This window comes from Triticum aestivum, chromosome 1B, assembly GCF_018294505.1.
Source record: "Triticum aestivum cultivar Chinese Spring chromosome 1B, IWGSC CS RefSeq v2.1, whole genome shotgun sequence".
Taxonomy (NCBI): Eukaryota; Viridiplantae; Streptophyta; class Magnoliopsida; order Poales; family Poaceae; genus Triticum; species Triticum aestivum.
In genome coordinates, this window is record NC_057795.1 from 622,046,603 (window position 1) to 622,118,691 (window position 72,089).

Consider the following 72,089-nt stretch of genomic DNA (forward strand, 5'->3'; position numbering starts at 1 on the left):
TTAACATCTTTACAAACTTTTGTAACCATCACCACCCTATACACAACAGCAGACCGGAGAAGCAAACAAACCAAGAAGTAAGAAAGTAAATAAGATGGATCAGCGAGCACTGCCATCGTTTTTGTCCTCCATAATAGAGCACTGCATATATCTTCTGACATATGAGATGGGAAGAAGGAGTACATCATACCATTTGGATGGTGGCCGTGTTGACTCCTCCGACGAGTGCTATGTTGCCTTGATCTCCTTGGTCAACACCGTCATGGAAGGAAAGAAAGCCCGAGGGGGTGCAAGTGGAGCAATGAGTTGAAGAGGAAAAAAGGGCGCGAAGAGACCTAGTGGGCGCGACGAGGCGGGCATGGTGCGGCTAGACCAGGTGCGGCGACTGGTTCTGTCCGGGTCGGCGATTAACCAGTTCGACTCCAAAAAAAACAGCATCTCAGAGAGGTCGTATTTCTGTGGGTTGGTAGTAATGGAATGGTTCCATTATCCCAAGGCGTCGACCACACGGCCTAACATGGCCTTTCCGGCGGGTCTTGGAAACTGTCGTGGCGCTTTGGTGACAAAGGTCACCGGAAGGCGAACATTTAATCTAGGCCCGGTCGCCTTTCTATGAAGGCGAGCAACGCAATCCCCTTGTTGAAATTTAGATATTAAGGAAGCCGTATTTCGCAATAGCAGCTCCGAGAAGCTGGACTTAGGGTGCGCCACCTGCGGTCATTTTAGTGACTCAATTTGCAGGCTTCCCTTAGCTCAGACTGGTGTCGCTACCTCCCAGGACCGGAATGATCATCCCCGCCCGATGACTCTACATTCATCCCTGAATGTCGTGGGTACTCTTCACTTCCCCTCCATCTTGTAACCGTCACCTGTAATCCCCATAGTTTCTCGTTCTTACGCCGGGTCCACGACCTCACAAAAATAGACAACAAAACAACACAAAATGAGGAAAGTTGCAGTATGGGGTAAAATGCGGCAAGGATTTTTTGAAAAAAAAATACGGAAATGTTAACGCCCACACGTGTGGGCGTTGACCATCTCGACCACACGCATCCATCACCGTTCAGTACTATATGCACGAATCTTGGCACAATCTGATCGATTTTCTGTGCCACGTAGGACAAGTCGTGTGTGTGGTGTGTGACATAGTTCGCCCACACATTCGTTTTACCACACGGAGGGCCGATGTGTGGGCGTTTAGCAGTTCACCCACACATCAGTTTTCAGTCACGCACAAGGGCTGGTGTGTGGGCGTTTGCCATCTCGCCCACACGTCCACCTCCTCTCCCACACCCAAGCTGCCAGTTGCCATGCGTTTTGCAGTGTACATGGCAACTGCCCTAGTGTGATTGCAAGCAGATGGCAACTCTCTTTTTTTTACCCGAACATGTCAGTTGCCATATGTTTTGCATGGTACATGGCAAATTGCCCTAGCATGCACGTAAGCAGATGGCAACTCTTTTTTTTACATGCCAACTGCCCTAACGTGCTTGTGAGCACATGACAACTCTCTCTTTTACCCGAACATGTTTTTTTGCCATGCCATTTTTTCAGTGCTACATGGCAACTGCCTAGTGTTAGTAGGTGGCAACTCCTAAAGTTTTTTGAAATCATGGCAACTGCAGTAGACCAGACCACACATGGCAACAGCTGTAGTTGTCCAAAAAATGACAATCTGGAACTTTGACCTGAGATGGCAACTGCAGTTGACCAGACATGGCAACTGTAGTTGTCCGACATGGCAACCGTAGTTCAGCGACATGGCAACTGCACTTAAACGAACATAGATGAGGGTCTGGCCCATGGCAACTGCGTGCGCGCGGTAAAGTGTCACGTGGGGCGTGTGGGACCACGAGGTACGAGGCCTGACGTACCGGGCGTGTGGGCGAAATAGATAACGCCCACACACACGCGTATAAGAGGGACCGGAAGGAAAAAAAAGCGTGTGGGCGCTAGTTGTTTTGCCTACACACAAGCGTGTGGGCTGATCCTCTTAGGCATCACACAGACCGTGTGGGCTGATCCCTTAACGGGCACACGTGTTACAGTTATCGGCGTCCAAAAAATAATATATGCCAGAAAGATCAAATCTCGGGGTAAAAATAATAGAAATTACTCTAAAACTAAAGAGCTCATTGCATGATTCGTGGATCATGATGCCCATGTTGAGTATCCAGCTGCAAATTAATGACAAGATCGTCGATCTACGAAGTCAAACAGATCGCCGGGAGAAGAAGCCCGGGGTGACCGTGTACCAGCACGTGATTCAGGCCCGGGCTGATCGCCCGGCAGCAACATCGCCGGTGCATCGGCGAGAGATGAGACCCCTCCGGAGATCCGGATCTTGTTTCGTTTTGTACTCGACTCGATCGTGCAACGCCGTGCCTGGCCCTTGGCGCCCACGTGTCCGTCCGCCCGCGCGTCCTTATCCTCCACCCCCGCTGCCGCTGCCCCCCGCTCACCCAACTCAACTCGCGCCAAATCAGCTTCCGTCACTAGGCAGCGGCAGCGTGACTGAGCTCGTGACTGCGCGCGTGCGGCATGGCGCTTCTTGCAAGGGCAACCCTCCTGCTCGCGGCCCTCGCCGGCGCCGTCGCCCTCCTGCTGCCGGGCGCCGCCGAGGCACGTGTCCTGCTCTCGCTCGACGACTTCGGCGCCGTCGGGGACGGCATTGCCAACGACACGCAGGTACGCAGCAATGGCACGAGAGCCATCTCGGGCGGCACGGGGGCGTTCCGTTGACCCTCGCTTTGTTTTCTCCAGGCATTCGTCGACGCGTGGGAGGCGGCGTGCGCCACCGGCGGAAACACCTACCTCAACGTCCCCGCCGGCAAGTCCTACCAGATCTGGCCCGTCACGCTCGCCGGCCCCTGCCGCGGCGAGATCAAGCTCCTGGTTCGTACCCGCACCTGTGGCAGCACATTCTGTCTCCACCCTTTTCTATCCACAGCGGCGTCACGTGCTCACAGTGCACTTTTGGGCCCGTCAGATTTCCGGCAACATCGTCGCGCCGGAGAGCCCGGAGGAGTGGGAGGACGGCGACCAGGGCCGGTGGCTCCACTTCTCCGGCGTGGGGGACCTGTCGCTGAGCGGCGGCGGCATCGTCGACGGCCGGGGCCAGCAGTGGTGGGCGGGGGCCTGCGAGGACGAGAACTGCACCTCGTACCGCCAGCGCGAGGTCGCCCCCATGGCGCTCCACTTCGAGGACTGCCAGGACGTGAGCGTCAAGGGCCTCACGCTGCAGAACAGCCAGCGGCAGCACCTCGTCTTCACCCGCTGCTACAACGTCGAGGCCAACTACCTCCGAGTCACCTCGCCGGAGTACAGCCCCGGCACCGCCGGCGTCCTCGTCGTCAGCTCCACCAACGTGCACATCAAGAATGACCTCTTCTCCGTCGGTACGTTTCACTGGTTCTGAATCTGAACTGAAATTTTCTCTCGCAGGCGAATTCTGCTGGTGTTTATGTATGTTTTCTGTCTGCCATTTTCAGGTGGCGACTGCGTGTCGATTGTGGGCAATTGCTCGGATGTCCGGCTCAGGGCCATCTCGTGCGGGCCTGGCCTCGGCATCAGGTAACGTGTCATCTCTTTGCAAATGGAGTAGAATTTTCATCAAATGTTAAGCTGAATGTGTCATGTTCTTCTTCATCGTCAGCATTGGAGGCTTGGGCGAGAACCAGAGTAGTCACAAGATAGAGAAGATCAAGACGGACACCATGTTCATCTCCAACACCAAGAACGGCGTACGCGTCAAGACCTACGAGGTAGTACAATATGTAGTGACCATGAACTAAAATTCTCATCTGAAGAAAGAATGGCCGTGTGACATGGTAACATTGAGTTTTTTCTGTGATGTTCTTGTTCATCATTCAGGACGGCTGCGGGTTCGCGCGCAAGGTGAAGTTCGCGCAGATCATGATGAGGAACGTGGCCAACCCCATCGTCATCGACCAGCACTACTCCGCCGCCAACCGGGGAACTCAATGCGGCGCCCCGGTACGACCGAGCTCGCCGGTCGTCTTGTCTGAATCCGATGGTGCATTTCACTAGCAGCAGTGTCTCTGAATTTGTTTGGAACTCTCTCGTGCAGAACGGGAGCGCGGTGGCGGTGGAGAACATCAACTACATCGACATCACCGGCACGTCGGCGACGGAGCGGGCGGTGACGTTCGCGTGCAGCGACGCCATGCCGTGCAGGCGCCTGTATCTGGACGGGGTGAACCTGACGACGTCCGGCGGCGGGAGCACGTCCGCCTACTGCCACCAGGCGTTCGGGAAGCACGTCGGGGACGTCCTCCCGGAGTCGTGCCTCGGCAAGGAGGACTTCGTGCAGCTGCAGGCGGCCCCGACCACCGGAGACGCTCAAGAAGACGAAGATGCTGCTGATTGGTGAAACTGTTCCTAGAATTTGATCTTGCAGCTCGAGCTTGTATGCAGTGTGTGTGGATTCATGAAATAAATCATTTTTGTTTGAGATATACTTTAAGATATAAATGAACATGCCTTCAAAGCCAGGCATAATTTCCAAGACGACGCAACAATATGATAATATTCTACGAGTTGTCCAATTGTCCTACCGAAGGAAATTAGTACGTACTACAACAGTATATTATCATGGTTTCACTGAAGAACCCAGCAGCACCTCAACCACCTCGCGGAAAGTGACACGGAGTCAGCAGCGAGGCAAACAGGCAGCACGAAATAAAGTCAATCCCCACCAGCCGGACAGCGATCAGCAGAGGTTACACCAAAGCCACACACCAGATTCAGATTTGGGGCCAAATATTTCTCAGAAAAGAAGAAGAATTCAGAACAGCAGATGAGATCTGCTTGAGGGGGGAAGACCAGATCGAGAAGAGATTGAGCAGCAGCAGCAGCAGCAAGGAACAAGATGATGATGTCGCCGAAGCAGCTGCTGACCACCATCCTCATCGTCTTCTCCACGCTCTCCTTCATCAAGCTCATGCTCCTCACCCACTCCGCATCGTCGTCGCCCGCGCGCCCCGGCCGCTCGGCCTGGGACGCCGGCGGGTCGGGCAACGGCACCGCGGGCGCGGCTACGGACGGCCTCAACGCCAAGGAGTTCGCGCTGCTCCGCTCCGTCGTCGCCGCGCGCGCGCCGTGCGGGCTGCTCGTGTTCGGCCTCTCGCCGCAGCTCCTCGCGCTCGCGGCCGTCAACGACGGGCAGGGCGCCGCCACCGCCTTCGTCACCGACAGCGCCGAGGACGCGGCCAGCGCGCGGCGCGTGCTCGCTGGGCGCGGCCCCGGCGGCTCGGCGGCCGTCCACCGGACCACGTACCAGGACCCGGCCGGGGAGGCGTGGGCGCTGCTGCGGCGCGCGCGGGCGAGCCCTGTGTGCGGGCGGCCGACGGGGACGGTGCGCAAGTCCGGCTGCCGGCTGGCGCTGACCTCGCTGCCGCGGGAGGTGCTCGACGCGCGGTGGGACGTGGTCGTCGTCGACGGGCCGAGCGGGGCCGGGCCCGGGGAGCCGGGGCGGATGGGCGCCATATACACCGCGGCCGCGCTCGCGCGCGCGGCGGGGGGCGGCGCGGTGGACGTGGCGGTGCACAATATGAACCGGACGGTGGAGCGGTGGTACGCCAGGGAGTACCTCTGCGAGGACAACCTCGTCGCCGCCAAGGGGCGCCTCTGGCACTTCCGTGTCGCCGCCGGCGGGCCGCCGGATGCGTTCTGCTCGACTGCTCCGGTCCAGATCTTGTAACCTGAGCAAGCGGAGTGAGATCGCCGGCGGTGGGCAGGGCACGGCATGCCGCCAAGGAGGGCTTCGTCCAGCTGCAGGCCCCGACCACGGGCACCGGAATGCTGCACGGAGAGGCTGAAAATCTTGATGGCGAAGAAAATGCAGATTGGTGAAGATGTTGCGAACTTGCAACCATTTCGCCCGTGGCCATGTCTGACTGTCTGTGATCTTGTAATGTGATACAGCAACAGAAGAGGCATGAGTTTGTCTCCAATCTAAAAATTCGTAAAATTTTCGTGAGATACAAATTTTCTTGTGTCTTTTAGTTTAGGTACTAGTTGTGCCGAGTAAAATCACAACATAATGCCAAAATGCAAATTGTGGTTCTCACGTACCCCTTCCGTTCGAAATTACTTGTCACAAAAATGAATAAAAATGAATGTATATGAATGTATCTACAACTAAAATACATTTAGATACATTCACTTCTTGGACGAGTAATTCCGAACGGAGGAAGTATTTCTTAGTGATCTAAATGCTCTTACGGAGAGAGTATCTGCGATAATACTACAGAGAAAAACAACGGACTATTACGGACCCCCCCCCCCCACCCCCAACGTGCCCTCATCTAAGGCTAGTCATAGTGGGAGTAACTTAGCTAGTAACATAGCGCACTCCAAGAAATTTTTACTTATGTGGCAAGTATTTAATGTGAGGTGGTAACATATATGTTACTGTAACATAGCGCTTCCCAAGATAAGATGAGTCTACAAGCTAATAAATGAAGCCATCTATGACACTACTATCATGTTACTTTGCATTAGAGCATGGTTAATAATATAGCCAGCCGCTGGCTATATGATGTTGCCATGTCACATATAGCCAAACTTATAGCCAACAAGTACAATAGCTAGATATAAATATGTACTACTTTGTTGATACATGGCCCACCCCACTCTCTCACAAAGTACCTAGGAGCACGTGCTGCAGCCGACTGTTAACTAGTAGCCCGCTTCTCTTCTCTCTCCTCTTCTCTCTCTTCCAAGTAAGCAAGAATATAATATTTAATGTCTTACAGCCCGCCTACATCACCTTATTGTACTTGCTCTCATGAGGGTAGTAACTTAGACTAGTGTCATGCATATGACACTAGTCTAAGTTACTCCCCACTATGACCAGCCTAATTGCCCCCCCCTCCCCTGATTTTCAGGTGTGGGCCCGCCTCATTTAATTTAATTTCAACCAATCAGGACCTAATCACCCCGTAAATCACCCGTGAAGGGTCCGTGCGTCTAGCATCTCTCTTTTTTCTGCTTACTCAATGTAGCACTATAATTTTTTGGGAGCACTATTAGAGCATCACCAATAGGAGATAGAAACCGCAGATGAGAAAAAACTACTCCCTCCGTCCCAAAATAAGTGTCTCAACCTTAATACAACTTTGTACTAGAGTTAATACAAAGTTGAGACACTTATTTTGGAACGGAGAGAGTAGTTTTTTATTCTTTTGGAGCAAAAAACAAAGGCTACAAAAGGAGACCTACCTGCCTACCGACCATTTTTTTTGTCCTAACCAAAAAATGCTATAGAAATGGTATATTTGGGTCACCACTAGCAGCCGACAAAAAAACAAAACCACAACAGTGGAAGCCCCAAATGTCTGGTCTGAAACTTTCCCACCATCGACCCTTCCTATCTCACCTCGGCACCGGTCGATTCTCACTACTATCGACGCCACCCCCTTGACCGCCGCCACCCCTTCGTTTGTTCCCATCGGTCGGGACACTCCGCCACGACCCTGCATCTGTCGTGGAAGCTCAGAACGTTGCGCGTGTTCCCGCCGATTCCGGACGCTCCCTTGCCCCTTTGCCGATCAAAATTCTCACTGCCACACCAATGTCACCCGCTGAGGTAGATTAGCAGCCAGGCGACTCCCACTCGATCGGTGTGACCACCCCCAAGCCGAGGCTCCATTTGAACCCCTACTATGTCGGCCTAGGCGAGCTACACCGGCAAAAACTGACCTTGGTGCCCACAAGGTGTTCGACGAAATTCCTCTAAGGTAACTACCTTTCATTTTCTGTCATCTGTTGCGTCCTAAGACTTGTTCGCGATGGTAGATTTGTGTTGTGTAAATGAATTATTGCAAATCCTCCTCGTCGCCCGTGTATGATGATTCCTCCTCCGGAGAGGAATATGTGTGGGATGAGGATGAGGACATTACCATGGTCATGTTGCTCGACATGGAGAAAAACAAGCAGCCAAAGCAAGGCGGTTCCGTTGTCCGTGAGGTGATTCGTGGGAGCAGGTAAGATGGTTACAATAGGCTGATGCTTGATTATTTTTGTGCACATCTGGTGTATCCAGAGCAATACTTTCAATGCCGATTCAGAATGACTCGGATTTGTTCCTCCACATTGTCAACATCTTCAAAGAGAATAATCGATTCTTCATGCATATGAGGAATTGCACAGGAGATCTTGGATGCAACACTATCTAGAGGGTGACTTCAGCATTGTGCATGATGGTATATGGTATTCCTACAGATTTGATTGATCATCACGTGGCGATGGGAGAGAGCACTTACATCAAGTGTTTGAAGTGTTTGGGCCACAATATTTGAGAGCATCAAATGCTGAGGACACTCTTAGGCCTTTGGAGATGAACAAAGCGCGAAGGTTTCCTGGGATGCTCAACTCTGTTGAATGCATGCACTGAGGTGTCAGAACTTCCCTGCGGCATGGCATGGAGAGTTTAAAGGCCATGTGAAGGATGCCACCATCATTCTCGAAGCTATGGCAAATCATGAGACATGGTTTTGACATGCCTGGAGCTAGCAATTGAAGGAAATATGCCCTAGAGGCAATAATAAAGTTATTATTTATTTCCTTATTTCATGATAAATGTTTATTATTCATGCTAGAATTGTATTAATCGGAAACTTTGTACATGTGTGAATACATAGACAAACAAAGTGTCACTAGTATGCTTGTACTTGACTAGCTCGTTGAATCAAAGATGGTTAAGTTTCCTAGCCATAGACATGAGTGTCATTTGATTAACGGGATCACATCATTGGAGAATGATGTGATTGACTTGACTCATTCCGTTAGCTTAGCACTTGATCGTTTAGTATGTTGCTATTGCTTTCTCCATGACTTATACATGTTCCTATGACTATGAGATTATGTAACTCCCGCTTACCGGAGGAACACTTTGTGTGCTACCAAACGTCACAACGTAATTGGGTGATTATAAAGGTGCTCTACAGGTGTCTCCAAAGGTACTTGTTGAGTTGACGTATTTTGAGATTAGGATTTGTCACTCCGATTGTCGGAGAGGTATCTCTGGGCCATCTCGGTAATGCACATCACTATAAGCCTTGCAAGTAATGTAGCTAATGAGTTAGTTATGGGATGATGCATTACGTAACGAGTAAAGAGACTTGCCGGTAACGAGATTGAACTAGGTATTGAGATACCGACGATCGAATCTCGGGCAAGTAACATACCGATGACAAAGGGAACAACATATGTTGTTATGCGGTTTGACCGATAAAGATCTTCGTAGAATATGTGGGAGCCAATATGAGCATCCAGGTTCCGCTATTGGTTATTGACCGGAGACGTGTCTCGGTCATGTCTACATAGTTCTCGAACCCGTAGGGTCTGCACGCTTAAAGTTCGATGACGGTTATATTATGAGTTTATATGTTTTGATTTACCGAAGGTAGTTCGGAGTCCTGGATGAGATCGGGGACATGACAAGGAGTCTCGAAATGGTCGAGATGTAAAGATTGATATATTGGACGACTATATTCGGACATCAGAAAGGTTCCGAGTGATTCGGGTATTTTTTGGAGTATCGGGGAGTTACGGGAATACGGGGAAGAGTATTGGGCCTTAATGGGCCTTAGTGGGAAGGAGAGGTGGCGCGCGCCCCTCCCAAGCCCAGTTCGAATTGGACAAGGGGTTTGGGGCGTGGCCCCCCTCTCCCTTCCTTCTCCCCTCCCCTCCTTTCCCCCCTTCTCCTAGTTGGACTAGGAAAGGAGGAAACCTACTCCTACTAGGAGTAGGAATCCTACTCCCTTGGCGCGCCCCTCCTAGGGCCGGCCTCCTCCTCCCTTGCTCCTTTATATACGGGGGCAGGGGGCACCCCATAGGCACAACAATTGATCCCTTGGATCTCTGAGCCGTGTGCGGTGCCCCCCTCCATGATAATCCACCTCAATAATATCGTAGCGGTGCTTAGGCGAAGCCCTGCATCGGTAGAACATCATCATTGTCACCACGCCATCGTGCTGACGGAACTCTTCCTCAAAGCTCGGCTGGATCGGAGTTCGAGGGACGTCATCGAGCTAAACGTGTGCTGAACTCGGAGGTGCCGTACGTTCGGTACTTGATGGGTCGGATCGTGAACACGTACGACTATATCAACCGTGTTGTGCTAACGCTTCCGCTTTCGGTCTACGAGGGTACATGGGCAACACTCTCCCCTCTCGTTGCTATCCATCACCATGATCTTGCGTGTGCGTAGGAAATTTTTTGAAATTACTACGTTCCCCAACAGTGGTATTAGAGTCTGGTTTTATGTGTAGGTGTTATATGCACGAGTAGAACACAAGTGAGTTGTGGGCGATACAAGTCATACTGCTTACCAGCATGTCATACTTTGGTTCGGTGGCATTGTTGGATGAAGCGGCCCAGATCGACATTACGCGTACGCTTACGCGAGACTAGTTCTACCGATGTGCTTTGCACACAGGTGGCTGTCGGATGTCAGTTTCTGCAACTTTAGTTGAACCGAGTTTGACTACGCCCGGTCCTTGAGAAGGTTAAAACAACACTAACTTGACGAACTATCGTTGTGGTTTTGATGAGTAGGTAAGAAAGGTTCTTGCTCAGCCCGTAGCAGCCACGTAAAACTTGCAACAACAAAGTAGAGGACGTCTAACTTGTTTTTGCAGGGCATGTTGTGATGTGATATGGTCAAGACGTGATGCTATATTTTATTGTATGAGATGATCATGTTTTGTAACCGAATTATCGGCAACTGGCAGGAGCCATATGGTTGTCGCTTTATTATATGCAATGCAATCGCCCTGTAATTGCTTTACTTTATCACTAAGCGGTAGCGATAGTCGTAGAAGCAATAGTTGGCGAGACAACAACGATGCTACGATGGAGATCAAGGTGTCGCACCGGTGACGATGGTGATCATGACGGTGATTCGGAGATGGAGATCACAAGCACAAGATGATGATGGCCATATCATATCACTTATATTGATTGCATGTGATGTTTATCTTTTATGCATCTTATCTTGCTATGATTGACGGTAGCATTATAAGATGATCTCTCACTAAATTTCAAGATAAAAGTGTTCTCCCTAAGTATGCACCGTTTCCAAAGTTCGTCGTGCCCATACACCACGTGATGATCGGGTGTGATAAGCTCTACGTCCATCTACAACGGGTGCAAGCCAGTTTTGCACATGCAGAATACTCAGGTTAAACTTGACGAGCTTAGCATATGCAGATATGGCCTCGGAACACTAAGACCGAAAGGTCGAGCGTGAATCATATAGTAGATATGATCAACATAGTGATGTTCACCATTGAAAACTACTCCATTTCACGTGATGATCGGTTATGGTTTAGTTGATTTGGATCACGTGATCACTTAGATGATTAGAGAGATGTCTATCTAAGTGGGAGTTCTTAAGTAATACGATTAATTGAACTTAAATTTATCATGAACTTAGTCCTGGTAGTATTTTGAAAATTATGTTTTAGATCGATAGCTCGCGTTGTTGCTTTCATATGTTTATTTTGATATGTTCCTAGAGAAAACTGTGTTGAAAGATGTTAATAGCAATAATGCGGATTGGATCCATGATCTGAAGATTGTCCTCATTGCTGCATAGAAGAATTATGTCCTTGATGCACCGCTAGGTGACGGACCTATTTCAGGAGCAGATGCAGACGTTATGAACGTTTGGCTAGCACAATATGATGACTACTTGATAGTTGAGTGCACCATGCTTAACGGCTTAGAATTGCGACTTCAAAGATGTTTTGAATGTCATGGGCCATATGAGATGTTCCAGGAGTTGAAGTTAATATTTCAAGCAAATACCAGAGTTGAGAGACATGAAGTCTCCAACAAGTTCTATAGCTAAAAGATGGAGGAGAATTGCTCAACTAGTGAGCATGTGCTCAGATTGTCTGGGTACTACAATCGCTTGAATCAAGTGGGAGTTAATCTTCCAGATAAGATAGTGATTGACAGAGTTCTCTAGTCACCATCACCAAGTTAGTAGAACTTCGTGATGAACTATAGTATGCAAAGGATGACAAAAACGACTCCCGAGCTCTTCGCGATGTTGAAATCAATGAAGGTAGAAATCAAGAAAGAGCATCAAGTGTTGATGATTGACAAGACCACTAGTTTCAAGAAAAGGGCAAAGGGAAAAAGGGAACTTCAAGTAGAATGACAAGCTAGTTGTCACTCCCGCGAAGAAGCCCAAAGCTGGACCAAAGCTTGAAACTGAGTGCTTACACTTCAAAGGAAATGGTCACTAGAAACGGAAATGCCTTGAATATTTGGTGGATAAGAAGGATGGCAAAGTGAACAAGGGTATATTTGATATACAGGTTATTGATGTATGCCTTACTAATGTTTATAGTAGCCCCTGAGTATTTGATACTTGTTCGGTTGCTAAGATTAGTAACTCTAAATAGGAGTTACATAATAAACAGAGACTAGTTGAGGGGAAGTGACGATGATTGTTGGAAGTAGTTCCAAGATTGATATGATCATCATCACACACTCCCTATACTTTCGGGATTAGTGTTAAACCTAAATAAATGTTATTTGGCATTTGTGTTGAGCATGAATATGATTTGATCATGTTTATTGCAATACGGTTATTCATTTAAAGTCAGAGAATAATTGTTGTTCTGTTTACATGAATAAAACCTTCAATGGTCATACACCCAATGAAAATAGTTTGTTGGATCTCGATCATAGTGATACACATATTCATAATATTGATGCCAAAAGATGCAAAGTTAATAATGATAGTGCAACTTATTTGTGGCACTGCCATTTGGGTCATATCGGTGTAAAGCGCATGAAGAAACTCCATAAAGATGGATTTTCGGAATCACTTGGTTATAAATCATTTGATGCTTGCGAACCGTGCCTTTTGGGCAAGATGACTGAAACTCTATTCTCCAAAACAATGGAACGAGCTACTGACTTGTCGGAAATAATACATACTGATGTATGCAGGCCAATGAGTATTAAGGCTCGTGGCGGGTATCGTTATTTTCTGACCTTCACAGATGATTTGAGAATATATGGGTATATCTACTTGATGAAACATAAGTCTGAAATAGTTGAAAGGTTCAAAGAATTTCAGAGTGAAGTGAAAAATCATCGTAACAAGAAAATTTCTGTGATCTGATCGTGGAGATGAATATTTGAGTTACAAGTTTGGCCTTCATATAAAACAATGTGGAATACTTTCGCGGCTCACGCCACCTGGAACACCACAGCGTTATGGTGTGTCTGAACGTCGTAACCACACTTTATTGGATATGGTGCGATCTATGATCTTACCGATTTACCACTATCATTTTGGGGTTATGCATTAGAGACAACTTCATTCACTTTAAATAGGGCACCATAAAAATCCGTTGAGACGACTGTCAGTGTCAAAACCGGCGGATCTCGGGTAGGGGGTCCCGAACTGCGCGTCTAAGGCTAATGGTAACAGGAGACTGGGGACATGATGTTTTACCCAGGTTTGGGCCCTCTCGATGGAGGTAATACCCTACTTCCTGCTTGATTGATCTTGATGATATGAGTATTACAAGAGTTGATCTACCACGAGATCATAGAGGCTAAACCCTAGGAGCTAGCCTATGGTATGATTGTTGTTGTCCTACGGACTAAACCCTCCGGTTTATATAGACACCGGAGGGGGCTAGGGTTACACAGAGTTGGTTACAAAGAAGGAGATCTACATCCGAATCGCCAAGCTTGCCTTCCACGCAAAGGAGAGTCCCATCCGGACACGGGACAAAGTCTTCAATCTTGTATCTTCATAGTCCAATAGTCCGGCCAAAGTACACAGGCCGGCTGTCCGGATACCCCCTTATCCAGGAATCCCTCAGTAGCCCCTGAACCAGGCTTCAATGACGATGAGTCCGGCGCGCAGATTGTCTTCGGCATTGCAAGGCGGGTTCCATCTCTGAATACTCCAAGATAAATTCCGAACACAAGGACCGTGTCCGGCTCTGCAAGACAAATTTCACATACCGCCCTAGAGAGAACAATAATCCACGAATCCAATCTACTGACAACTCTTTGAAGCATGACATCACACCACGGCCCGGCTTTTATTCGAACCATTTTTTATAACTAGCCACTGCACACATTGCGAGGCGGTTTCTATGGCACGTCTTGTCAAAGCAGAGATCATGTCCCCCTTATCGCGGGATTCTCATCAATACGGGTGTGGGTAACCCAACCGCACCACCAAACACGGTGAGTGGGGAACGAGCAGGTTTCATTAGGCCAGCGGGGAGGCGCACGGTTTCATTGCCTCTATAAAGAGGAAAGTGAAGGAAATATGCCCTAGAGGCAATAATAAAGTTATTATCTATTTCCTTATATCATGATAAATGTTTATTATTCATGCTAGAATTGTATTAACCGAAACATAATACATGTGTGAATATATAGACAAAGAGAGTGTCACCAGTATGCCTCTACTTGACTAGCTTGTTAATCAAAGATGGTTATGTTTCCTAACCATAGACAAAAGAGTTGTTATTTGATTAACGGGATCACATCATTAGTTCAATGATCTGATTGACTTGACCCATTCCGTTAGCTTAGCACTTGATCGTTTAGTATGTTGCTATTGCTTTCTTCATGACTTATACAAAGTTCCTATAACTATGAGATTGTGCAACTCCCGTTTACCAGAGGAACACTTTGTGTGCTACCAAACGTCACAACGTAACTGGGTGATTATAAAGGTGCTCTATAGGTGTCTCCGAAGGTACATGTTGGGTTGGCGTATTTCGAGATTAGGTTTTGTCACTCCGATTGTCGGAGAGGTATCTCTGGGCCCTCTCGGTAACACACATCACTTAAGCCTTGCAAGCATTGCAACTAATGAGTTAGTTGTGGGATGATGTATTACAGAACGAGTAAAGAGACTTGCCGGTAACGAGATTGAACTAGGTATTGGATACTGACGATCGAATCTCGGGCAAGTAACATACCGATGACAAAGGGAACAACGTATGTTGTTATGCGGTTTGACCGATAAAGATCTTCGTAGAATATGTAGGAGCCACTATGAACATCCAGGTTCCACTATTGGTTATTGACCGGAAACAGTTCTAGGTCATGTCTACATAGTTCTCGAACCCGTAGGGTCCGCACGCTTAACGTTACGATGAAAGTTATATTATGAGTTTATGAGTTTTGATGTACCGAAGGAGTTCGGAGTCCCGGATGAGATCGGGGCATGACGAGGAGTCTCAAAATGGTCGAGACGTAAAGATCGATATATTGGACGACTATATTCGGAGTTCAGAAAGGTTCCGAGTGATTCGGGTATTTATCGGAGTACCGGAGAGTTACGGGAATTCGCCGGGGAGAAGTATTGGGCCTTATTGGGCCATACGGGAAAGAGAGAGGGCCTGCCTAGGGCAGGCCACGCGCCCCCCAAGGCCTAGTCCGAATTGGACTAGGGGGAGGGGCCGCACCCCCTTCTTCCTTCCCTTCTCTCTTCCCTTTCCTTCTCTCCTACTCCTAATACATGGAAGGGCTCCTAGTTCTACTAGGAAAGAGGGAATCCTACTCCCGGTGGGAGTAGGACTCCCCTAGGGCGCGCCATAGAGAGGGCCGGCCCTCCCCCTCCTCCACTCCTTTATATTAGGGGGCAGGGGGCACCCCATGACACACAAGTTGATCTACGGATCGTTCCTTAGCCGTGTGCGGTGCCCCTCTCCACCATATTCCACCTTGGTTATATCATCGCGGAGTTTAGGCGAAGCCCTGCGCCGGTAGAACATCATCATCGTCACCACGCCGTCGTGCTGACGGAACTCATCCCCGACGCTTTGCTGGATTGGAGCCCGGGGAACGTCATCGAGCTGAACGTGTGCTGAACACGGAGGTGCCGTACGTTCGGTGCTTGGATCGGTCGAATCGTGAAGACGTACGACTACATCAACCGCGTTATCATAATGCTTCCGCTTACGGTCTACGAGGGTACGTGGACAACACTCTCCCCTCTCGTTGCTATGCATCAATATGATCTTGCGTGTGCGTAGGAATTTTTTTGAAATTACTACGTTCCCCAACAATGGCATCCGAGCCTAGGTTTTATGTGTTGATGTTATATGCACGAGTAGAACACAAGTGAGTTGTGGGTGATATAAGTCATACTGCTTACCAGCATGTCATACTTTGGTTCGGCGGTATTGTTGGATGAAGCGGCCCGGACCGACATTACGCGTACGCTTACGCGAGACTGGTTTTACCGCCGTGCTATGCACATAGGTGACTAGCGGGTGTCAGTTTCTCCAACATTAGTTGAACCGAGTGTGGCTACGCCTGGTCCTTGCGAAGGTTAAAACAGCACCAACTTGACAAACTATCGTTGTGGTTTTGATGCGTAGGTAAGAACGGTTCTTGCTCAGCCCGTAGCAGCCACGTAAAACTTGCAACAACAAAGTAGAGGACGTCTAACTTGTTTTTGCAGGGCATGTTGTGATGTGATATGGTCAAGACGTGATGAGATATAAGTTGTTGTATGAGATGATCATGTTTTGTTGAAGTTATCGGCAACTGGCAGAAGCTCTATGGTTGTCTCTTTGTTGCATAAGATGCAAGTGCCAAATAATTGATTTACTTTATCGCTATGCGATAGCAATAGTTGCAAGAGCAATAGTTGGTGAGACGACCATGTGACGACACATTGATATAGATCAAGATGATGAAGATCATGGTGTCGTGCCGGTGATGATAGAGATCATGACAGTACTTTGGAGATGGAGATCAAAGGCGCAAGATGATCATGGCCATATCATGTCACATATTTTGATTTCATATGATGTTTATCTGTTATACATCTTATTCTGTTTTGTTTGATGGTAGCATTATAAGATGATCTCTCACTAATTATCAAGAAGTGTTCTCCCTGAGTATGCATCGTTGCCAAAGTTCGTCGTGCCCAGACACCACGTGATGATCGGGTGTGATAAGCTCTACGTCCATCTACAACGGGTGCAAGCCAGTTTTGCACACGCGGAATACTCAGGTTAAACTTGACGAGCCTAGCATATGCAGATATGGCCTCAGAACACGGAGACCGAAAGGTCGAGCGTGAATCATATAGTAGATATGATCAACATAATGATGTTCACCATTGAAAGCTACTCCATTTCACATGATGATCGGTTATGGTTTAGTTGATTTGGATCATGTGATCACTTAGAGGATTAGAGGGATGTCTTTCTAAGTGGGAGTTCTTAAGTAATATGATTAATTGAACTTAAATTTATCATGAACTTAGTCCTGATAGTATTTTGAAAATTATGTTGTAGATCAATAGCTTGCGTTGTTGCTTTCATATGTTTATTTTGATATGTTCCTAGAGAAAATTGTGTTGAAAAATGTTAATAGCAATGATGCGGATTGGATCCGTGATCTGAGGTTTATCCTCATTGTTGCATAGAAGAATTATGTCCTTGATGCACCGCTAGGTGACAAACCTATTGCAGGAGCAAATGCACACGTTATGAACGTTTGGCTAGCTCAATATGATGACTACTTGATAGTTTAGTGCACCATACTTAACGGCTTAGAATTGGGACTTCAAAGACGTTTTGAACGTCATGGACCATATGAGATGTTCCAGGAGTTGAAGTTAATATTTCAAGCAAATACCCGAGTTGAGAGATATGAAGTCTCCAACAAGTTCTATAGCTAAAAGATGGAGGAGAATCGCTCAACTAGTGAGCATGTGCTCAGATTGTCTGGGTACTACAATCGCTTGAATCAAGTGGGAGTTAATCTTCCAGATAAGATAGTGATTGACAGAATTCTCTAGTCACCATCACCAAGTTAGTAGAACTTCGTGATGAACTATAGTATGCAAGGGATGATGAAAATGATTCCCGAGTTTTTCATGATGATGAAATTGATGAAGGTAGAAATCAAGAAAGAACATCAAGTGTTGATGGTTAACAAGACCACTAGTTTCAAGAAAAGGGCAAAGGGATAGAAGGGAACTTCAAGAAGAACGGCAAGCAAGTTGCTGCTCAAGTGAAGAAGCCCAAGTCTGGACCTAAGCCTGAGACTAAGTGCTTCTACTGCAAAGGGTCTGGTCACTGGAAGCAGAACTACCCCAAGTATTTGGCAGATAAGAAGGATGGCAAAGTAAACAAAGGTATATTTGATATACATGTTATTGATGTGTACTTTACTAGTGTTTATAGCAACCCCTTGGTACTTGGTACTGGTTCAGTTGCTAAGAGTAGTAACTCGAAACGGGAGTTGCAGAATAAACAGAAACTAGTTAAGGGTAACGGCAGTGCCACAAATAAGTTGCACTATCATTATTAACTTTGCATCTTTTGGTTTCAATATTATGAATATGTGTATCACTACGATCGAGATCCAATGAACCATTTTCATTGGGTGTGTAACCATATAAGGTTTTATTCATGTAAACAGAACAACCGTTTATTCTCTTACTTAAATGAATAACCGTATTGCAATAAACACGATCAAATCATATTCATGCTCAACGCAAACACCAAATAAAATTTATTTAGGTTCAACACTAATCCCGAAAGTATAGGGAGTGTGCGATGATGATCATATCAATCTTGAAACTACTTTCAACACACATCATCACTTCTAGGTCATATTGGTGTAAAGCGCATGAAGAAACTCCATGCTGATGGGATTTTGGAATCACTTGATTATGAATCACTTGATGCTTGCGAACCATGCCTCATGGGCAAGATGACTAAGACTACGTTCTCCGGAACAGTGGAGCGAGCAACTTACTTATTGGAAATAATACATACTGATGTATGAGATCCGATGAGTGTTAAGGCTCGTGGCTGGTATCGTTATTTTCTGACCTTCACAAATGATTTGAGCAGATATGGGTATATCTACTTGATGAAACATAAGTCTGAAACGTTTGAAAAGTTCAAAGAATTTCAGAGTGAAGTGGAAAATCATCGTGACAAGAAAATAAGGTTTCTACGATCTGATCGCGGAGACAAATATTTGAGTTACGAGTTTGGTCTTCAATTAAAACAATGTGGAATAGTTTCACAAATTCATGCCACCTGGAACACCACATCATAATGGTGTGTCCGAACGTCATAACCGTACTTTATTGGATATAGTACATTCTATGATGTTTCTTACCGATTTACCAATATCGTTTTGGGATCATGCATTAGAGACAGCCGCATTCATGTTAAATAGGTCACCATCTAAATCCGTTGAGACGACACTATATGAACTGTGGTTTAGCAAGAAACCAAGGTTGTCGTTTCTTAAAGTTTGGGGTTGTGATGCTTATGTGAAAAAGTTTCATCCAGATAAGCTCAAACCCAAATCGAAGAAATGCGTCCTCATAGGATACCCAAAGGAGACTGTTGGGTACACCTTCTATCACAGATCCGAAGACAAGACATTCATTGCTGAGAATGGATCCTTTCCAGAGAAGGAGCTTCTCTCGAAAGAAGTGAGTGGGAGGAAAGTAGAACTTGATAAGGTAATTGTACCTTCTCCCTTATTGGAAAGTAGTTCATCACAGAAATCTGTTCCTATGACTACTACACCAATTAGTGAGGAAGCTAATGATGATGATCATGTAACTTCAGATCAAGTTACTACCGAACCTCGTAGGTCAACCAGAGTGAGATCCGCACCAGAGTGGTACGGTAATCCCATTCTGGAGGTCATGTTACTTGACCATGACGAACCTACGAACTATGAGTAAGCGATGATGAGCCCAGATTCCGCAAAATGGTTTGAGGCCATGAAATCTGAGATATGATCCATGTATGAGAACAAAGTATGGACTTTGATGGATTTGCCCGATGATCAGCAAACCATAGAAAATAAATGGATCTTCAAGAGGAAGACGGACGTTGATAGTAGTGTTACTATCTACAAAGCTAGACTTGTCGAAAAAGGTTCTTGACAAAGTTCAAGGTGTTGACTACGATGAAATTTTCTCACTCGTAGCGATGCTTAAGTCTGTCCAAATCATGTTAGCAATTGCCGCATTTTTATGAAATCTGGCAAATGGATAAACAAAACTACATTCCTTAATGGATTTAAAGAAGAGTTGTATATGATGCAACGAGAAGGTTTTGTCAATCCTAAAGGTGCTGACAAAATACGCAAGCTCCAGCGATCCATCTATGGACTGGTGCAAGCATCTCGGAGTTGGAATATACGCTTTGGTAAGTTGATCAAAGCATATAGTTTTATACAGACTTGCGGTGAAGCCTGTATTTACTAGAAAGTGAGTGGGAGCACTACAGCATTTCTGATAAGTATATGTGAATGACATATTGTAGATCGGAAATAATGTAGAATTATTCTGCAAAGCATAAAGGAGTGTTTGAAAGGAGTTTTTCAAAGAAAGACCTCGGTGAAGCCGCTTACATATTGAGCATCAAGATCTATAGAGATAGATCAAGATGCTTGATAAGTTTTTTCAATGATTACATACCTTGACAAGATTTTGAAGTAGTTCAAAATGGAACAGTCAAAGAAAGAGTTCTTGCCTGTGTTACAAGGTGTGAAATTGAGTAAGACTCAAAACCCGACCATGGCAGAAGATAGAAAGAGAATGAAAGTCATTCCCTATGCCTTGGCCATAGGTTCTATAAAGTATGCCATGTTGTGTACCAGATCTATTGTATACCCTACACTGAGTTTGGCAAGGGAGTACAATAGTGATCTAGGAGTAGATCACTGGACAGCGGTCAAAATTATCCTTAGTGGAATAAGGATATGTTTCTCGATTATGGAAGTGACAAAAGGTTCATCGTAAAGGGTTACGTCGATGCAAGTTTTGACACCAATCTGGATGGCTCTAAGTCTCGATCTAGATACATATTGAAAGTGGGAGCAATTAGCTAGAGTAGCTCCGTGCAGAGCATTGTAGACATAGAAAATTGCAAAATACATAACGGATCTGAATGTGAAAGACCCGTTGACTAAGATTCTCTCACAAGCAAAACATGATCACACCTTAGTACTCTTTGGGTGTTAATCACATAGCGATGTGAACTAGATTACTGAATCTAGTAAACCCTTTGGGTGTTGGTCACATGGCGATCTGAACTATGGGTGTTAATCACATGATGATGTGAACTATCGATGTTAATCACATGGTGATGTGATCTAGATTATTGACTCTAGTGCAAGTGGGAGACTGAAGGAAACATGCCCTAGAGGCAATAATAAAGTTATTATCTATTTCCTTATATCATGATAAATGTTTATTATTCATGCTAGAATTGTATTAACCGGAAACATAATACATGTGTGAATATATAGACAAACAGAGTGTCACTAGTATGCCTCTACTTGACTAGCTTGTTAATCAAAGATGGTTATGTTTCCTAACCATAGACAAAAGAGTTGTTATTTGATTAACGGGATCACATCATTAGTTGAATGATCTGATTGACTTGACCCATTCCATTAGCTTAGCACTTGATCGTTTAGTATGTTGCTATTGCTTTCTTCATGACTTATACAAAGTTCCTATAACTATGAGATTGTGCAACTCCCGTTTACCAGAGGAACACTTTGTGTGCTACCAAACGTCACAACGTAACTGGGTGATTATAAAGGTGCACTACAGGTGTCTCCGAAGGTACATGTTGGGTTGGCGTATTTCGAGATTAGGTTTTGTCACTCCGATTGTCGGAGAGGTATCTCTGGGCCCTCTCGGTAATACACATCACTTAAGCCTTGCAAGCATTGCAACTAATAAGTTAGTTGTGGGATGATGTATTACGGAACGAGTAAAGAGACTTGCCGAACTAGGTATTGGATACCGATGATCGAATCTCGGGCAAGTAACATACCGATGACAAAGGGAACAACGTATGTTGTTATGCGGTTTGACCGATAAAGATCTTCGTAGAATATGTAGGAGCCACTATGAACATCTAGGTTCCACTATTGGTTATTGACCGGAAATAGTTCTAGGTCATGTCTACATAGTTCTCGAACCCGTAGGGTCCGCACGCTTAACGTTACAATGACAGTTATATTATGAGTTTATGAGTTTTGATGTACCGAAGGAGTTCGGAGTCCCGGATGAGATCGAGGACATGACGAGGAGTCTCAAAATGGTCGAGACGTAAAGATCGATATATTGGACGACTATATTCGGAGTTCGGAAAGGTTCCGAGTGATTCGGGTATTTATCGGAGTACCAGAGAGTTACAGGAATTCGCCGGGGAGAAGTATTGGGCCTTATTGGGCCATACGGGAAAGAGAGAGGGGCTGCCTAGGGCAGGCCGCGCGCCCCCCCAAGGCCTAGTCCGAATTGGACTAGGGGGAGGGGCCGCACCCCCTCCTTCCTTCCCTTCTCTCTTCCCTTTCCTTCTCTCCTACTCCTACTACATGGAAGGGCTCCTAGTTCTACTAGGAAAGAGGGAATCCTACTCCCGTTGGGAGTAGGACTCCCCTAGGGCGCGCCATAGAGAGGGCCGGCCCTCCCCCTCCTCCACTCCTTTATATTAGGGGGCAGGGGGCACCCCATGACACACAAGTTGATCTACGGATCGTTCCTTAGCCGTGTGCGGTGCCCCCCTCCACCATATTCCACCTCAATTATATCATCACAGAGTTTAGGCGAAGCCCTGTGCCGGTAGAACATCATCATCGTCACCACGCCGTCGTGCTGACGGAACTCATCCCCGATGCTTTGCTGGATTGGAGCCCGGGGAACGTCATCGAGCTGAACGTGTGCTGAACACGGAGGTGCCGTACGTTCGGTGCTTGGATCGGTCGAATCATGAAGACGTACGACTACATCAACCGCGTTGTCATAACGCTTCCGCTTACGGTCTACGAGGGTACGTGGACAACACTCTCCCCTCTTGTTGCTATGCATCACCATGATCTTGCGTGTGCGTAGGAATTTTTTCTAAATTACTACGTTCCCCAACAGAAAGGCCTCTTCCTTTTTACCCGAGTTTTCCTTCTGCTCGTCCATTTTCTTTCGCTTGAGCCCTAACGCCCGAGCGTTCATCTTCTCCACCAACGAAGGTTCTTCCGAAAATGTCCGGATCCGGAGCAGGAGGCAAGTGGATGACCTCAACCGTCCAGGAGAAGGATATCAAAAAGCTTCGGGAGGCCGGGTACCTAGCCCCGAAAATCGGCCACCGCCTTCCGGTGGCTGGACAGATTGTCCCTACTCCGGAGCCCCATGAGAGGGTCGTGTTCCTCCCTCATTTTTTCCACGGGCTCGGGTTTCCCCTTCACCCATTTGTTCGCGGCGTCATGTATTATTACGAGATCGATTTCCACGATCTATCCCCCAATTCCTTTCTCAACATCTCGACGTTCATTGCCGTGTGCGAGGCCTTTCTCCGCATCACTCCACACTTCGGCTTATGGCTGAAGATCTTCAATGTGAAGCCCAAGGTGGTGAACGGCGAGCACGCCGAGTGCGGAGGTGCCATGGTGAGCAGGATGCCCAAGGTCACATGGCCGACAGGTACTTTCAATGATTCTGTCAAGGAGTGGCAACAACAGTGGTTCTATATCACTGAGCCGCGCGGCAAAAAGTGGGCCGCAGCTCCTGAGTTCTGATCCGGAGCCCCTTTGCGGCTCATGTCCTAGCCCGAGAAGGGCTTGAACTGGTCTTCACCTGACGAACTATCGGTGATCCAGACACGTGTCAAAGGTATGGAAGACAAGGCCGTCAAGCTTGTTGACGTAGTCCAGGTGATGCTGGTCCGCCTGGTTCTTCCCTGTCACCACCGGGCCAGCAATTTGTGGGAGTACGACCTGGCCGAGCACCAGATTCTACGGGAACTTTATGGCTCCTCACACAAGGATATCTGGAAGGTGCTTTTTAAGTCTGACAAACCGTGGCCGGACTCCGCCACGGACCGCGGGTACCAACTGTCCCGCCCCGCAAGTCTGGTAAGTAGTCATTATATTTTGTCCATCCATATGTTCCATTGTCATATCCCAGGGAAGATGCCCTAACGCGCTTCCCACAATTATCTCAGGGATGGACGAAGAAGGCGGGGCGGATACACTGTCCAGCCCCGCTGCCAGAAGAACCAATTGGACCTCTTCTGATGAAGATGCTGGTCCCGGCGCCCTACAAGGCGCCAAAGAAAGAGGCCCATAAAGAGGCCAAGGAGACCAGGGGTGGCCTGCGTCGTCATGGGGATTCGGACACAAAATCCGAAGACTCCAATACCCCTCTCTCCTCTGAAGAGGAATATGAGGAGGAAGATGAATCCCCCATGGGGGGAGGAAAGAAAAGGACGGCCTCCTCATCCCTGGAGGCCGAATTGCCCAAGAGGGGAAAAACTCCCCTGCCAGAGGCGTCCACTACGGCTACCGACAGCAGCCCAGAGTGGGATCCCAGGGCCCAGCCCCTGGAAAACTCGTAAGTGTACAAAAACCGAACATGTCTATGTTTCCAGGATTATCAAGGCACAAATAAATTAATTGGTGACGTGTTTTTTGCAGCCCGGCAAGGTCTCGCGCCAAATAGTCCTCATCGGAGGATTCGTTGAGCTCAGATGTCCTTAAGAGCGAGACACCCCCGAGGGCCCCCTCCCCGAAGCTCGGGCATGACACCGAGGTGTCGTCCCAAAAGGAGCTAAACCAGGAGGGGCGTACCTCAGGGGTCGGACATACGGGAGCGACGACTCCACTGAGTGTCGATGGCAGGGGTGATCTCGGATTCGGCCCACAGCCGGACACAGTCCCAGAGACCTTTGAGGCTCCGGGTTCAGACAGGCAGCTCCCCTTGACTAGAGGAGGTGATCCTGCTCCACCGGCGACCTCTGCCCAACCAGAGGTTTAGGGCAGCTTATTGACGGCGCTAAAGAGCGCTTCCATCGTCGATGAACATCGCGCCCTTATGGGCGCGGTGATTAAGAAGGTTCAGGCCGCTGAAAGTGGACTGAATGAATCCTGCATCAGCCTTATAAAAGGCTTGGAGGTAAGTTTTTAGAAGATTTGTCATACTATAGATAGTATCCCCTGACACACTGTCCGGTAAAATAAGGAACCGGACAGGGGATCAAATTTCCTCCCACAGGAGACTCAATGACATAAATCTCTTCCTTTAAAAATAGGCTTCTGCGGCGACTGCCGCCTCTCATACTGCAGAAGTATCCGGACTGAAGCAGAGTCTGGAGCGGGCCGAAGAAGAACTTGGCCAGGTGAAGAAGCAGTTGGAGGACCACCGAGGTATGTCGAAACCTTGTTTAATTTTAGCACAATAAAGTAGGTGTGCCTAATGAAAGTATGTATATTGCGCGCTCTAGGGGCTAATGCCGAAATTGAGGCATTGAAGAAGGTTGTGGCCTTGGCCGAAAAGAAGGCAGCCGCGGAACATGCCCTTCGCGAGAAGCACGAGGCCAGGGTCATTGAAGCTGAACGAGAGCTTCAGGAGGCCGTGCAGAAAAGCAAGACTTTGGAGTGGGGTCTGTTATTGAAAGAATCCGAACTCACCCAAGCTCTCCAAACCGCAGCTGATGCTCGTGAGGATGCCCAAGGTTCTCTAAAGGACATTCAGGAGGCGAGGAATATTACGGCTGGTAAGGCTTTTCCTATTTAGAGCATTTGTTGATGTCGTAGCAGAAAAAATTCAAGGTGACAAATTGACTTATGATTTCTCCAGGGGCGTTTGCGGATCTTCCGCGCAGCATATCTGATGCTGCTCAATTCTATCGAGCTGAGGAGAAGAAAACTACAGACAAGATTTTCTGGTCGCAATATTTGGCGCCGAATTATCCAGTGCCATTCGTCGATCAGCTGAAACAGCTGGTCGAACTACACCAGGCGGCCGAACTAGCCATGAAAGATCTGATTGTCCGGATATGGCCCGCCGAGCCTATTCCGAGTAGTTACTTTGGGCTCGTGAAGTGAATTGTGAGTGCCTGTCCTCGGCTTGACACCATTAAGCGGTCAGTTTGTATAGAAGGTGCATGAATGGCATTTGCCCGCGCGAAAGTGCACTGGGGAAAGCTGGATGCTGAAAAGCTGATGACCAAGGGACCACCCGAGGGGAAGGAGCACCACAAGCCCGAACTATATTATGATGGTGTCCTGAAAGGAGCCTGCCTTGTAGCGGAGCAATGTACCAAAGACATTGTATTTCCATGAAGGAAATTATGTTGTCCTTTGTAAGGCGGAACAGAGTCACCGTTATTTATTTACTTGCCTTTATATAAAAAGTTTTTCTTCCTTCGCGGCCGTTTTTATATGTTAATCTTGAGAGTTGGCCAGCCGTCGGCTTCTGCCCCCACGTAGGAAATATGGGGGTGTTCGGGATACACCTGAACACTCTTAACCACATTCTTGGGTCCATAAAGGAGGTGTTCAGCACAGCGAACCAGACAATCAGACTATAGGTCTTTATCACTCTCACTTAGCCATAGGAATTCAAGTATGGTAGGCGCAGCCCCTGGTGTTCGGAAGACTGCACGAGGGGCTCTAACAGCACCTGATTGATAAACCGATCCGTCGCACTCTGCATTTATTATGGCATTATGCGGAATGAATCTTTAAAGATTTTATAACCTCTCGAATAGCTGACCAGCTCTCGCCGTATTATGACAGTCAGTTTTCGACTTTCTCTATTGAGGTGCTCGTCCGGAAGAACCGGGACACAATCGCAGTAGTTCTCCCAACGCTACCTTAGCCTATATTGCGGAACGTAAGGTACCAAAACATGGGAGCGGGGCAAACCCAACTAATGACCCAAGACATGATTCGGAGCTGATGCATATAATGCTATAAGTTCGGGGTGTCGAGCGACCGAGAAGGTGGCCGGACTTTGTTGCCATGGTGCGGGTATAATGAAGCCCCTTGGCGTTTTAAGGCATAACACGATATTCGGATGCCTTTTATGACTAAAAATGCCAATGATGGATGATAGCGGATAAGTGTCATATATCTCTACATGTTGTATTGAAGTAATACGTTTATGCGTATGGGTACTGCTCATGTTGTAAAAAGGAGGTATGATGGCGTACCCTGTGTATGAATCCGAAGTATGTCCAGATTGTCTTCGGGCGGGACTGTTCAAAGATTCCCCCTTTGCGCGTCCAGTCTGATTTCCTGGCACCAGTCCTATTATCCGTAGAAGAGATCCTGCAAGAAAAATGCTGAGAGACGTATGTGCGCCACGGAGCGGTTGAACCGTAGTGCGTGACCCTTTCCAACTTGTACCGGGGTGTTTGACTGGCGGCTGGTCGAGCCGAGCTGTCCTGTCATGAAGTAGTTCGGACTCCTTTATTGGTGTCCGAGGGGTTGGCTGTCGAATCGAGGTTCCGCAAGGTGGCACAATTCCCTGCTTTAGTGGTCATATGCTTTTCGGCGCCGAAGTGGTGTTCGGTCATGCCCATAATTGTGACCATGTCACGTGGGCCTGGTATGGTACCACGTTGAATCTAGCCAACGTGGTTTGCCCCGGCAGTACGTAATAGTTACTGTATAGGGGGATAGTGTCGAAGACTGATTCTTCGGTATGGTGATCATTCGGTGATCCGGAGATAACCTCAAGGGTGATGTTTGTAGCGCTCACCGTGTTGGATTGCGTAGGAGTTTCTTTTGCTCTGTATTGCATTGCTTTGAGACCCCTTTGTTGTTTTCGATGTATGACCGGCCGGCTTGTTTGAAGACTTGACATTCTCTATTTGTATGTTTAGCTGTCGATCCTGGTTTACCGTCGATTTGGCATGGTCGATCGAGGATGCGGTCCAGGCCAGATGGGCCTGAATTGCCTTGCTGAAGTGCCTTTTTCCGCCGACCGGACTGAGAGCCGCGGAATCCGGCGTTGACTGCCGTCTCGCGGGCATCATCATTAGTCTTGGGACGCTTATGCTTGTTGCGTCGATGTTTATGGATGCTATATCTGGCCTCTAATGTGCCATGGGTGTTTGCTTTGTTGTTGTGAGCCAGCCAGCTATCTTCGCCCGCGCAAAAGTCGGTAATGAGTGTTTTTAGGGCCGCCATGGACTTTGGCTTCTCTTGGCCGAGGTGTCGGGCGAGCCACTCGTCCCGGATACTGTGTTTAAAGGCTGCTATGGCTTTGGTGTCTGGACAGTCGGTGACTTGGTTCTTTTTTAGTAGGAACCGGGTCCAGAGTCTCCTGGCTGACTCTCCAGGCTATTGGGTAATGTGACCTAAGTCATCAGCATCCGACGGTCGCCTATAGGTACCTTGGAAGTTGTCGAGGAATGCATCCTTGAGATTCTCCCAGCTGCCGACGGAGTTCACCGGCAGGCTATTCAGCCATTGTCTGGCTGGTCCTTTAAGCTTAAGGGGGAGATACTTGATGGCAAGTACATCATCACCGTGGGCTATGTGAATGTGGAGAAGGAACGGATCGATCCATACCGCGGGGTCTGTTGTGCCGTCGTATGATTTGATGTTGATGTGTGACGGTGTCCTGGACTAGGGGGTACTCACCACGTCGTCTCCCGATCAGTTGGATTGGGCCGAGGACCCCATGGCCGTATACTCATGGGCCAGTCCGGACAGCTGCCGCATACAAGGAAGAATCCACAAGACTTGGCGATCAAGACAAGGACTCCTCCCCCACCGGCGTATTCGGCTAGGACTCTTGTTATCCTAGGCCTCTGGTGCATTATATAAACCGGGGCCAGGCTAGTCGATAGATATATACAACAACAATCATACCATAGGCTAGCTTCTAGGGTTTAGCCTCTCTGATCTCGTGGTAGATCAACTCTTGTACTACCCATATCATCAATATTAATCAAGCAGGAGTAGGGTTTTACCTCCATCGAGAGGGCCCGAACCTGGGTAAACATTGTGTCCCTTGCCTCCTGTTACCATTGATCCTAAGGCGCACTGCTTGGGACCCCCTACCCGAGATCCGCCGGTTTTGACACCGACATTGGTGCTTTCATTGAGAGTTCCGCTGTGTGATCGGCGAAAGGATCAATGGCTCGACTGCAGGTCAACTGCGACGTCGGCTTCTTCGTCACCAGCTCGACTGGTCACCTTGGTTCGACCAAGGACTGTGCCCTGCCTCTGACCATCATGTTCAGATGAGGGCCTTCATTAACATCAACTCCGATCTCTGTCAAGATCATGGAGAAATCATTCAGGGAGCCCGGGGGCTCAACGTCAACATTGCCCGCGGGCGACCGTGCTGTTTTTCTGGACAGCAAACTTGTATCCGCCGTCATCGCTTCCTCGAGCGTCGGTTTGACGATTTCTTCAGTGGAATAGTGCGGAATTAAGTCTACAACAACCCTGCAAAAATTTCGTCGAGTTCCGATGGAGGAATCTCCGGCAATCTCCGATATATCGAAGCCCTGTTGAATCTGGACGAGAATCCGGACGAGTTTATGACGTGGTATCGAGCGTCTAGCTGGGATGTCCTTTGGAAGATCCAACCGTTGATTTGCTGCGGAATTCCCATATCTACCACCTGCCAAAAATTCAGCTCGATTCGACCGTTCGAACTCCGGGAAACTTCCGATTAATGCATCACTTTTTGGATCTACTTTCTGCGCGAGAACGAATCCGACCCGAATTCATCTTCTTTATGAACGGGGGATCTCGGACATCCTTTTTGAAGGAAGTTTTCGTATGGGGTGTTGTGTTTTATTCTCAAACACATCCCAGTAGTATTAAAAGTATTCTCGCAATACGAACTTCACCGTCGCGCCGGTGTCAAACCAGCCCGACAACATCACTCCACGGCGGCCGACCTGCGTTAGACACGTCGTCGCTTTGTTGAGCCGAGCTCAATTTCTTCGGATCATCAGGCCAGCCGAACAATAGTTCGGCATCGCGAAGGATAAATCGTCACCAACATCGCCGCCCCACGGATTACACGGAGCGGGCACACCTGCATCGCCACACGGTCACTTCATCAAGCCGGCATCGACCACGTCACGACCTGCATCGCTGGACCGGGGGCTTCATCATCTCTTCATCAACCTACTCCGGAGACTTCGGCGTCGCTGGCCGACCAGCTCCGTCACGTTAGCTGGACCGAGGGCTTTGCCTCGGCGAGCCAACCTTTGCCAGCATCGCCATGCCGTTGCTTTATCGCCCATCAGGCGATAGGTGTGCGGATCGAGTCCCAATTTTGGGAATCACCTTTCTTCGGATTGCTACAACAAATAAGCCAGGTGCTATTAATCCTAGTATTTTTTGCTTGTTAGGGTTCATTTTTCCCAATGAATTATTACTCTGGTTTGTCCGTCATATGTACGCAGGTCTATCAAATGGTGGCCGCATTAACGACGGTCGCATGGTGGTTCGGTCAGTTTCCGTACATAGTCCGGCGAACGCCGCATCCGGAACTCGAACCGACCTGTGAATTCAGGCCTTGCCATGCCTTTACCGCATCACGCCGCCGCCCTGCATCGACATTGACTTCGGCGCCAGGCCATATTTCTTTTATTACTCACTTTGCATAAATTATTTGTTATGCAACGAATTTTTTATTTTATTATTATTACTATTATCTCCGGTTTGCACTATTTTTTGTGCACAGGAAAATGATCCAGCCGGACTATATCCTTTGGCGTCACCTCGGCTGGACGGGGGGCTTCGTCAACACTTCATTACCCCATGCCGGGGACTTCGGCATCACCCTGCCGTCCTGCATTGACCGTGCTATGTCACCACTTCGGAGTGCCGAGCTCTTTGCTCCGCCACCTCGGGACCGGCTCGGGGATGGAACCTTGTCCCGCATCAAGCTCGGACCGCGTCATCAATACCGAACACATTAACCAGCTAAGTTGTCTTCATGCTCAAAGTTTTAAATTTTTAACTTGTGTTCGGCTCGGCCAAGCATTATACTTTTTTGGAAAAAAGTTGCTTGTAAAAATTTCCTTGTCCAAACTTTGTTTGTGACGCGCAAATTCAAATACCCCGTTTACTTGGGGGCTTCCTTCATGAAGCTTTTTCCTCTTGCATATGGTTATACTTGTACGGCTTCGTTCCTTGTTCGTGTATTACGCCACAATATGCACCATATTGACTTAAGCGATTTGCAAGCTGGGTTGCCTGGCTCCTGTGCTTACCCCTACGTTCCCGATTGTTCGGCTAGGGAGTAAAGGGAGCACCTCTGCGATTGTCACGATCGGGTCACCCGAGCCGGACCTCAGACTGGGTGAAGCCGAAAGCTAGCGCTCTTATTGTTTTCAATCATGGTCGGCACACAACGGAACTCATGAGTACAAAAAATCTATTGCACAAGTCTCATAATAACAATGAGCACCGAAGAAAGGTATCGGTGGGGGTACTATTTTCTTCGAAGATGCTTCTTACTCTTCGCAGTAATATAGCATAAGTTCCCTGAGCGCGCTTTGTCTGTTACAGCCTTATGGCCTGATTGCCTGGTTATTGGAAACACCGTCGATATTCTCGACAGATGGAGTACATAACACTTTTCGGTCCTTGACCGAAGAGGGAGAAGCCGACGGTCGGTTAAGACGCGTTTAAAGTTCGGTTGAACATAGATATGATATAAGTACTTCGGTACATGCAATCATTCTTTTACCCAAGTCACTTGGGGGCTCTTAAATTTATATGAGCCGTTTTATGATAAGTGTTTTTCTTCTTAGTCGTTGCAAAGTTTTTATTATTATTTATCACTCCTTTTTTCGACACAAGTGTGCGGTCACTAGCCGGGGAGCCTAATTTCTCTCTCAAAGCCGCTAGAGTTTAGTTTGCTAAACTGGCCTAGTAAGAAGTACTCCGCCTTCGGGATAGGAGGTTGAAGCCGTAGGCTGACCCGCTTGAAGTTTTGAGATAGGATGTGTCATGTTAAAGCACGGCAGAAGCACCTTTTTTCTCTAAAGTCCAATTTTCGGATCGGCACCGAACACTTGATCTAGTTCGGACATTAACCTTTTGAATAAGTTTTTTGGCTTTTCGAGCCCATGGCACTTTTAAACTATTTGTGTGTTTTCAGCACAAGTCTCGCAGTGCAACGCCGGACACCTTTAGAGATTCGGCAAAAACATTCTCGGATATTGCTATATATGCATCGGTTTCGAATTGTGTCTTCGGTCAATAGTTGGGTTGCCCGGCTCCTGCGCTTGCCTCCTATGTTCCGCTTTGTTTGGCTAGGTGTGCAAAGGGAGAACCATTGCGATTATGCTTCCAGCTCACATGGTTAAGCACCTCAGTGGAGAAAGCCGAAAACTGACTGTCACAATAAGCGTAAACTGGTCGGCGATCCGATGACGACGTTAAACGACGGGCCATTAATAACAATGGCCGAAGTGTTTACGGCTTGACCTCGACTGTCGCCGAACGCTACCGGGGGCTATTAACTGGCCTCCTAAACTAAATCCTCGATATTTTGCTCTTACATTGGAGCTGAGGTTTCATGATCATGCTTTCATGACAAACCCAAAGAAAGGAACCGATAGCGGGACTATTTTCTTTGGAAGACATTTCTTCTATTAAACAGTAATATAATATGTCTCTCCGCGTACCTTTGTTTATAAAACCGTATGGCCAGATTTCCTTGTTTGTTGTAAATCTTTGCCCTCATAAAGGCCTTATAAAGTAGGACAAACACTCCTCGGCTATTGGCCGAGGAGGTGGAAGCCGATGGTCGGTCAACAACGTTTTGTACAATGCGGGTCCGAGCATTAATGACGTAAAGTACTTGGATACATAGAGTCATTACACATAATTTGTGCTTTTACTATGGACATCGATCCTTAATTCGGCCTCCCTTACCCGCATTAAGGCTCGGGGGCTACTTAAAGGGGCACATTGATCCCCTGATATGGTGTTGCCACCCGACCAGTGTCTCGGGGGCTACTGCATTGCCTGTTCTATGCCGAAAATTTTAAGTGCAATACAGTTTCCGAGGAGATTTTGATCCTCAGGTTGGTCGGCCGCACCCAACCTGAGTCTCGAGGACTGAGCACGCCGCTTTTTGTGTCCCAAAGTATTCTGCCGAGCTAGGACTTGATCCTCAGACTGATTTTGCAAATCAACCTGAGTCTCAGTAGCTACGGGGATCGGCGGTCTTATGTCATCCTTCATGGGCATCTCGGGTTTTAGATCGATACCCACCTTGAGGGCTACTGGCTATGTATCTCGGCAGAGAATAAATTGCACCAATCAAAAGTATTGACAAAAATCGGCCCACATTCGGGGTGGTGCACCACCTCGGAAGCAGTCCGGCATAAAGCTCGGGCGCTAGTGGCTGGCTCCATAGAGGGCATTTCCGGCATTAAGCTCGGCTAAACTCCTTCAAACTTCTTTGAACCAAGGTGATTTACGACACCTCGGATAAAGTCCGGCGTTGGAGCTCGGATACATAGTCCGGCGTTGGAGCTCGGATATAGTCCGGTGTTGGAGCTCGGATACATAGTCCGGTGTTGGAGCTCGGATACAGTCCGACGTTGGAGCTCGGATACTTAGTCCGGTGTTAGAGCTGGGAAGCAGTCCGGCATTGGTGCTCGGCTGCAAAAGATACCTCGAATGCAGTCCGGCGTTGGAGCTCGGACGCAAGAGGATGTTGCCGCCCGGGAACAACTTCAAACCCGAGGTGTGGCATAAAAATAACAAGGCATTGATAAAGGCCGGAAACTTAAAGGGGCTCCTCGGATACCCGACGTGTAAACTCGTCGAATGCATTTCGGCGATCCTCAAGATCGAAGATGAGAAGATTTGTTGAACCAGTTTTCAAGACCGGCAACCGAAGATGAAGAACAGTTCGGAAGAATCGAGGAGCGTCCCTAACTTGAAGACCGGTTCAGGGGGCTACTGACGGTGTCCTGGACTAGGGGGTACTCACACGTCGTCTCCCGATCAGTTGGATTGGGCCGAGGACCCCCATGGCCGTATACTCATGGGCCAGTCCGGACAGCTGCCGCATACAAGGAAGAATCCACAAGACTTGGCGATCAAGACAAGGACTCCTCCCCCACCGGCGTATTCGGCTAGGACTCTTGTTATCCTAGGCCTCTGGTGCATTATATAAACCGGGGCCAGGCTAGTCGATAGAATATACAACAACAATCATACCATAGGCTAGCTTCTAGGGTTTAGCCTCTTGATCTCGTGGTAGATCTACTCTTGTAATACCCATATCATCAATATTAATCAAGCAGGACGTAGGGTTTTACCTCCATCGAGAGGGCCCGAACCTGGGTAAACATTGTGTCCCTTGCCTCCTGTTACCATTGATCCTAAGACGCACTGCTTGGGACCCCCTACCCGAGATCCGCCGGTTTTGACACCGACAATGTGTTTAAACCCTTCTGGTAATTCATGATTCATTACTTCATCAGTGAAGCAGAGGGGGTGTGCGGCGCCTCTGTGCCGGGCTATGTCACGACGCAGTCCGACTAAATCTGGTTGGTTGTGTTCGGCCCGGCCGGACTTATTACTAGTGTATTCGGCATGACGGTCATCGTCATGTGCTGTGGTGCGCCCCCGTGATCCGCAGATTGATCTTTGTTGTCCTGCGTTGTTTTCCAATATATCTCGCAGGTCCTGCGTATTGCCCCGGACCATAGTGAACTGGCGTGGGGGTGCGGGCTGGTACGTCGTTTTATCCCGGCCATGAGGTGGTCGGTCAGCCTCGTCTTGTGCTGGTAATGCAGGCTCTACGGGCTCTTCCTCCAGCTGAGGTAGCAACTTGTGCTTTGGGTAGCCCTTGGTGGTAGGCTCGAGTCCATATTCCTCGGCCGCCAGGACCTCAGTCCATCTGTCTGCGAGCAGATCTTGATCAGTTTGGAGCTGCCACTTTTACTTTTTCAGGCTTCTTGCAGTGGCTATAAGCCGGCGCTTGACGCGCTCCTGCTCCATGGGATCCTCCAGTACACCGAATTCTTCGTCGCCGAGGCTCACCTCATCTTCGGAGGGAGGCATATAGTTGTCGTCCTCCAAGTATCCGTCCGTCGCCTGTTTATCTGGGCTGACCTGCCCTTGTTCTTGTTCTGCCTGCTCGAAGGTAGGCTAATCAGGATTTTATTCCTCTTCGGTACCCTCTGCATTGTTTTCTTCTCCAGTGCCAGTGTTTCTGTGGCGGGGCTTAGAGCGGCGTCGATGACGCCCATGCTTTGATTTCTTCCCTGAGGGGTTATCTGTTGCCTCCTCGCTATTGTTTTCTTTGGGGGTGTCCACCATGTATATATCATATGAAGAGGTGGCAATCCAGCGCCATGTGGGCGGTGGTTCTTGTTCTTCTCCTGCATCGTCGTCTATACCGTCGATGTCTTCAGAGTCGAAGTTAAGCACGTCAGTCAAATCATCGACCGTGGCTATGAAGTGGGTGGTGGGTGGATAACGAATTTCTTTGTCGCCTGCTTCCCACTCGAGCCGGACATAGTTTGGCCAGGAATCTCCTGACAGGGTGAGAGACCTTAATGAATTTAGCACATCGCCAAAGGGCGAGTGCTGAAAGATGTCCGCGATGGTGAACTCCATTACTAGAGCCCAATCGGACTTGATGGGCCCGGGCGCACGTGGTTCAGAACCCATGTCCGGACACAGGTCTGGGGGTCCGGTGATGCAGATCCCCTTAACAGCGAAGTCTGTGTTCGGCTCTACCGCCGAAGAGTATGCGGCCTCCGTGGCAGGGTCCATCCACCCGTCCTCAGTCGACACGATCTGCCCCGGATTTAGGCCAGGAGCGGCTATAGGGGCGATATCCCGAATACTGTCCGATAGCAGATCTAAGTCGTGCTCGTCGTGACTATTCGGTACTCCCGATGCAGGCCCGAATCCATCGAAGATCAAGTCTCCGCGGATATCGCTCGTGTAATTCAGGTTCCCAAACCTGACCTGATGGCCAGGGGTGTAGCTGTCGATCTGCTCCAGATGGCCAAGCGAGTTAGCCCGCAGTGCAAAGCCGCCGAACACAAAGATTTGTCCGGGGAGAAAAGTCTCACCCTGGACTGCACTGTTGAAGGTTGGGGGAGCCATCGAGCCGTACAGCGACGGCACAGAGGAACTCTCAATGAAAGCACCAATGTCGGTGTCAAAACCGGCGGATCTCGGGTAGGGGGTCCCGAACTATGCGTCTAAGGCTAATGGTAACATGAGACTGGGACACGATGTTTTACCTAGGTTCGGGCCCTCCCGATGGAGGTAATACCCTACTTCCTGCTTGATTGATCTTGACGATATGAGTATTACAAGAGTTGATCTACCACGAGATCATAGAGGCTAAACCCTAGAAGCTAGCCTATGGTATGATCAAGGTTGGAAAAGGCGGTAGGCGTAAGCGAGGCGGTTGGCCTTCGCCTAGTGCCTAGGCAGTGCCTAAGCGCCCTAGGCGCGGCCTAGGCGGTAATATAGTTTTTACTCGTAGTGTATTTTTGATTATTATATGGTTGTTGATATTAGTTTAGGGCATATAAATAAGTTAGTTATCATCTACTACCATTAGAATATAACCCGTTCGGCATGTCAGTGCAGTATGTGGCATGATTTCTTGCTTGGGTGGACAATTCCTTGCTTTCCCTGCCTAGACCTCCATTCATGCCCTAGGCGAGGCGTTTGGCCATTGCCTAGCGCCTAGGCGTGCCTAAGTGCCTCCTAGGCACTGCCTTTTCCAACAGAGGGTATGATTGTTGTTATCCTACGGACTAAACCCTCCTGTTTATATAGACACCGGAGGGGGCTAGGGTTACACAGAGTCAGTTACAGAGAAGGAGATCTACATCCGAATCGCCAAGTTTGCCTTCCACGCAAAGGAGAGTCCCATCCGGACACGGGACAAAGTCTTCAATCTTGTATCTTCATAGTCCAACAGTCCGGCCAAAGTACATAGTCCGGCTGTCCGCATACCCCCTTATCCAGGAATCCCTCAACGATGCCTTATGAACTGTGGTTTGGCAAGAAACCAAAGTTGTCGTTTCTTAAAGTTTGGGGTTGCGATGCTTATCTGAAAAAGTTTCAACCTGATAAACTCGAACCCAAATCGGAGAAGTGCATTTTCATAGAATACCCAAAGGAAACTATTGGGTACACCTTCTATCACAGATCCGAAGGCAAAATATTTGTTGCTAAGATGGATCCTTTCTAGGGAAGGAGTTTCTCTCGAAAGAAGTGAGTGGGAGGAAAGTAGAGCTTGATGAGGTAACTGTACCTGCTCCCTTATTGGAAAGTAGTTCATCACAGAAATCAGTTCTAGTGATTCCTACACCAATTAGTGAGGAAGCTAATGATGATGATCATGAAACTTCAGAATAAGTTACTACAGAACCTCGTAGGTCTTCCAAAGTACAGTTCACACCAGAGTGGTACGGTAATCCTGTTATGGAAGTCATGTTACTAGACCATGATGAACCTACGAACTATGAGGAAGTGATGATGAGCCCAGATTCCGCGAAATGGCTTGAAGGCCATGAAATCTGAGATAGGATCCATGTATGAGAACAAAGTGTGGACTTTGGTGGACTTGCCCGATGATCGGCAAGCCATAGAAAATAAATGGATCTTTAAGAGGAAGACAGACACTGATAGTAGTGTTACTATCTACAAAGCTCGACTTGTCGCAATTTTTTTTTACAAGTTCAAGGTGTTGAATACAATGAGATTTTCTCACTCGTATCAATGCTTAAGTCTATCCGAATCATGTTAGCAATTGCCACATTTTATGAAATTTGGCAAATGGATGTCAAAACTGCATTCCTTAATGGATTTATTAAAGAAGAGTTGTATATGATGCAACCAGAAGGTTTTGTCAATCCTAAAGGTGCTAACAAAGTGTGCAAGCTCCAGTGATCCATCCATGGACTGGTGCAAGCATCTCGGAGTTGGAATATATGCTTTGATGAGTTGATCAAAGCATATAGTTTTATACAGACTTGCAGTGAAGCTTGTATTTACAGGAAAGTGAGTGGGAGCACTACAGCCTTTCTGATAAGTATATGTGAATGACATATTGTTGATCAGAAATAATGTAGAATTTTCTAGAAAGCATAAAGGAGTGTTTGAAAGGAGTTTTTCAAAGAAAGACCTCGGTAAAGCTGCTTACACATTGAGCATCAAGATCTGTAGAGATAGATCAAGACGCTTGATAAGACTTTTCAATGAGTACATACCTTGATAAGATTTTGAAGTAGTTCAAAGTGGAACAGTCAAAGAAAGAGTTCTTGCCTGTGTTGCAAGGTGTGAAGTTGAGTAATACTCAAAACCCGACTATGGCAGAAAATAGAAAGAGAATGAAAATTCATTCCCTATGCCTTAGTCATAGGTTCTATAAAGTATGTTATGCTGTGTACCAGACCTTTTGTATACCTTGCTCTGAGTTTGGCAAGGGAGTACAATTTTGATCTAAGAATAGATCACTGGACAGCGGTCAAGAATATCCTTAGTGAGGACTAAGGAAATATTTCTCGATTATGGAGGTGATAAAAGAGCCCGTCGTAAAGAGTTACATCGGTGCAAGCTTTTTCACCGATCCAGATGACTCTAAGTCTCAATCTAGATACATATTGAAAGTGGGAGCAACTACTAGAGTAGCTCCTTGCAGAGCATTGTAGACATAGAATATTTGCAAAATACATACGGCTCTAAATGTGACAGGCCCGTTGACTAAACTTCTCTCACGAGAAAAACATGATCATACCTCACTACAAGAAATCTGTTAATACGTGACGGTACATGTCTGTCACAAATGAGTGGAAACTGTCATGGGTGGCCATGCATGACAGACTTGATATCCGTCATGTATATCACGTCATAATTTGACATCCTGCCTTCCTTGACGGGTCTTGACCGTCATGGATCTACCCCAAGCCCGCCCAGGCCCAAACCATTGTGACGGAACCAAGCCATCATAGCCTGATGCCGTGTTGGGTTTTTGATTCGCCAATTGGAATGATGTGGCTGCCTACGTGGATACTACTTTTCGTCACAAAAATCGTCACGAATGTAGGCACAATTTAAATATGGTCCATCCAATTTCTTTCTGCCCAATTTTGAGACCATATATGTTTTAGCCAATTTTGGCTCAAAGAGAAAGTAATTTCAAACCGTTCACACAATATGCGGCCATCTATATTTATATGTTTTCTCGAAAAAATCTGTTTGTATATACAACATATTAGTTTACAAATCCTTCATCTAATGATAACTTACAACATAGATTCACTAAATATATTACTGAAGAAGGTTAAGAAGCACTACAATCCAGTTTACATCAACAAAACATAAAAACTTTTGAGGCTGCTGTTCAGGTTCTTCGTCGACTCTCCTGATGGCAACTATCATGTCATGGCGAGGATTATGGTGGGTAGCACTATGTAGCCCACTACCCAATCATACCTAGCATATTTAAAAGAACATTAAATTTTTGCAGATTCATAGATAGTAGAGACAAGAGTATTACAACAAGCGTAAAAATGTATTACATGTCCACTTGGCCAGCATTGAGAGTACTATTACTTATAACAGGAAAAATAATGAAATGAAACAAACCAGTATATTTGAATAGAAGGTGACAAGAACTACAAATATAATCTATTACATGGCTTACAAATTACTTCATGGTTATTAAGGTACAGGCTAAATCATAAAACACGAACACCAACAGCAAGTGTTATTATGAACTGGATAACCTTGCAACGCCCAATTGCTCTCATCTACCCACTTGACCAGCATAGTACTGTTATCTATAACAGGAAACAATAATGAAAGGAACCAATATACATGTATACAGGACAACAATAGGAACAAGAAATCAGAGAAAGAGATTCAAGTCATAGTGAAATCAAGGACATAAGAGAGAAGATAAATTGGATTGTTTTATATAAAATCAAAGTTCAGAAATGTGCAGAGATATTCAGTGGTGGACGTTGGGAGGACCATAATTATTTTTGTATACACTATTTAATTGCATGTGCGTTACAACGGGAATATACATATTCTAGTTGTTCATACATCTTCCAGTTGTTCAACACCAATCTTGGCTAACATATATTTTTAGTATCCTAATGCACATTAGGCCGAATTGTAAAAAAAAAAATCTTCCTCTCCACATACTATCTCAGTCATACAGATCCATGTTATCAGTTCCCTTTCCTCGCCCATTCACACACACTTTGAATTTAAAACACATAACCATCCAGCTGGCATATTTCACAATGTGCTTATCTTGACAAGGCATGTCTACCATTTTCAATTGTGTCACGTAAACTTCCCCCTCTCCCTATCCTTTCCTCTCTTCAACCCTCAATTACTCAACAGATTCAGACATTTTGATGTGCAGCAACATATTTAATTAATATTATGGTACCACAAATTCATATATTTGTTGAATTGACACACATGTTTGACGACCAATTTTATGGAGAAAAAAAAACCAACACACGAGACAAACAACTAAATGGATATTTTGTATTCCTTTTCATATGTTTGGTAGCAAGGTAATATGTGTAGTCATTTATTGTTCCTTCTTATTTGACAATTGCTTACAGATCTTAACGACACGAGACTGATTAACATCACAAGTCTAAAGAAACAATATTGATAACAAGAAAAGGTAGATATCTAAAAAGTGTACTCGTTTGTGGTGTTGTCTAGTGAAAGATAAAAAGAATGTTTCCTTACCAACAGATTCCCAATTTCTCTTGATGTCATCAACTCCAGCAAAGTGAAAGCTTCTAGCATAAACAAACTCTGAGGATCTGACATGTAAATCCTCCTGGAGAGTTACAGTCCACTATGCTATCATGGGCCGGTACTGTTACATGAAGCAGACAGGTGAGTTTTAAAGATTGATATGCATGGATCATACCTAACCTTTACTTGCATGAATCGAGAAGTACAGTGTAACTAAAATCATGATGTGCAATTTGTAGAATGAATGGTTTCAGTGTTTCGTTGTCAATGTCAACCAATCAAATCAGCGCACCATTCACGGAGAGCCTGGTCAAATCAACATTTTACTTTCTTCATCTCCTCTATGTGCATGTATATTAGCATTGCGTTCGAAACACACATAGCCACACACCCTTTAGCATCAGAATTATAATAATCAAAGGATACCAGATTCAGCAAAAGGTTGTACATGCATCAGGTCATACTGTGTATCAGACGATGGGTGCACAACACGTCCGGCCGGCGGCAAGTAGACGCATCAACCTTGTTCCTGCACATCAAACCAGCTGTGGCATGGCTTCTACATGATCTCTCCTTCAGTGCAGGGACCTTGGGGTGGGGCTGCGATGCCTCACGATGGTGGAAACCAGGCACATCTGCCAAGCCGCCAAATATCTTTGTGAATATAAGAAGGATTCAGTCCAACTAAATCATAATCTGTTTATATAGCAGTAATAATAAATCTATTTATACACAAGGAGCAGAAATCGTAATCCTAGCCAAAAGTAAGGAAAAGGGAAACCAATCTGCTGCATGCTAAGTAAGCTCCAAATCTCTACAGCAGATGAAAGGAGATCAGAATTTGATTATGAAATAGCAGTAGTGTATTCGAACGACTACCTATGCATTGTAAGGGCATCCGTAAACTAGAGAGAGGGAACCGAGCGACCTTTCCTTTGTAGGAATCCACGACCACAACGTCAGCCGGAGGCGGCAAAAGAACTTGGAAGGGGGTCGCGTGGCAACACTAAGCCACGATGTTGAGGAAGCTAACAGGAGAGGTGGGAGCCGCGCTGGTAACCAGTGGCGACTAGGGTTCGCTGGTGCTTCCAGCCGCCGCAGTATACCGCCTTCCACCGCATGGCCGCTCCACTTCCACAAGGCCGACGTCGGGGTTGAGTTTCGCGTCAGATCTGCGCGCGCCCAAGATACCACTGCGATTGCAGCTTGTAGGAGACGAGGGAGAGGTGCCATTAAAGTGGTAGTGGACGAGGTTGAGGAGATTCCGGATTTCCGGGTAAGAGAAAGGGCGCATGTGGGGAGGTGGAGGAACGAGGGATCACCGGGACGGTGAGGGTGCAGAGAAGGGATAAGGGGATCGATGGTGAGGGATAAGAGGAGGGGGCGGCGGCGGGGGGAGAAAGAGACTGGGGAAGGGAGTTTTAGGGTTAGGTTTTATACATGAATGGTTTGGGCGGGCACAAGTGGGCTTTGGGCGGGCTCGAGTGGGTTTGTGGGGCTGTATTGGACCGTTGATGACGTTTTTGAAGACGTCACCAGAAATTTGTCATGGATTAACAGATTTCTTGTAGTGTTAGTACTCTTTGGGTGTTAATCACATAGCGATGTGAACTAGATTATTGACTCTAGTAAACCCTTTGGGTGTTGATCAAATGACGATGTGAACTATGGGTATTAATCACATACAGATGTGAATATTGGTGTTAAATTACATGGTGATGTGAACTAGATTATTGACTCTAGTGCAAGTGGGAGACTGAAGGAAATATGCCCTAGAGGCAATAATAAAGTTATTATTTATTTCCTTATTTCATGATAAATGTTTATTATTCATGCTAGAATTGTATTAACTGGAAACTTAGTACATGTGTGAATACATAGACAAACAAAGTGTCACTAGTATGCCTCTACTTGACTAGCTCGTTGAATCAAAGATGGTTAAGTTTCCTAGCCATAGACATGAGTTGTCATTTGATTAACGGGATCACATCATTGGAGAATGATGTGATTGACTTGACCCATTCTGTTAGCTTAGCACTTGATCGTTTAGTATGTTGCTATTGCTTTCTTCATGACTTATACATGTTCCTATGACTATGAGATTATGTAACTCCCGCTTACCGGAGGAACACTTTGTGTGCTACCAAACGTCACAACGTAACTGGGTGATTATAAAGGTGCTCTACGGGTGTCTCCGAAGGTACTTGTTGAGTTGACGTATTTCGAGATTAGGATTTGTCACTCCGATTGTCGAGAGGTATCTCTGGGCCCTCTCGGTAATACACATCACTATAAGCCTTGCAAGCAATGTAGCTAATGAGTTAGTTACGGGATGATGCATTACGTAACGAGTAAAGAGACTTGTCGGTAACGAGATTGAAGTAGGTATTGAGATCCAGACGATCGAATCTCGGGCAAGTAACATACCGATGACAAAGGGAACAACGTATGTTGTTATGCGATTTGACCGATAAAGATCTTCGTAGAATATGTGAGAGCCAATATGAGCATCCAGGTTCGGCTATTGGTTATTGACCGGAGACGTGTCTCGGTCATGTCTACATAGTTCTCGAACCCCTAGGGTCCGCACGCTTAAAGTTTGATGACGGTTATATTATGAGTTTATATGTTTTGATGTATCGAAGGTAGTTCGGAGTCCCGGATGAGATCAGGGACATGACGAGGAGTCTAGAAGTGGTCGAGACGTAAAGATCGATATATTGGACGACTATATTCGGACATCGGAAAGGTTCCGAGTGATTCGGGTATTTTTTGGAGTACCGGGGAGTTACGGGAATACGGGGAAGAGTATTGGGCCTTAATGGGCCTTAGTGGGAAGGAGAGGCAGCAGCCAGGAGGTGGCGCGCGCCCCTCCCAAGCCCAGTCCGAATTGGACAAGGGGTTTGGGGCGCGGCCCCCCTCTCCCTTCCTTCTCCCCTCCCCTCCTTTCCCCCCTTCTCCTAGTTGGACTAGGAATGGAGGAAAGCTACTCCTACTAGGAGTAGGAATCCTACTCCCTTGGCGCGCCCCTCCTAGGGCCGGCCTCCTCCTCCCTTGCTCCTTTATATACGAGGGCAGGGGGCACCCCATAGACACAACAATTGATCCCTTGGATCTCTTATCGTGTGCGGTGCCCTCCTCCATGATAATCCACCTTGATAATATCGTAGCGGTGCTTAGGCGAAGCCCTGCGTCGGTAGAACATCATCATTGTCACCACGCCGTCGTGGTGACGGAACTCTCCCTCAAAGCTCGGCTGGATCGGAGTTGGAGGGACGTCATCAAGCTGAACGTGTGCTGAATCGGAGGTGCCGTACATTCGGTACTTGATCGGTCGGATCGTGAAGACGTATGACTACATCAACCGCGTTGTGCTAACGCTTCCGCTTTCGGTCTACGAGGGTACGTGGACAACACTCTCCCCTCTCGTTGTTATGCATCACCATGATCTTGCGTGTGCGTAGGATTTTTTTGAAATTACTACGTTCCCCAACATCAATGACATCAGTATGCTCCACTGATCACCACTCGTTGCATGGTTAGCCATTGGGGAATCGCCACCGGTGGAGTTTCAAGCAAATGGCCACTCATACAACATGAGTCACTACCAAGCGAATGGATATATCCAAAGTGGGAAACCTTTGTGAAGCCAGTTCCAAGATCCCAAGGTAAGAAATAACTTAGTTTTCATAATCCTCGAGCAGTTGCTAGGAAGGATGTCAAGAGGGTATTTATGATTTTGCAAGCCCAGTTTGCTCTTGTGCGAGGATCGGAGAGTTTTGGGACAAAGAAATCCTTAGGTACATCTTGATTGTCATCATGATCTTGCAAAACATTTTTCTTGAGCATGAGCATGGCCAAGATTTGGATTACCCTACTATGACTTCATGGGAAGGGTGATGCATCCGCGTAGAATGGAATACCTCATGCGACACTTTCTTCAAGTTCACCATGAAAACCGAGATACAGATGCTCATGAACTTCAACAAGACCTCATCGAGGAGTGGTGAATGTGAAATGGGCAACTAAACCACTAATTCTACTTCTATGTTTCATTTTATGTTTGATGCACTTTCTGTTAGGTTTGATGAACAATTGTGTTGAATTTGGGGTTGTGGATTGATGAAATATGTAAAAATTACATACTATTTGTGTTTTATTTGTTTCAGATTAATTTGCATGAGTTTTATCATTTACAACATAGCATATGCACAAAAATGTGTGGTAAAAGAAGAAGTCCAAAATTTTGGCCTGGAAAAGAAGGAAAAAATCCTGGAGACCAAAAACCTTCTGCTTCCACCCCTAAAACTAATTTTTGGTCTCCAGATTATTGGTCTCGTGTTGGATATGCTTTTAGGTAAGTATTTAGCTACCGCTATGGCCGAGGCCTCCGCAATGCAGTTGGGACTCAGTCGGTATTTATGGAGAGACAGAGGGGAAATTCATCCATCCCTTGGAGGAAGGGGTCGAAATTTACCCTAAGCTGGTTTCCTCCACTAATAAGGACTCTAAAAACTATATATGGTCCTGTATTTTGAAATTACATGGTCATGAGCAAAAATATAGTCGCTCCATGTGTGCTCGTCTTCATCTCCATGTTTTATCATGCTCCAAAGCTCGTTCATCTTGTCCATGATAGGCCGTGAGCAATACAAGCATATATAATTTAGGCAACACCATGTTCTAATGAACATTAGAAATAATCCTAAGAAACAAAAGTTTCCGATAATTTAATTGGCATGCTCAAGTTCTAGTGATTGGTCCCTGTTTTTTTAGATTTGAACATGCGTAGCGCCAATCATTATGGGTGCAATAGCGGTAGCGATGTCCTCATCACATGAGCTCGATCTTTTGAAGTCATACATAACCTATTAGTCTAGTCTAGAAATATTTATCGAGATTTTTTGATACGCATGCTTTCAAGAACTATAGCGCGATATGCGACCGGGACCCTTCTACTGTGAATTGAGTATAAAACATACTCACACATAACATATGAACCAAAAAATAAATATTAGCAAAATTAAGTATGGGTTTATTTTAGAAAGATATATTTCTAATGATAAACACTAAAGTTTTAGTTAAAACAATTATATCGTCATATTTTAACCACACGCATAACCAGGAATATCAACTACTCGGTTCAACTCTAATAGACAATGGGTTAAAATCTTTGCTTAGTCTTGAGCTACTATAGTTTTATAAGCGGTATACAAAATTTTATTTGGTTAACTTGAACCTAATCCCAGCGAGTTGGCTTTGCCCGTTTAACATACCATTGTGGGTAAAATTTATAAAATAAAATACGAAAAATTGATTGAAATGTTTTCTTTTAAATCCACCTAATGATGTCATGGCTAAACTTCTACAAATAGTGTAACATTCAATTGGTAGGTGGTTCTTGAGAAACTTACGATGTCCACAAATATTCCAAAAACATTCGCATCTTTGCTGCCTTGTAAGAAAATCTTCCACTTGTCCTCTTGTCAAGTTGATAAAGCACTCCTCCAATGTTGTCAACCAGCTTTGCAAACTCGTGTTCTTCCCAATTCCTGGAAGCCTTCTTGTTATTAAGGGGTAGCCCTACCTTGTTTTGTTAACTTATTGCATCTCTAAAGCACCAAACTTCCACATTTTAGGAGATGGCCTATCTTCAATGGCTCGATATGAAAGACGACCAGCTCTACAACATTTTGTGACATATCTTTCAAAACCAAGTTGTGTATATGCATTTAAAATATACCCATGGGTGGAACTCTCACTCTGATTTGATTACCAGGCTGGGGATAGGCAAACCACTTATCAATGCATCTGTGTTGCTCTGGTGGCCACATATACAAGAGTTGTTAGTGAAGTTAGCTAGAAAGGGTCGTCATTTCCCTACCATCCAATCTTCCACCTGCCAGATTTATCGTTGCTATTTTATTATAATGGGTATCAGTATCCATTGGATAAATCCCTCCGCGAAATCCAAACAGAGAGAATGGTTCGAATCCACATTAGAACGAACCATGAAAAAGGCGTTGAGCGGGTGCAAACTCGAGGAGCTAGGAAGGATGGAAGAAAGCTTGGTCGTTTTTTCACTGAACTACTCGAACTTTTTGTTAGAAAAGCGGAAATAGCTCAGTTCGAGAGATCATGTGGTGAAGCCGTAAGCGATAGTGCTATGAAACTCCATGCCACATGTACGAGATAGGCACTGTCATCACAACAGACATGTCTACCATAACAAGCAAGTGATTCATCGTGGTTCTGTTGAAACTCGCCCACAGAATCGATCACATCAAATCACAATAGAGATGCGCAAAAAAAACTTCGGAAAAACTAACGCCCACACGTGTGGACGTTTGCATATCGCCCACACGCCTCCATCACCACTCATTTTGCCACGTATGAATAGACGACATCAGCAGAAATCTTTTTGGTTTTCGGCTTAAAAATCTTTTATCTCCTAAATAAAAAAGCGACCTAAAAATCCATTTTCACCATTAAATCCGCCTCGACGAGATCTTCAAAACTAGACCCCATGTTGATATGTTTCGACGAATATTTTTTTGCCCAGAAGTTGCCATGATGTTTACACTATAGTTGCCATAGTGCTTAAACTAAAGTTGCCATGTGGCAATTTTAGTTTGTAGATCATGGCAATTTTAGTTTTTTTATGATGGAAATTCTAGTATTTTGACCATGAAAATATTTTTTTATTGAACCATGGCAATTTTAAGTGCATGTATCATGACAATTTTAATTTATGGTGCATGGCAAGTCTAGTTTCTTAATTCTCCGTTTTATAATATGTTAAAATTTACTTTTAAATGTAAAAAAATAGTTGAAACATATCATGGCAACTTCAGTGTAAATATCATGACAATTCATGTGCAATAGACATGGCAACTTTTAACCAAATTTTTTTTTGCCGAAATATATCGATATGAGATCTAGTTTTGAAGATCTCGTCGTGAGGGATTTAATGATGAAAATGGATCTTCAATCGGATTTTTCATTTAAGAGATAAAACATTTTAAAAACTGAAAATCCGAAAAGATTCTTGCATGCATGCATGCGCTGACGTGGCAATCTATTTGCATTAGAGACGTGTGGTGCGTCTTCTTTCCTGCCACACGTGTGACAGTTATCGACGTCCAAAAACTTTGATAGCCAAGGGCTCTTGTCGTGCCCTTTGTTTTCCTCTTTATTGCTTTTCTGGTTTTCTCCGTGATACAACTCACGCATGGCATATGTATATGGACTGTGCTAACGACCAGTCAACTGGTCGTTAGCGACAGATCCGCACGACCGTAACTCAGCTTCCTCTCGCGACCCGCACGCTCGATTCCACCGATTTTTCTTCTTCTCTCGAAAACCGTATATGTCAATAGTAAATTGCTAGTGGTTTTTCTGGTTTTTTAGCTACACAATATGAAAAGAAAATAAAAGTGCTGGAAAGGAGACTTGAACCCAGGTCTATTCATTAGAGTTTGAGCCCAATGACCAACTAAGCCACCCTTAGTTGTTGTCTATCAAATATAAACAAGGTTATTTTAACCTTTCTTTTTTCTGCCATATCAGCAATAATAATTGTTTTTGCTTGGTAACTTTGGCATGACCAGCGTGATAACTATGACTTGAGCAACATGATAACTATACTATGATAAGCCTGATAACTATAATATGAGAAGGTTAATGACTATACGATGAGAAGCACGATAACTTTAGCATGGGGTAGTGGTAACTTCACACTGGGGTATGTTTCGACAACAAAAAGTTACCGGGACATGTTTCAGTAACGTTTTTTACATGGGTAAAGAGTTATCAAATGTGTTGTATGTAAGTTACCGGTTGTCTGGTGCGTAAATTACCATGGTATTTGCACTAGGTTATCAGGGCATATTCCTAGAACTTTTCGCCCAAGGTGAAAAGTTATCAATGCGTTTATATGTAAGTTATCAGATTAATTGTATGTAAGTTATCATCTTATTTACACAGGAAGCTACCGGGGGTATATTTTAACAATTTGTTCACCTCAGATGGTAAAAAAGTGGTATTTTATTTGAACTTGTCAGGAGCCAAGTAGTGGGTGAGTTGACTAGTGTGTTAAGATCTCAATATTGAAGTCTTGAGTTCAATTATCAGCTTTATCATGATTTTTTAGGCTATAAAACTACAAGGTCGAAACTACAATATGGAAACTACTAGCATCAAGATTTGTTTCCAACATCTTTTTCTCCCAAAATTATCAGGCCTGCGATGTGTGAGTTATCAAGCTATTCGCACAAAAAATAACCAAGGGGTATTTCATCAACGTGCCTCCCTCCACCCGGTCGGCAAATTTACCAAGACCTATGCACATAAGTTATCAGGTCAGCGATGTGTGAGTTACCGTGATAGAAAGAAGAATTTTTATAAATCACTTCGGGTGAGCTGGGCCTTCAAGCGGCCTCAATACGCCGGGGTTGTAAATGACATACATATATTCACATAAAAGTTATCAAAGTATATTTCATCACCTTTATTGGCCAAAAGTTATCAAGATCGGGTTGCATAAGTTATCAGGTCTCCGATGTATGAGTTATCATGCTATTCACACCAAAAGTTCCCGGGGGATGTTTCATCAACACCCACCCTATGCCAAAGTTATCAGGACTAAGTTATATAAGTTATCAGATCTGTGATATGCGAGTTATCAGATCTATGATGTGTGAGTTACCATGCTGTTCACACAAAAAGTTACCGAGTGGATGTTTCATCAACTCCCCCCTCACCCCCATCCCTGCACGAAAATTAATAGGGTGTTATCAACTTGAGACTCACGAAACTAGATATCATGATGATTGTATGTGAGTTATTGGAGCAATCCATAGAAAAAGAACAAGAATTTTTTTTTCATTTCTTTTCTCATATAGTAGTAAAAAGGTACAAATACCTAGTTATCTTTTGATAGAGAACAACTAGTACTAGTTGTTGTAATGGTAAGGATGATGTGTATAAACACAACATGTGCTAGGTTCGAATCCTACATGTAGCACTTATACTTTTTTTAGCACTGAAGGAAAAAAATTAGCGCTGAAGGAAAAAAAAGATGGGCAGGAGCGACAGGATCAGAAAGAAAGATCGAAGGAAAAAAAGCGAGCGGGCGCAGAAGCGATCGTAAAGAAAGATCGAAAGATAAAAAAACTGGCGGGAGCGATCGTACGTATCTGTCGCTAACTACCAGTCGGCAGGAGAATAGCTTTCTCGTATGTATATATACACAACCCAACGCACACAGCCATACGTACAAGTCCTAAACGGACTTGTATTGCACGTTGACTCACGTAGGCAATATACTATTAGAGCATCTCCAACAGTCGCCCCAAACGACGCGCGCGCGGTAAACGCAGCTTTTAGCGCGCGCGGGGCGGTTTGCCGTGCTACCGCGGCCGCGGGAAACAAGCGCGCGCGGGAACCGTTAGCGCGCGCGCGAATAGGCGCCAGCTCACGCGCGCCTATAAAAGCTGCGCGCGCCACGCGCCTTCTCCACACACATCTCTTCCCTCTCCCTCTCCCTCTCTGCCACGCGTCGCTCCAGCGCCCCGCCACCGACGCGCCGCCATGCCGCCGCGCCGCCGAGGAGCGTCCGGCTACCGCGGCGTCCGCCTGCGGCCCAACGGCAGCTACACCGCGGAGATACGCTCCGGCGAACTCCGGCTCGCCCTCGGCACGTACGGGACGGCGCGACAGGCCTCCCGCGCGTATGACGCGGCGGCGTGGCGCCTAGGCCGGCCGCGTGGCCAGATGAACTTCCAAGATGTGTACACGCTCGAGCAAGCGCTCAACCTCGCCCCTCTGCCTCGTCTGAACACGGCGGAAGACCGTGCGGAGCACGCCGAGCGGCAACGCCGCCTCCTCGTCGCCCAGGAGGACGAGAGGGTCATGGCGGACTGGCGCCAGCGCCACCCGGAGGACGTCGCCTACGAGCAAGCCTATTGGGCAAGGCGCCGCGAGGAGGACACGCAAAGGCGCCGCGCGTCGCGGTTGGACAGGCATCGGCGGAAGGCGTTGGCGAATGCGCAGTCCGACCTCGTTGCAGCAGGTGGGCGGTCGTTCTTCACGCCGAACGATGAGCGGTGGCTGGACATCTGGCTATCTACCTCGGACGACACCGCCGAGGATGATAGTGGTGGTGATGATAGCGACTTAGAGTAGTCTTTTTTTGTTAATGCAATCTATGTTTATCGTTTGTCGTTTTTATTTTATGCAATCTATGTTTCGGATGTAAAGTACCTTTGTATCGTTTAATCTATGCAATCTATCTAGTTTTTTTAAAAATTTCAACTTTTAAAAATGCATACATTTCTAGTCGTGCGCGCTGCATTTTAGCGCGCTGCTGGAGCGGCGCGCGCGCGCTGTATTTCAGCGCGGCTGCTGGAGCCAGCGCAGACGGGCGCGCAAAACCAGCCGCAGCGCGCGCGCTAACAGGTTTTTTGCGCGCGGCGCTTTAGCGCGGCTGTTGGAGATGCTCTTAGGACACAGCTACCAAACCTAGACCAACACGTACGGAAGTTGTGGATTATGTCCAACAATCTCCCCCTAATCTTGATGCTGTCATCTCCTTCATGCTCTTTCTGATCTTGACTAGTTGAAGGTCCGCAACTTGTTGATCCAAACTCTGACGTATGATCCGAATTACCAGCCCATACGATCGCATTTACGTGTGCAACATGCAAGACTGGACACATCATCAGTCTTCACGTCGTCCAACTTAACTGGTCATTGTCCCACTACACGCCGAGCTTAATCTTCAACTGTCATATCTGTACACTAAGTATGAGCCGCCTGAAAACATGCAGAATTTCCTTGCTCTACAATGTTGTGCCACCTCCATTGCTTGGCCGCTGCCTTGCATTCGGTTCGCACCATACTCATTGTACTTGCTTGCAGCAGATCTACTCTCCACAGCTCGCACACCTCCTCGCTTTACGATGGCTTCGTCTACCATCGTCCGCCTTCGGCATCACACCGAACCCACACTGACTGCAATCCGGACACTCCACGAGGACGTGGACATGACTCACGGAACACCATGCATACCACTTTAGCTCCAACAAATCATCACCAAGACGAGCACTTGGACACGACGACGACTCACAGACGCGACTGGACAACTGACCGTGCAAACACGCATGACTCCTTGACTCATTCGACTCCCCCCACCGACGATCTTGATGAGCTCTAGCACCGCACCTCGGCACCACCTTTCCCATCAACGATCTCCTTCCACCTTCTTTCTGACGACAACCTGCCGTCTCCCTCCTTGTCGCTCCAATGAACGACGATCACCTGATCATCCTCGTTCGTCGCTCCATCCAGCGACTATATTGCCCGCCCCGAGGCGCTAGTAGGTCACCACCCCAGGGCAAGCGCGGCTTCACTCGAACCTTGCTCTGATACCAATTATTGGAACTCGCCCACAGGATCGATCACATCAAATCACGACAGAGATGCGCACAAAAAACTTTGATAGCCAAGGGCTCTTGCCGTGCCCTTTGTTTTCCTCTTTATTGCTTTTCTGGTTTTCTTCATGATACAACTCACGCGGGGCATATGTATATATACACAGCCCAATGCACACTGCCACACGTAAAAGTCCTAAACGGACTTGTATTACACCTTGACTCACGTAGACAATATACTATTAGGACATAGCTACCAAACCTAGACCAACACGTACGGAATTTGTGGATTATGTCCAACAGGTTCGTCGTGCCACACACTAGAGGAACACTGATGTAAAAGAATTGGAGCATCATGCCAGCGCCATTGAAGGTGAGAACATGAAGTGACTTGGGAGACCCACAATCACAAAGAGGTCCACACGATGCAACTGAATAAAATGAATGGATAGCTATTAGCATTTATTCCTCGCAAACTCTTGGCTTTGAAGAATACCCAAGCAAAGGTGTACATACATGGGACTAAACTTAGATAAGAAAAACGTTGGCAGCAACAGTGACCAATAAATCCATTAGTAGTAACTAAAAATTGATGCTTTCTCACGCACAAATCAACTCATACATCAATATCCAAACAGTGGCATAACTATACAAGCTAATCCATGCAAGGTCACACAGGTTAGGTGGATCGGTTCATACATGCACACTGTAAGAATAAATGGTCTACAATTTCAACATGACCACAAAATTGACGGGGTTACATCCCCATGCCAACCTCGTTGTAACAAATTATCCTTAAAAAAAGATACGGAAAGTCTAAATGCCATACATGTTATGTAGTACACACACCTAACAAAAGCACCCTTGCAAAAATTGAAAAATACATCCAGATCTTTGGGTGTCAAAGTCTTTTTCCTCATGCATCCACTGGCGACACGTTGTGAGAAAAGCACGTGCCACCTCTTGGCCTCCATCCCAGCTGAGCAAACTTGTTGAAACTCAGGAGTGTGTATAAGCAGTGGTTAGGAATTTGTTGATGTAGACCAAAAGACGTCGTGACTGCATCTGCATAGCAAATCACCGCCCATGAGAAAAATATGCCAGAGAGGGCATGTAGAACGCCCCAGGCCTGACTAGACGGAGTCAGGGAGCACAAATCTCACACGCTTCCTGACGAGGCCGAGACTGGACAACCTTTGTTGGTCGGAACTCGAGCCGGAGAACGAAGAGGCGCAACCACGCTGTCCGCTCCGTAGGACAACACAACCATGACAAACCTACAAAAGAAAAAAAAACAAAGATGGAGAACCAGATTTAAGGACACATCATCTTGCACACTCCTCCCAACAATATGAATAAACACCACCGGAGCGAGTGCGAGGTGGGAAGACCTTATTCCATGCCGCCGACGAAGCCATCGTCTCGTCAGCGCCGATCAAAGGCAAACCCTAAATTTATTCCTAACCCTACCACCACTAGAAAAATATTCATAGTTAATTAATACATATTCCCTCTGTCCCATAATGTAAGACGTCTTTTGACTCTAGTGTAGTGTCAAAAAAACGTCTTACATTATGGGACGGAGGGAGTAGATTATTAGAACAAGACACATGAAGATATATGTAGTCACCTTTTCTTATCAGTAAACAAAGATATATATTAGGGAAAACACATGTACTCTAAGGTGAATGAATGAAGGGTGTTGCTATCATCGAAAAGTAGAAAGAAAACTTAAAGCTATTGATGAAAAAACTTGAACAGATATTGTGTAGTACAACTTGCACTGTTTCACAATATGCAAGAACAAGTATATAGCAGTAATTTCCGGACAACAATATGATTTGGACACACGCCGTTGAGTCAATTTATAACTGCAGCTAGCCCACTCTAAAATATCTTTTTTCATTAAGCGCTCTACATGAGTCGTGCAGCTTGAGCACTGCCATTTGTGTGTGAGGTTGTTGTCCTCATTCATGAAGACATTGAGGTAAGATACAAAGCTTGCCAAACCAGCCGCCATTAACACAAAAGTTAGGCATACTCTCGGGGAAAAAAAACTTAGGCTGTGAATCAATAGACATGCATGGGTACGGGAAGTATGGTGAGGAGTTGGGAGCGACTATTTGTATAGATATGTAACATGTGTTAGAGAAAACAAGAACCTAGTAGGCAATAATGCTTCCCATCGAGACATGTTGCTGCATTGCATGCATGGATATCTTGGAGCATTGTGCGGGAGCCACGCGGAACCCCTGCACACCAAGCAATTAAGATTCCTCGAAGCAAAAGATATCGCCAGCCTATGTTTGGACATCCTACAACCATGGCGAGCCCGTGGCCAGACCTTAAAACGCCATGGCTATGCACGCCGGGCTAGCTCTCCTCTCAGGTTAAATTGCACATCCTTCCTATATAACTTCGACACACACGGGATGCAGAGGCCGTCAACCTGCAGCATCCTCCCGCCGAGCCGTCGCCTGCCTCCTGCTCTCTCTCGGTCTTAATTTGGCCTGCCCTCCCCGCGCGCACACCGATAAATAAACTCTCGACGAGGGCGGTCGAGAAGAGACCGAAAGGAGCAAGAAACATGGCGCGGCTCTCCGCCACCACCACCGCCCTCCTCCTCGCCACCGTCGTCTTCTTCATCGCCGCCGGCGCCGCCGAGGCCGGCCCGACCCACAACGGCGACGCCGTCACCAAGGACTTCATCCTCGCCCGGGGCATAAAGCTGCACATCTCGAAGCAGGGCACGGCGACCGACCACATCTTCGCCGGGGGCAGCAAGCTCTTCATCGCGAGGCACGACGCGGCGCCGGCCGACCACGCCTTGGCCGGGGGCAGCAAGCTCTTCATCGCGAGGCACGACGCGGCGCCGGCCGACCACGCCTCCGCCCGGGGCAGCAAGCTCGACGTCACGCAGAGCAAGATCAGCATCCCGAAGAAGAGGCTCGCCGTCTCGCAGAGCAAGGCGTCCGTCGTCCAGAAGAAGGGCTTCATCTTCTTGGAAGGGCGCAAGCTGGCCGCCGGCGGGGGCGCGTTGCCGTCGGCGGACACGGCCGGCGCGGCCCCGGGGGCGGTGCAGGCGTGCGACCAGCTGGAGGCGTACCAGCGGGTGTGCCACACGCTGCTGCACCTGCCCGGGGTGACGACGGCGCGGACGCTGATGGAGACGGCGGTGCGGGTGGCGCTGGGGCGGGCGCGGGCGGCCAAGGTGACGTTCGACGCGGCCAAGGCGGCGTCCGGGGCCGGGAACCCGATGGCGTCCATCCTGGGGTCGTGCGAGCAGAACTACGACGACCTGGTGGACGCGCTGGAGGAGGTGAGCCGGGCGATGCACAAGCCCGGCACCAGCAGCGAGAGCCTGGTGGAGAAGATGACGGCGGCCAGCACCTACGCCGGCGACTGCGACAACTGGTACGAGGAGCGCGACGTCAAGTCGCCCTACGAGGTCATGCAGCGCCACCTCGCCCAGATGGTCTCCGTCGCCCTCGGCCTCGCCAACAAGAAGCTCTGAGCAAGCGGATCCATGCATGGAAACACACGATCGACGTATGCATGCTAGCTATGCTATGCTGCACGCGCTGGTTAATGGACTCTTGATTTGTGAAGGGCGTGGTGTGGTGTGGTGTGCTGTATGCCGTATGCATGCACTTGATGCTATATACGTACTATGTGATCAAGGTTTGAGGAGGTTTGTAGTGCTAGTGTATGTACAAGTATGCTAGCACGGCAAGCAGGTTGATCTCGTTAATCTAAAATATTTCATTTCAAATCAAATGTTACTCTATTTGGCTTTCATTCCTTGTGTTGGAAAATGTCTTCAAAACTATGACTTGATGACTGGAGTGGTGCATGACATCTTTCTTTTCTGTGGTTTTCCCGTTTTGATCTTCTATAAAATGCCACATTATCCAGCTGGGAAGGTAGCTATAGCATTCCAGATTTTCATTGTGTTTACTGAAGGAGAAGAAGTCCACATTAGTTGACGGAATGGGAAAGATCGCATGCTTTACATGGTCTTGCACTGCAAGTTCTCCCGCAAAAAAAAAACATAGATGCATTGTTAGTTTGCCTTCACCGACATCGAGGATCCTTACGAATGGTGAGATATTGAGTTTGCTAACGAAGATCCTTAGGAAAGGCGAGATATTGAGTTTGGTTGCTTGATGATGGTAGGTCGCTCTCAATTTTGATTTGTGCTGCTGGTTCGTGTGCAACACCCCATGTGCCCACCTCGCAGCGATGCACTTATGTTGTGTTTCAGTTTGGAAGATCAGATCACCAAATTTGGTGCAGCTACCCATTTTGAGCTAGAATTGTTCTTCACGAATGATGAGCTGGTGATTGATTAACCAATACATTCCTCCCATAAGGAACATTGTTGTCACATAAGGGTGTGTTTGGTTGCAGTAACCGACTGGAATTTCACGGGTCCAACCCGTTCCTGGACCACGTTCTCGCGTTTAGTTCAGCGATGGAACCGGAACCCACTGATTCTCGGGAGCGGCATATTCCCTCAATATGGGCACGGGGTCATACCTCCAATTCGGTGGAACCACGCGGAACGGCCCGCAACTCCCTCGTCTCTTTCCCCGTCTCCATATGCGACCCCGGCGGCCACTCCCACCTCTCCCCCTCTCCGGCGAGGCCTCTCCCTCGCCTCCCAGCGGGGCGACGGCGAGCTACCAGCGGGGCCGGTTAGCGGCGGAGTGGGGGAGGCAAGCAACCCATCAGCCATACCGGCGTGGATCTGATGTCAAGCCTCGTGCGGATCCTCGGGGTCGTCAGGCTCGGAGGCTCGCGAGCCGGCGACGGAACTGTTGACCTTCCTCCCGAGGCCCGTGCTCGACATCATCCCGTCTTGTACCTGGCGCCGCCGGTGGGAGGCCCTCTCCTGTTGGTTAAGGCACTGGATCGATTCATCCAGAGAAGACAGATGTATGTTAAAAAAGCTAGCTCAAACCACCTTGATCGATTGATCCAGCAGCTTGTTGTGAAGCCGGCATGGGCTAGCTTGCTCACATCGATCCGATTACATCCAATTCGATTGATCCAGCAGCCTTCTGTGAAGCCGGCATAGGCATGCCACTTGATTTTATTTTTCATCCTTGTATGTGCTGTTTTTTGATATCAAAATTCAATTCAGTGTAAATATTCAGTCGAAAATGTCGCTGAGACGCCAGCCCCCTCCTTCCCCCGTTCCCCTTCTCCTCCCCCCCCCTCCTCGCCCCTGTACCCCCGCGCCGCCTCCCCGAGCGAGGCGGCCGGGGGCCCTGCCTCCGCGCGCCTCCAGCGCCTCCCCGCGCGCATCCCTCCCCCGCCGCCGTCAGCCTGCGCCGCCGGCCCTCGGCCGCGTGATGCTGGCGGCGGTGGGCTTGGCCTTCCCCGCGCGCGGTCCTCCCCTGCTCGGGCGGTGATGGCCGGCGGCGGTGCGCTTCGGCCGGTGGCGGTCCGGCGTCCTGGTGTGGAGGCCGGCGGTGCTCGCCTTGGTGGTGCCGCCTCTTGGCGGCGGGGTGGTCCGGTGGTGCTGGCCGGCCGGGGGCCGTCCCCGGTCCAGATCTGGGCCCGTAGGGTTCCTTCTGGGTCCTTGCGGGTCGGTTCCGGCGCAACCGCAACGCTCTCTATATGAGGAGGCTGGGGAGCGGCTTGGACTGGGTCAGCGACGCCGGCGGCATAACAGCTGCTGCGCGGAGGCGGGAGCTGTCCGGGCCTTTGAGGGCCCGGCCGGGCCTGTGGGGCCACGGGCCCGATAGGCTCCTGCCATGGCGTCCGGCTGGCTACCGTCGTGGATGGTGGAGGTGGGGCCCTCCCGTATGCCGATGGTGCTGTTGCTCTAGTCCCGGCTCCTCTTCTCCGTTGTGCAGACCATCTTCGCGGTGCTGTGGTGAGACAGCGTGGGAAGGTTCGTGTTCGTGTTGGCGCAGGGTGGTGGTCGGTCTGGTGGCGAGCTCCGGAGTGCCTGAGGGAGAGGCTAGGATCGGGAGAAATCTTTGTTGGCTTGGCCGACACCGACGCGGTGGCGCCTGAGGGTGCCGCCGGACCTTCTTGGAGGGCGTCGGGGCTACCCTTCCTCTCTCCTCGCCGTGTACCGGGGGAAACCCTTGGCAGCAGCGTCGTCATCGTCGCGTCCCTTCTTGGAGGTGTTGTTGGGTACATGCACTTCGGAGTCTCGGAGCTTGGTGGGTGATCTCCGGTGGACGCAGCGGTCACGAGGCTTCGTCGTTTTTGTCGATCCGCCGTTATCGGCATTTGTTTCTTTTCTTTTTTCTCTTTCTTTTCTTTTTGGGCGTGTTTGTGCTGCTTCCGCCCCAGCCCCTATCGTCGGTTGTATCGGTTGGTTGCTTTGTAATACAAAGCGGGGGGAAACCCTTTTTCGTCAAAATGTCGCTGAGAATATAGTTACAACTGTTCGTACTGTAGTGGTAATCTCACTATTTTTATACACAAGATGAGCTGAACTAAATCTACTACATTCCATCTCTTCAACCAAACATTAAAATGTAATCATTCCATTCCACTCAATTGTCTGCACCAAACACACGAACGGAACCAACCCGTTCCTATGGAATGGAACCATGACATTCCATTCTACTACGTTCTCAAACCAAACACACCCTAAGCAAACACGGCATAATGATGACAACCGTCACCGATGGCACTAAGAGCAACTCCAACGTGGCCGACCCAAACGGACGACGCATTTGTCCGCTTTTTGTCTGTTTGGGTCGGCCGCCCGTCCGGCGTCCGCCCAGTTTTGCATTTGGGTCAGCAGTGCACCCAACGCGCCGACCCATTTCATGTCCGCACTCAACTTTTTTAAAAAAGGGCCCGCGGCCGATCATGCCAGCGACCATGTCTCATGCCGGCACCATGCCAGCGCCGGCATACAATGTCGGCTTCAGAAAATATCACCACAGTTCATGCTGGCGCATTCGCCAGCCGGCCGGCACACATGCCAGCACACAAAAAAGGGTGGGACATGAGTTCGACCACGCCATCGCGGCTTCCATGGTCATGCCAGCACATATGCCGGCATATAAAAAAGATGGCGCTCGCCGCCATAGATCACCCGTCGTCGAACTTGAGCATGTCGGCCTGCATCTTCTTGAACCACGGCCTCTTCCTTGGCGACACGGTGTTGAGATCCACCTTCATGATCTTCGCCCCAGTCATCATGCTCGCGAGAGCCACTTCTTTCGCCTTGGTCTTGGCGTTGGCGGACTCAATCTCTAGCATCTTGGCTTGCTTCTCCGCCTCTAACCCGAACATCTTGGCTTGCTTCTCGGCGTCCATCTCAAGCCTCCTCCTTTGGATCTCCATGAAAGCGTCCATTTGCTCCGCCTTGAAACGCCGGTGCTCCTCCTCCCTTGAGTCCTTCTTATTCATCATGCCCTCCACGCTTGCGATCAAGGCGTTGGAGGCCACATCCCACTTGTCCTCCTTCTTGGAGTTGGTCTTCCCCCACGGCCGTGCCGGCTTGCCCTCCCCAACATCCTCCACGGCTTGCTTCCCCCCACGCGACTTGAGTGCGGCATATTGCGCCTTGAACTTCTCCTCGTCCTTGATGACCCGAAAGCAATGGGAGAGGTTGAAGCACTTGCCATTGTGTTGAACCTTGAATGCCTCCAAAGCTTGAAATGTGTTGGGGATATAACTATTGAGTATAAACCGCCCAGGAGGGGCCAGGTTATACTCATGGCGATTTACCGGTATTGAAGCCCATGAAGACATAGAAGATGGCGACTTACGAAGGAGATTTACTAAGAAAGCCCAAAGCCCAAAGGTGGGTTAGGGCCCATAGATGTAAACCGCCATATGTGTGTATGACTTGTATTGTAAGGTATGGAAGAGTAGATACCGAGCCGGACTCGTTTATGAACCGGTCGGGATTTTGTGAGCCGCGGGGCGTCAACCTATGTATATAAAGGGACGACCCGGCGGCGGTTTTGGGCAAGAGAGAAGAGATCGAAAGCTAGATCAAGCGTATTCGTTCTCTGGTAATCGAAACATAAGCAATACCAACCTCAACTGGATTAGGCTTTTACCTTCATCGCAAGGGGCCGAACCAGTATAACTCCTTGTGTCTTTTGTCCCGCTTAACCCCTTTAAGCTAATCTCGTTGCGATGGCTCCACGACTAAGTCCTTGCACTAGGACATCTGCCGTGACAACCCCATGACAGTTGGCGCCCACTATGGGGCTATCGCACGATGGTTTCGAGTTCTTGAAGGGCAGCTTCGAAGGGATCAAGTGATACGTTGTGGGCCTGATGACCAAGAGTCGTCGCGACAAGCTCCACATCGACGATGCAGGCTGGGGCCCTGAGGCCAGCACAATTGAGTATGGGTACCGGGTCCCCTTCGATGGAATCCACGTCTTCATCGACAAGATCGGTGAACCGGGCCCTGAGCCGGACATCTGCACCGACATCATCGAGACGGCTCAGTGTGCATGACCCGCCTGAGTTCGACCCACTGGGAAGCGTGCCTTCGTTGGATGTATCCACGGGGCCGAATTGGAAGGATCTATATCTGGTGGTGAGATGGCCATCTACTCCGATGGTGAGTCGTCCACAGGCGAAACCAATTCGATGTATCAACTGCAAGACGGACAGCTTGGGGGCTATTCCGATGGCGACAGTATTCCGGACTCCCATGAGCCGCTAAACAGAGTGGCAATCTTCATGGCTGGCACCCAGCCGGTTCTCGGTTCAACATCCGTCGCAGCCATGACTTCCAGTGCGGCAGCGGAACTGGCAGCTGGTGCTGGCGGGTCAGCTCACCCGTCGACTCAAGTTTTAACAGATCTGTTGGATGATCTGGCAACTCTGATGGAAGTGGAGGTAACCGCAGACAACTAGGAACAACATAAGGTGGATGTGGCTAAATTGCGTGAGGAGATAGCACAAGCTAAGGCGGAACTAGAAGCGGAAAACACTAGGATGGCTGCAGAGCGGGCCGTCTTAAATGCCCAGGCACAGCGAATTCAAGCAGACTCATAACGGCTTATGGTGGATCAGAACGCTTCAAACAAAGTATGGAGGAGAAAACGCCAGAGTCGTCTGCCCTCGATTTATGAGTCAAGGAACCTCTTCAACACGCCCGGGGCAGGGGCTAGTAACCCACCAGTGATAAACCATACAGTTGAGGCGCCAGGGGGTGGAGCGTCGGGTCAGCCGCACATAGCAAGTTCTCCGCATATGAATAACACCTCGCCTCAGCACGTAGTGACGCCGTCGGGTCATTATTCCACCCCTCTGGACAAAATGATTGCTGCAGCTACACGATTGGCGGCTCTGCCAGTCGAGGGTGAGACTCCAACAACGATTGAAACTAGAAGGGCCAGGGAGCTTCTTCAAACGGCTTTGGTACAACAGCAGGCTTATTCCTATAGTCGTGACTGGATTCATTCGACTCCTCGTCCAAACCGGAGCTACAGTAGGCACATGGATTCCCCAGCAGTGTCAAGCAGCACTAGTAGAAAACAGGGCTTTCGTTTGGGCCTGGCCAGCCCATTAGTCCCGGTTCAGTCATGAACCAGGACCCATGGGGGAATTCGTCCCGGTTCGTGAGCCCAGGGGGGCGTCCGGGGCCTCGTGGGCATTGGTCTCGGTTCGTATGGACCCATTTGTCCCGGTTCCAGGCACGAACTGGGACCAATGGTCCTCTCTCCTGGCCCACAACCATTGATCCCGGTTCGTGGCTTCAACCGGGATAGAATGCTTGGCTTTAGACCCGGTTTCTACCATGAACCGGGACAAATGACTTACCTATATATACCCCATCGCCACAGCAGAGCACTCCACAGTGCTCTGTTTTTTTTGGCCGGCGAGGGGAGGGCATTTGGGTGCTCTAGCTCACCTCCTATGCACATGAGGTGTTCGATGAAATGTCCGAGCCACACTAGTTAATCTTTCTCCTCTCAAAACTCGAGCTCCGAGCTCCATTTTCCCCGAGATTTGTCTAGGTTTAGCGGTCTATCACGTCCCGTCCCCGTCTTCACCTCCGTCGATCGCCCGCCCTGATCTCGTCGCCAGCACCACCGTGGTGAACCTCTTGTTCTTATCTTCTTTCTGAAATAAAAAAATTCTTACTTTAGATAGATACTTGTCTAATTTTCTTACTTTTATTATTCCTTGTTATTATATAGTGTGATGGTTTTGGTATCCGCCCCCATCGGCCCTCGTCATGTCTATGATTCGGATGTGGTATATATTATCTTTTGATAACCATTTGATTCATTTATTATTTATGACAATTATACCGACCAACGTGACATATTTTATTTATCTAGGAGGTGGTTGAACCAGAAATTCCAACCGACCCTATTGTCGAGAGGTTAAATTTAGTTGAAGAAGAAAACAATTACGTGAAGGAAAAAATAAAAAAATTGAGGAGGAGAAGATGATATTGGAGTTGCATGTTGCAGATGTCGTCGATGATCACAAGATCAAGATGGATGCAATGCGACTGAAGATTAGAAAGATTAGAAAGTATGCCATTCATACCGAGGCTTGGTATCATTATGCAGTTGGATCAGTTGTTACCTTGGTTGCGATTATGATCGCATTTGTTGTTGCATTGAAATGTTTTACATAATTTCAATGTATGGTTTAATCAGATGCTCTGGAGAGCTATATGTTGTTCAATGAGAACTATGTATGTACTTCGGTTTTAATGTGATGATGAACTTCTATTAATTTGGTCACTTATCTATTCATGAGAGGGTTGAAAATTGATGATGTGGCTTTGAATGGTGCATTTTGAACACAGAAAAACTATGGAGTTCAAATAAGTTCAAAAAAATGAAATCCCTTTGTAACAGACGAGTTTCCGTATGAAACCCTGATACTTCGAAAGAGATTGTCCGTTTTGTACACGAAGTGCATCCAGTTTTTGCCGTAACCCTCTCTACTTTCTTGCACATGCTATGTGGGTGAAATGATGATACCATGCCAACTTTCAACCTTTTCAGAGTTCATTTCAAATGCTTTTCAATTTCATGGTCTTATAGCTCAAAATAATCAGTAAATGCATGAAAAATAACAAATGAAGTCAGAAAGGGTTGAAAATTGATGATGTGGCTTTGAATGGTGCATTTTGAACACAGAAAAACTATGGAGTTCAAATAAGTTCAAAAAAAATGAAATCCCTTTGTAACAGATGAGTTTCCGTATGAAACCCTGATACTTCGAAAGAGATTGTCCGTTTTGTACACGAAGTGCATCCAGTTTTTGCCGTAACCCTCTCTACTTTCTTGCACATGCTATGTGGGTGAAATGATGATACCATGCCAACTTTCAACCTTTTCAGATTTCATTCCAAATGCTTTTCAATTTCATGGTCTTATAGCTCAAAATAATCAGTAAATGCATGAAAAATAACAAATGAAGTCAGAAAGGGTTGAAAATTGATGATGTGGCTTTGAATGGTGCATTTTGAACACAGAAAAACTATGGAGTTCAAATAAGTTCAAAAAATGAAATCCCTTTGTAACAGACGAGTTTCCGTATGAAACCCTGATACTTCGAAAGAGATTGTCCGTTTTGTACACGAAGTGCATCCAGTTTTTGCCGTAACCCTCTCTACTTTCTTGCACATGCTATGTGGGTGAAATGATGATACCATGCCAACTTTCAACCTTTTCAGAGTTCATTTCAAATGCTTTTCAATTTCATGGTCTTATAGCTCAAAATAATCAGTAAATGCATGAAAAATAACAAATGAAGTCAGAAAGGGTTGAAAATTGATGATGTGGCTTTGAATGGTGCATTTTGAACACAGAAAAACTATGGAGTTCAAATAAGTTCAAAAAAATGAAATCCCTTTGTAACAGACGAGTTTCCGTATGAAACCCTGATACATCGAAAGAGATTGTCCGTTTTGTACACGAAGTGCATCCAGTTTTTGTCGTAACCCTCTCTACTTTCTTGCACATGCTATGTGGGTGAAATGATGATACCATGCCAACTTTCAACCTTTTCAGAGTTCATTTCAAATGCTTTTCAATTTCATGGTCTTATAGCTCAAAATAATCAGTAAATGCATGAAAAATAACAAATGAAGTCAGAAAGGGTTGAAAATTGATGATGTGGCTTTGTATGGTGCATTTTGAACACGGAAAAACTATGGAGTTCAAATAAATTCAAAAAAATGAAATCCCTTTGTAACAGACTAGTTTCCGTATGAAACCCTAATAACAAAAATGAAATCCCTTTGTAACAAACGAGTTTCCGTATGAAATCCCTTTGTTTTAGAGATCATAAATAACTTTTTTGTTACAAACTTTAATAGCAAAAAGAATTATCATAAAATGAAATAAATAAGTAATTTGAAACAAAATAATATAAACTTTAATAAACTATATAAGTAGAAACAAAATAAAATAAAATAAAATAAACTTTAATAACATAAATAAAATTTATGAAACTAAAATTATCAAAGTATTTTCTGTTCAAAACATTATAAGCAACCTCTAGTATTATTGAAACTAAAATTATATAAATTGATGCAACTAAAATTATCAAAGTATTTTCTGTTCAAAATCATTAAAAGCAAAAAAGAATTTTCATAAAGAACTTTTTTTGTTAGAAACTTTAATAGCAAAAAGAATTATCATAAAATAAAATAAATAAGTAATTATAAACAAAATAAAATAAAATAAATAAGTATTTTGTTGTAAGTAGAAACAAAATAAAATAAATAAAGCAAAAAAGAAAACAAAAAAACTAGGAAAAAATAAAAAAATTGCCACCTACTGGGCCACTAGGCCTGAATACGACTAGAAACCCATCCATGGGCCACGATTCAGGCCCGCAGAAGGCCCAGTAGGCCCATCAGACATAGCAGTCACAATTAGGCCCGTAAGCGTGCAATGGAGAGGAGCTCGAGAGGGGTGCAGCAGTGGGGCTTATAAACCACTGCGCGCCCCTCTCAACTAGCGAGGTGGCACCAACCGGGACTAAAGGGGCTCACTGGTACCAGTTCATGGCACCAACCGGTACCAATGCCCCCTCTTTAGTCCCGGTTGGTGCCACCATCCGGGACCAAAGGCCTCTACTTCCCGCCCTTTGGGCTGCTGAAAAGTGACCTTTGGTCCCGGTTGGTGGCACCAACCGGGACTAAAGGGTGCATTGGTCCCAGTTGGTGCCACGAACCGGTACCAATTCCCTGGGTATATAAGAAAACACTTAGCAGTTTCGACCAAATCCATCACTTCTTCTCCCCCGACGCCCCTGCTCCTCCTCGCCGTCGCCGCCCGACGCCCCTGCTCCACCTTGCCATCGCCACCACCACCGACGTCGTCAGGCTGCTCAACGTCGCCGCTGCCGTCGCTGACGCCCTCTGCCCCGACGATGGCGTCGACCCTCTCGCCCCTGCCAGCCCCGACGCGCCGCCCACCGTGCCCCGCCGCCGCCTGTGAGCACCAGCCTGCTCCCGCGCCCCTACCCTGCCACGCCAGCGCCGGCGTCGGCCCCTCCGCCGTGCGCCTCCGCCCTTGCGTCGTGCTACTATTAGATTTTTAGATGTTTTTTAGATGTTTTTAGATGCTATTTATAGATGTTTTTACATGTTTTTTAGATTATTTTAGTTTATGTTTAGTTTTGTTTTAAGATTAGGAAAATTTCAGATGTGTAGTTATATTTATTTAGATGTGTAGTTAATTTAGATGTTGTAATTTGTTCATAATTATTGTGCACTTTTGTATAGAAACTTTATTTTTTTCATATGTACGAAAATGTAGAGTGAAAACGAAAACAAACATATAAGAAAAAACAAAGGAAAAAATGAAGAAGGAAAAGAAAACCGCCCGGCTCGGCCACCACCGCATTTTCATAAAGTGCTTCCACCGCATTTACATGAGGGGGGGCGTTGGAAAAATAAGAAGAGGAAGAAGAAGAAAAAAAGATGAGAACAAGAAGGAATAGAGGAGTGGAAGACTTTTTTTTCTTCTACTTCTCTATTCCTTCTTCTTCTCCTCTTTTTTTTCTTCTTTTTTATCGCAAACTAGGGCAGAGGGTTGAGGGTCGGGAACTAGGGCAGAGGGTCGAGGGTCACCCTCTCGACCGTGATAACTTATACCACGGGAGCACCCCCCCCCCCGGCCCTCTCGCTCGACCAAAACTCTCGAGGACACCCAAACCCTAGAAAAAATGATGTCGGTCTCCTACCCCCTCCCGTCGCGCCCCTACCCGACAAACTCTCTCGAGGCCACCCAAATTTACCAAGTTAAAAGAGCATTGTCATCGAGGCCACCCCAAACCCTTGAAGCGTTGTCGAGGCCACCCCAAACCCTTGAAGCATTGCGGAGGCCACCCCAAACCCTAGAGAAGCAGCGTCGAGGCCACTAATATGATTCCTTATTGTGATTAGCTAGCTAGTTCTACGTTTGCCACTAATATATATCCATCTATCATGTTTGAATAATAATTGCCATGTTGTAAATATTTGCAGAAACTATGGAGCACCCCCGAGATGAAGCAACAAAAGCGATGTTGGGGGACATAATTGCAAAAGGAAGTGATGCCATCTTGTCGCTCAACGACACCGATGGTCTAGAAGGACAGGGTGAAGAAGAAGGCTATGATTATGATGGCTCCAGTGACCCAATGCCGGTACAATAAGGAGACCGTGATGACGGCTCCAGTGACCGAACCGAGTCCGGCCAGGTATATATATTAGTTAAGCCTGTGCTGACTAGCTAATTGATGCATTCATTGTTTTCGTATGTACACATATTAATTAACTCTCGTCTTTCTTCTTTTTTCTAGCCCTCCGGATCGAGCACAACTTCGGTAAAGAGATGGGGCCTGAAGAAAAAATTGCGCTCGGATGAAAGGTTTGAGATCACAGCAATCGCGCGCGATGGCAAGCCGATTGAACCCATCCGGACAAAGGAAGCATTTGTTGCTCAGTGCGGGGTTCTTGTTAGGGACTAGATCCTGATCATTATCCACCAATGGTTAAAGCCTAGGAATGAAGACCCTGAGGTGTCTTATGTGTACGATATGCAGAAAGATGATCTTTGGACAACACTTAAGGCAAATTTCACCCTACCACCAGAGGAGGATCCGGAGAAGCCAGTTAAAGAGCAATTGATCAAGTCTCATGCTCTTAAGAAGATGGCAGAACTATTCAGGAGATGGAAAATGATCTGAAAACATCATTTGTCGACGAAGAAAAGACACCAGAATTCACCAGACGGTATGAGAAGATCAGAGATCACTGGTCCGCATTTGTGGCCCACAAGACACCGGACAAGAGTAAGAAGATGTCAGCGACAAACAAGAAAAATGCTGTGAAGAAGAAGCATCACCATCGCACGGGGTCAGGTGGCTACCTCAAAGCCCGACCGTTGTGGGCCAAGGCTGAGAATGACCTGATTTATAAAGGGGTCGAACCAGAGACATTGAACTAGACAGACCGTTGCCGAACTTGGTTCTTCGGGGTTGGTGGAACCTTGGACCCTGTATCAGGGAAGTGCGTTTGGACGGACGAGCAACTGCGAATACCCATCACGAGGCTTCAGGAGTATATCGAGGCAGCATAGCAAGGGACGTTCGTTCCAGACAGAGAGAAGGACGAGCTCACAATGGCCCTCGGGAATCCTGAGCACCCTGGACGGACACGAGGCACGCCAGGCTCCGTTCCGTGGAAGGCTGGGTTTCCGGACGCAGGCGGTTACAAATGCCAGGAGAGGAGGAAGAAAGTGGAGCATAGCCAACTGCAGGCGCTGCACGCAAGGGTACAAGCGATAGAGGAACGAGAAGCAAATCGTAGCAAACGACCTGCCGAAGCTTCCCCTGAAGCTACCCCGCCATATCAGCAGAGAAGCAGCGTGGCTTCCACCGAGCAGCTTCAGCTGGAGCCTGTCTTCACGGCTCCTGCTAGCTACCCCGTGGATGCTATTACAGAGTCTCAACATTGCCACCTTATGACGCAATGGATGAAATTCAAAGTCAAGGCGGCTGTTGGCTCTTTTTTACCTACTGAACCTGGCGCAACCTACCACTGCCGGTTGATCCAGAAGGATATGCTAGGGTGATTGTGGATGAAATAACGGACGGATTTGAGGACCTCGATCTTGACCACCCTACGGGTGAAGGGGAGATTCGGCTGGGTTCTTCTCTGAAGACTCCATGCCTATGGCGGAAGGAGCTCATCAACCTTCCGAACTAGATGCCTCCGCCTCCTCCTCCTCCTCCTCCGGCGAGTCAGGGCACTCAGCCTCCTCCTCCGGCGAGTGATCAAGGCACTCAGCCTCCTTCTCCGGCGCGTGGCGGCATTCTGCCTCCTTCTCCACCTGCACCAGCACGCCCAAGAAGCCAGCCTCCTCCTTCCCCGCCTCGTCAACAAGGAAGGAAGAGACCCACCACTACTCCCGCTGCTCTGGAGCGTCATAGTCCTTCTCCCGCGGCTCATAAGAAAGGAAATACAGCCGCAGCCACTCCGTCTGCTCCGGCGTCTAGCAGTACAGCCAAAGGCAGGAGGAAATACAGATTCGGTCCTTCTTTGAAGACTCCAGAGAAGTTACCATATGAGAGGAGCCTGGAGGAAAACTTGAAGATCATTCGAGCCAAAGTGAAGAACTTCTTTGAAGGGGTGAAAGCAAAGAAACATCCACCTCCAGAGGAGAAGATAGATCTGGTGAAAGCGAAGCGTACTCTGGCTGACCTAAAGAAACCACCAAAGTCTCCGCCGAAAGGCAACTATGAGCGCATTATTGAAAAGTCATTTATCGAAGCGGAGCGGTCGAGAAGTACTGTCAGTGATCAAAGGTTAGCAGAACTATGAGCTGGGAAAAAATTGCCTAGCTCGGTGAACAAGCGAACCAATCATTCCCCCCGCTCCAGGTGTCTAGCGATATCGTCGCTAATGATCCGGAGATGGTGCCCGGTTATAACAATCTTGGAGATTACCTCCCCGACGATGTACATTATGATTTCTTGGAGGTGGACGAACACAAATACGAGTACGGGAAGCCTCTTGTCAAAGATGAAAGATCTCTAGCAATGATGATGTGAAGATTCCATGATTGGTACATGAAAACCTGCTGAGAGTATGGGGGGACGAATATTTTGACGCTGAGAGTTAAAGAGGAGCATGACCTCGCTGGAATTGATCTGTTGAATGTTCCATTTGAGGAGTTCTTCCAGTTTTTCAATCAAAAGGCCCTCGATAAATTAACGGTCACTTGCTACTGTCTGTAAGTAGTACTACTTCTGTCATTAAGTCTCTATATATAGGTCAGCTCTTTCATTGCATGTATTTTTAATTATCCTCACTATATTATGCAGATTGAAGATCGCCAAATTGAAGAAAAGACAAATCGGTGATATTGGGTTCATTAACACAAATCTCATAGATGCATATATGGTTGAATTTCAGGCCAGAGATACCGAGGCCAAGTTGCTACAATCGTTTGTATTAAATCAAAACAAAGCTATAATACTCTTTCCTTACAACTTCAAGTGAGTATTAATGTCTTGTGCATATTCGGTTTCCCTTATTAGTCGAGGTTATAGTAATGTAATTGATGAGTTATGCATGCGTGCACAGCTTCCACTATATTCTCCTAGAGATTAAGCTTGAGCAGGGACTACTAACCGTCTTAGACTCGAGACGAAAAGATTCCAAGGAGTATGCGGACATGACTGAAATTCTAGAGAAGTAAGTTAAATTGATCATTATCGCACCATATCAGCAACTTTGTTCATTTCCTGATATCAAGTAATTGTTTTCTTTGTCTGGCAGGGTTTGGAAAAAATTCACCTCAAAAACTCCGGGACTGCCGAAGAAGCTGCAATTTAAACACCCGAAAGTAAGTACTATAGTAGCATGTTCCACGCATCTCCTAGTGATTCAAGCGCTAGTTTCATCAATACCATTTAGCATGCTTACTTATCAGTTTGATTGACCTCTATTTCTTGTAAAGTGGTTGTGGCAGGAACAAGGGAATGATTACTGTGGATACTACATTTGCGAGTCCATCTGCCACACGACCTGTGAGCGGGGCTACTCTGACAAACAATATGAAGTGCGTAAATAATAATATTCACAATTTTATTTTATTACGATCATTTGTGTTGAGTTTCATTTATTCATATATATGTATTGACCCCCTTCTTCAAATTAGATATTTCGGATGCGGGATGAACTCCTACCACCAGATCGAATGCGAGCAATTCAAGAGGAATTGGCGGCATTCTTTCTTGACCATGCGGTTGATAAAGACAGAGAATACCATGTGGACCCTGAGTTCATATATAGTTAGGAGATTATATTGTAAGAGATAATTATATTGTATATATGTAGCCAGTAGCATCGGATAGATATACGAGAACTTGTTGTTCGACCAATCTCTCAGAGAAGGAGAGGTGGTCGATATCACTTCTCTCTGTATGCATATGTTCATGACGATCTTCTGTTTCCTTCCTTTGCTTACTAGCTAGCGTGTCTAGTCCTCTCTATACGTATAGTACGTAGCGTCGACCAATCACGGAGATAAGAGAGGACACTTCTCTCTATTAATTAGCTAGCTAACACAATATATGAAACACCTAAATTAACCCCCCCCCAAAAAAACCCTAACCCCCCCCCCCTTCAGAAAAACAAAAAACCCAGCCCCTGAAATGCTGACGCATGGATGCCTATTGGTCCCGGTTGGTGCCACCAACCGAGACCAAAGGGCCTCCTGCCTGGGCTCGCCGCACCGACCACGTGGAGGCCCATTTGTCCCGGTTTGTATAAGAACCGGGACTAAAGGCCTAGGGCATTAGTAACGACACTTTAGTCCCGGTTCAATAACCGGGACAAATGGCCCTTACGAACCAGGACAATAGGCCCTTTTTCTACTAGTGCAGTGAGCGGCGTCGTAACCCGCCCCATGGACATGAACCGCACCGTAATACTCAGGCTCTGATGGATCAGGATAGAGCACGACAGGAGGCTGAGATGGCGGCTCAGTAATCGGCTCGTCAGCCATCGCCGGTTTATCCGACAACCTCGATGGAAGCAAGCGTAACTTCCAAGAGCACAGGCGTACCATGTTTAGTGCCAGCTCTGCTTAATGAGCATCTGCCCAAGGACTTCAAAGGACCTCGTAAGGTGCCTAACTATACAGCGAACTTACCCCCTGAGGCGTGGATTGAAAGTTATGAGATGGCCATGGAGCTGTTGGAGGTTAGTGATGCTATGTATGCCAAGTACTTCACCGTTATGCTGGATGGGACGGCCCGCACTTGGTTAAAGGGCCTGCCTGCCAATTCAATTAGATCATGGGCCAAGTTGAAAGCCCGGTTTATCCAGAATTTTAAGGATACGTGCAAGCAGCCCATGTCAATTGTGGATTTGGATGCCTGCGCCCAAGAAGAAGGCGAGTCGACAACTCATTGGGTGTGCCGGGTCAAAGCCATCTTGCACTCATCAGATAACATCAATGTTGGGTCAGTAATGCTCATGTTAGAGAAGAATTGCCCTTTTTGCCTCTTAAACAGAAGCTTGGGCGGCTCACGCGCCACTGCAATGATATGGGGGAGCTGATGGCAGCTTTTATTAAATATGCCGACTCTGATAGTACCAAGGACCCCGAATCTGACGATGAGAATACGGGAAAGGGAAAGAAGAGTGGCAACACCAAAGGGCAGAATCATAACCCGGCGAGTCAGGGAGGTAATGGTAAACGCAAGGCTGATTATAACCCGGATTTTGTGGTTAATACCAACGCGCAGAACAATGGTCAGCATCGTAAAGGTAAGCACCCCCCCCCTTGGGCAGGAGGGTCTGGTATAAATTTGGAGTACTTGCTAAATCAGCCATGCACAAGGCATGGTTTGAGGGACGGGCCATCTACGCATATTTGGAAGGACTGCTACATTATGAAGGAGTTCAAAAATTCTGATTTGTTACAGAGTCATCATGGGCCAGATGGCGGCACAGGTTCTGGTGGCGGCTCAGGGTCCGGCTCTTATGGTCCAGGTCACGGTGGTGGCGGCCCTAATTCTGGCTTCCAAGGCCATCAAGGAAATCAAGGCAATCAGGGTGGTTATCGTCAACAGACTGGTCAAGGAAATCAA

General features: G+C 47.2%; 3 protein-coding genes and 1 long non-coding RNA gene across 5 annotated transcripts; 3 read left to right on the forward strand and 1 right to left on the reverse strand.

The window, feature by feature from the left end:
• The first annotated feature begins 2,446 nt into the window (after window positions 1–2,446).
• On the forward strand, window positions 2,447–4,530 carry LOC123143067 (probable polygalacturonase At1g80170). The gene is made up of 7 exons (XM_044561848.1): window positions 2,447–2,688; window positions 2,764–2,895; window positions 2,990–3,398; window positions 3,492–3,573; window positions 3,656–3,764; window positions 3,874–3,996; window positions 4,091–4,530. The coding sequence occupies exons 1-7, from the start codon at window positions 2,542–2,544 to the stop codon at window positions 4,391–4,393; spliced, it is 1,305 nt and encodes a 434-aa protein (XP_044417783.1). The 5' UTR covers window positions 2,447–2,541; the 3' UTR covers window positions 4,394–4,530.
• Window positions 4,531–4,660: 130 nt separating this feature from the next.
• Window positions 4,661–6,009, forward strand: LOC123143074 (probable methyltransferase At1g27930). The gene has a single exon (XM_044561860.1). It carries the CDS (start codon window positions 4,892–4,894, stop codon window positions 5,720–5,722), a length of 831 nt encoding a protein of 276 aa, XP_044417795.1. The 5' UTR covers window positions 4,661–4,891; the 3' UTR covers window positions 5,723–6,009.
• Window positions 6,010–39,010: 33,001 nt separating this feature from the next.
• On the reverse strand, window positions 39,011–41,980 carry LOC123143082 (uncharacterized). 2 transcript variants are annotated; one of them, XR_006470676.1, is made up of 3 exons: window positions 41,049–41,980; window positions 40,573–40,705; window positions 39,011–39,288 (listed from the first exon to the last, which is right to left on the reverse strand). It is a non-coding gene; the product is annotated as an uncharacterized lncRNA (long non-coding RNA). The 2 variants fall into 2 exon arrangements; XR_006470677.1 differs by having other exon boundaries at window positions 41,033–41,980.
• A 12,431-nt stretch (window positions 41,981–54,411) lies between these two features.
• LOC123097337 (uncharacterized) lies at window positions 54,412–55,814 on the forward strand. The gene has a single exon (XM_044519052.1). It carries the CDS (start codon window positions 54,604–54,606, stop codon window positions 55,528–55,530), a length of 927 nt encoding a protein of 308 aa, XP_044374987.1. The 5' UTR covers window positions 54,412–54,603; the 3' UTR covers window positions 55,531–55,814.
• The last annotated feature ends 16,275 nt before the right edge of the window (window positions 55,815–72,089 follow it).

What these genes read in the sequence shown, in the direction of transcription:
- LOC123143074 (XM_044561860.1), top strand. Translation starts at nt 4,892, where the DNA reads ATGATGATGTCGCCGAAGCAGCTGCTGACCACCATCCTCATCGTCTTC.
- LOC123097337 (XM_044519052.1), top strand. Translation starts at nt 54,604, where the DNA reads ATGGCGCGGCTCTCCGCCACCACCACCGCCCTCCTCCTCGCCACCGTC.
- LOC123143067 (XM_044561848.1), top strand. Translation starts at nt 2,542, where the DNA reads ATGGCGCTTCTTGCAAGGGCAACCCTCCTGCTCGCGGCCCTCGCCGGC. An exon ending in GCATTGCCAACGACACGCAG is followed by an intron (nt 2,689 to 2,763) that starts GTACGCAGCAAT and finishes TGTTTTCTCCAG; the next exon opens with GCATTCGTCGACGCGTGGGA. An exon ending in TACGCGTCAAGACCTACGAG is followed by an intron (nt 3,765 to 3,873) that starts GTAGTACAATAT and finishes TTCATCATTCAG; the next exon opens with GACGGCTGCGGGTTCGCGCG.